This window comes from Phalacrocorax carbo, chromosome 2 (assembly GCF_963921805.1).
Source record: "Phalacrocorax carbo chromosome 2, bPhaCar2.1, whole genome shotgun sequence".
Lineage (NCBI taxonomy): Eukaryota > Metazoa > Chordata > Aves > Suliformes > Phalacrocoracidae > Phalacrocorax > Phalacrocorax carbo.
This window is the reverse complement of record NC_087514.1, coordinates 117863771-117933870: the sequence shown is the minus strand read 5'-3', so window position 1 is coordinate 117933870 and position 70100 is coordinate 117863771. Positions and strand designations below refer to the sequence as shown.

At 45.4% G+C, this 70100-nt stretch overlaps 4 protein-coding genes and 1 long non-coding RNA gene across 11 annotated transcripts in view; 3 read left to right on the top strand and 2 right to left on the bottom strand.

Annotated features, from left to right (window-relative positions):
* Positions 1 to 550: 550 nt before the first annotated feature.
* Positions 551 to 10995, bottom strand: SLC25A38 (solute carrier family 25 member 38). 4 transcript variants are annotated; one of them, XM_064444034.1, is made up of 7 exons: positions 10819 to 10995; positions 9092 to 9213; positions 8361 to 8445; positions 7636 to 7815; positions 6411 to 6579; positions 5623 to 5789; positions 551 to 4295 (listed from the first exon to the last, which is right to left on the bottom strand). In XM_064444034.1, the coding sequence occupies exons 1-7, from the start codon at positions 10978 to 10980 to the stop codon at positions 4173 to 4175; spliced, it is 1008 nt and encodes a 335-aa protein (XP_064300104.1). In that variant the 5' UTR covers positions 10981 to 10995; the 3' UTR covers positions 551 to 4172. The 4 variants fall into 4 exon arrangements, with proteins under 4 accessions (XP_064300104.1, XP_064300105.1, XP_064300108.1 ...); XM_064444035.1 differs by lacking the exon at positions 10819 to 10995 and adding an exon at positions 10298 to 10376; XM_064444038.1 differs by lacking the exon at positions 10819 to 10995 and adding an exon at positions 10235 to 10258.
* Positions 10996 to 16672: 5677 nt separating this feature from the next.
* Positions 16673 to 19402, top strand: LOC104041633 (C-C chemokine receptor type 8). Its single transcript, XM_064441803.1, has 2 exons — positions 16673 to 16726; positions 17908 to 19402. Exons 1-2 carry the CDS (start codon positions 16673 to 16675, stop codon positions 18985 to 18987), a joined length of 1134 nt encoding a protein of 377 aa, XP_064297873.1. The 3' UTR covers positions 18988 to 19402.
* An 11796-nt stretch (positions 19403 to 31198) lies between these two features.
* Positions 31199 to 44698, top strand: CX3CR1 (C-X3-C motif chemokine receptor 1). Of its 3 annotated transcripts, XM_064444032.1 has the most exons (3): positions 31199 to 31515; positions 32775 to 32845; positions 42725 to 44698. In XM_064444032.1, exon 3 carries the CDS (start codon positions 42739 to 42741, stop codon positions 43801 to 43803), a length of 1065 nt encoding a protein of 354 aa, XP_064300102.1. In that variant the 5' UTR covers positions 31199 to 31515; positions 32775 to 32845; positions 42725 to 42738; the 3' UTR covers positions 43804 to 44698. The 3 variants fall into 3 exon arrangements, with proteins under 3 accessions (XP_064300102.1, XP_064300103.1, XP_064300101.1); XM_064444033.1 differs by lacking the exon at positions 32775 to 32845; XM_064444031.1 differs by lacking the exons at positions 31199 to 31515; positions 32775 to 32845 and adding an exon at positions 37705 to 38985.
* A 15229-nt stretch (positions 44699 to 59927) lies between these two features.
* On the top strand, positions 59928 to 61400 carry CCR4 (C-C motif chemokine receptor 4). The gene has a single exon (XM_009508315.2). It carries the CDS (start codon positions 59928 to 59930, stop codon positions 61002 to 61004), a length of 1077 nt encoding a protein of 358 aa, XP_009506610.2. The 3' UTR covers positions 61005 to 61400.
* A 6912-nt stretch (positions 61401 to 68312) lies between these two features.
* Positions 68313 to 70100, bottom strand: part of LOC135311737 (uncharacterized) — a 3384-nt gene continuing 1596 nt past the window's right edge. For both annotated transcript variants that reach the window (XR_010371324.1, XR_010371323.1), the window contains 3 exons: positions 70079 to 70100; positions 68629 to 68999; positions 68313 to 68539 (listed from right to left, as the gene is read on the bottom strand). The exon at positions 70079 to 70100 is cut by the window's right edge. This is a non-coding gene — a long non-coding RNA (uncharacterized LOC135311737). The remainder of the gene's footprint in view (positions 68540 to 68628; positions 69000 to 70078) is intronic.

Sequence of the window (70100 nt, the reverse complement as noted above, 5' to 3'; positions counted from 1 at the left end):
ACCTGCATTCTGCTGAATCCCAGGACAATGCTGTGACAGCAAGAGGAGATCCTGCAATCCAGCATCACCTCACACTATGCCTCGCAGCAGAGAATTTTGTCCTGGGTAAGATTTCTGGTCCCCTAGAGAGATCAGACTGCCTGTGTAGCAAAGACCTGGTTGGCAGGAGATTAAAAACAGTCTCTCCCCAGAGTGCTCAAAACCCCACTGTCCTAAAGCAGGTATTCCACCAGCTGGTACAGAGATTTAGTTTCCATCAGTCTGCAGGGAGGCAGACGAAGCTGTGAAAAAGACAAGATTCCCCATTGCTATGTGGTTTTTCCATTTAAGAAAAGCTGATTTAAAGTTGTACTAGCACAGCCTGTGTATGTTATACCCCATAGAAAAAGAGATTATGCATTGCCTTGTATGGGCTCTGAACTCATCCAACAGTCCTATTGTCTTGGGAACTTTAGCTTTCTTAAGCCTCTATTCCATCCCATCCCTTGTAGGTTTGATTGGTTTGGGGTTTGCTCTTTTTTTTTAAAGAAACACTGAAGAGATGACACAGTTCATTTTGGCAACCAGTTTTTAATAGAAACATATACCTTCTCACATAAATATTTTATATAGACACAAAACCACTCACAATACTCAAACCTATGCAATGTTCCAAAGCTCCAGTTCTGTTTAAACAGTGCAACAAAAAAAAAAAAATCATTGGCACAGGAAGAACGGAAATGTGAAATTTCTAAAACATAAACCAGACTATTTCTCTCCTGTCCTTACACTTAAATACTTACTGCCCCAACACGTTAACAAGTTGTGCTCTTACACACAGCTGGAGGGGCAAGCAGATCCAGGCACGTTCACTAAGAGTGTATTGCCAGCAACAGAGGTCATTCCGAGAGGAATCCAACTGCGATCATGCCATATGTAGAAGGGATCATCACGTTCTCTGGGATCCAAGCCAAGATGGCTTTGGAAATTATTATCTATTAGGATTGTTAGTGTTGAACTGCTGGTGTGATGCAGGTACATGATCAGGCACCTGTGTCCGGATCTTTTATTTACTTTGCATTTAGGTTGTACAGTGACCATTTGTTGTTAATCAGAAGCACGCAGCCTCGAGGGCAATACATCTAAGCTTCAAGTCCACACACTTTCTTTTCTTGACTTTCTATAGCTATCAAGAAGTAACATCAATAAATCAGTTTAGAAACAATGTTTTTGAAGAGGGGAAAAGGGTGAAGGATGGTAAGGATCAGAGATGAGAAACAGACTTGTGCCTGCCATTGTGATACAGCTTTCAGCAGACACTGAAACAGAACTTCAGGCTTTCCCATATATGAGAGACCTGACATAAGAAATAATAAAGAAAAACAAAAAACAAACATGCACCACAAAACTCACTCTCCCCAGCTCATGTGTAGAGAAGTTTTTGGATTTGCAGCACCAAGGGTTGATGATGCAGTTTAGACTCCCTATTTCCTAAACTCAAAGGAGCCAAGGCTAATTCATGTAAATTCAAGTAAAAAGCATACTACTGCAACAAAGAGCCTCCTCATTCTCTGCAAAGTGAGGGGAATGGAAGAACTTTCCCAAAGGAAAAGCTAACACTGCTTTAGGCCTGAATCCAGATTTAAAACAAACAAACAAAAAGAAAAAACCCTGTAAACTTTAACTATCTCTAACATCAGAATAAATTCTTTAGTTCTTCCTTTGTTATGTGACCAGACAGGAGTACAGGGCATAAAAGCCACCAAAGTGTTCCTGCATTTCAAGTTTCTGATGAGGATGTTACTTAATTCAAGATTTATCACCTGGCATTCTTTGCTTGCTTGCCTCATTTTTAAGAGCCTAAGTTTCTGTCTGCACAAGTTGCACACTGCTTTGCCATTGCTAAATCAGGAACTAAAAATATTCATGAAGCATCTTGCAGACAGTGCCACAGACAGCTCTTGACTGCCGCAGCCCAGGACAAAGAGTAGGTCCACCTCACACACCAGATTAAGAAAGCCCCAAAAAATTCAGGCTTCCAGTGTAATATGTTGCTTTGATCCCATGCATCGGGAAGTAAAAGACATAAGAGGTAACTCATGTGATTGCCACCTTATTCCACCAGGTCAGCAATCCTAGACTTTGTTCTCCAGCTCTCTGTGCCAGCAGTGCTCAGGATAACAAACAGCAGGATGTGCAGTTACTGCTGTTCCATGCCTCCTCACGAGTTCAGGTCACTAAGGGTAGGAGGGACAGCAAAAGAAAGGAACAGTTCTTCATATTTAGGATTTGGCCAATGACGTGCCCACATGCCTGACAGTGAGCAGCAGCGGAGGGAATCTGACAGCTTGTCAGTCACAACATGGAATGATTTGATGCAGTGGTCTATTTATTAACATATAGACTCATGCACATGGGACCCTCCACCACCGTTCTTGGAGATTCTGGCGCTGTGTAGCAGCAGTCTCTCCTTGCAGATGAGCTGAGGCTAAAAACAAGCCTCCAGCCTGTCCCCTTACACTTTATGCAGACTTAACTTTCACGTCAGTCATCAAACCTTCTTGAGCTAGAATCTGGCAAAGAATATCTTTTACAACCCACATTCCCTCTACCCTTGTGCTCTGGAGCTTGACAGGGTAGGCAGTGATTGTGCAAACTATGCTCTAAATTTTACGAACAACAGGTAGGCAGTACCGGTTTTTTGTACCGCTACAGTGTCATGTCTTCATATTTAGAGACATCTGCTATGTTTCTAAAGTGAATTTTAATATCCCTAGATATTTAAGAAAATAAAAGCCAAAGCTATGTTTTCTGCAAGGCACACTACAGAACAGGATGCACACTTCGATGCCCATCTTTGCGGCACGCCAACAGAGCTGCAGGAGTCCCATCCCAGCCAGCCAGCACAGAGGCACAAGTGAAGACAGGAGCAGGCTGTACCCAAGTTCGGACAGCACACACTATGAGGTCTTTCTAACAAAGCAGGAATGAGGAAGAAGGCACAGTGGATGACAAAAGTGTATTTATCTCTAAGTCTAAACTCAGAAATACTGAAACATGGACTACTTGCTAAGAGAAAACAATCATCAGCTGGGGAACTGTGAAGGGTCTGTGTGGAGCCAGAGAATTAAAGTTCCCTACCAAATACTCATAGGTCTCAAACTTCAGAGAAAGCTTACAGAAAAGAGCAAACCCAAAGATACTCCATGTGCAAACAGCAGCAGCTTTTAAGGGAAATATCAAGTGTCAGCATCTATATCTGCTTTCATTATACATTTATGCATTATGAGCTATGACCCTAAAAGCTAAATCTAAGGACCAGCTTAGAGGGCGTTGATCCAGGATTAACAAATTAACAACAGGAAGCAAATAGTCTCTAGTACAACTGGATAAAAACAATACTTGAGTGTTCCCGATAGTCAGATCAGCAGGAAAAAACGTTTTTCAGAGAACAAGTAGAACTTTGGTAGTGAACAACACTAAAGTGCCTTATGCTTCTTATTTCCTGTGCAAACACTGCCATGGAGGCAGAAGCACATTTCGAGAGGGTTAATATGCTCAATTACATATAACAGATGATACAGCAAGGGGGTTCCAGCTACCGTCTCTGCTATTGTGCACAGTACAAAAGTGATGACAGAGACATGTTCCTAGCTTTCCTTCAGTGCTTCACTTCTCTTCCACCCACTCCTGCGATATAAGCATTAAGAGACACATCCAGCACCCCACCGTGGTCTGCAGCATTCCCGTGAGGACAAACCATATGTTGAAGGAGGATCTACATCAGATGTTGGGTCATTGTGGCCTTACCAGCAAGGCTGGCAGGTTCTGCAGTCACTGTTTTCTCCTCTAACACTTTTGCTCAGCAACATCTCATTGCATAAAGGTGGCGAGCATAAAGCTGTTTTTAAAAGGGGTTTTCTCTCAGCATAGTTACCAGGCTGTGGAAACCCTGCCGTTTCCCACTGGCAGTCTGCAAGCGCAGTCCTTCTGAAATGCATTGATCAAATGACCCAAAGTTCCGAGCCTTCTTTCTTCTACTTGCCAAGAGGCCTAATCTTCTGTCTCAGAAGGGCTTTCTTCGTCCTGGCTGAGCAAGGCTTATTCCTCTGTGGAACTGGGAACTTCCTAGTGCCAGTCGATCACAGCAAGCAAGAGAAGGAGCAAAGCTGATCATTTCTTGTGCAAGTCAGTCAAGATTTCAAGCCCATTTTTTCCATCATCTGTTCATACACTGTCCATGCCATCGCTGCCATCAGAGTCCGCCTGAGGGCACGGGGCACACCACCTCGGAAAAAGCCAACCAACCCAAAGTCCTGCAACAGGAGATAAACAGCAATATGTCATAATCTGCCTCTAGTGTTTTCATTTCTTATTTATTGCATGGAACAGCATGGGATGCATTTCAGCTTAGACCCAGATCGTTTCTGGAAGACTCCGGCTTAAATAGCATTTAATGTTTAGTAAGAACCTGTAGCACTGTGCAACTGCAGGGCTACCCAAGAAAGCAAGAAGAGCAGTGAGTGGAGAAGGGAATGCCAGGATGGGGACAATGGATGGGGAAAGCCACACTCACGCCCAACCAAGGGAAGGTAAGGGTGTAACGGTATCAAGACGCTTCAAGAAAATGACTTGACCTTGTTTTAGAGCTTCATATTTACAAAAGTCACTTACCTATTCTGTAAAAACTGAGATTTGTAAGTACTGAAGTAAAAAAACAAACCTGCCAAGATCTCCCCTTCTGAGGGCAGGAAGGGAAAGGCGGGCTTTGAGTACATCTCCATCCCATTCCTGGGATACAGATCTGGGCGTTTACTTCTCTTTTAATGTCCTAAGGGCAAGGAGCTGTTCTGTAGCTGGCTTATATCTGAAACTGGCATTTCACGCTACATACTAAAGAAACCCTTTGCCCCAGTGTGGCAATCACAGATGTGCCTACACCAATAAACCACAGGCAGCAGCAGCTCTAACTACAGCTCCTCCAAGCCTACATACTAAGTTAAGCTGAAGTGAAGTTAAGATGAAGTAAGCAAAGCACTTTCCATCACTACCAGTGTAAGAATCAATATGTTACAGACAGAACTGAAATGAAATCATTCACCAGCCTGAAACATGAAGCAGGCCTGCGTAGAGAGACGCTTGCTGGAATATGCCCAGCTTTGCACGCCAGTACTCTGAGCTTGCTCTCCAATTCCTGTCATCTGTAATTTTGTGAAAACAAATACAGGACTGAGGAATGATGAAAATAACCATGGAGCAAGCTCACTACCTCGCAATCCATTCAAGAGGAGCAAGAAACACATCTGAGTAGTGACAACAGCCTCTCTAATTACTAGGAAAAGCACGGAATGTACTGAAGCCTCTGACTGCTTTTGGACCATCAACCAGAGAACTTTCCAGTTATTACTGAACAAGTCTGCACATAAACGAGTGACAAGAGATTCAGCCTCAACCTCCCACAGCGTGACCCACCTCAGGTTCTGAAAATGCTGACACTGATTAGCCTGACTGCGACAGCACATCAGCAGTCACATTTGTTCTTCTCCTTTAGCAGACAACAACTTTCTTATCATAGCCGTGCTTCAGGCGGGGAGATCAGAAGTGAGGCTGCACTTGTGCGTATTAAAAGGTGTAACACCTCACCTTGTAGATGAAGGCAATGGCCTGGCTTGTCCGGCGGTACTTTTGCGGGGACAGCTGCATGTGTGTTTTGATGACATCAGCAGGCTGTGTTGCCAGTGAGGCCAAGATTCCCGCAAAGATCCCACAGCCAAAATTGAGCAAGGGCATGAGCACTGGATCCAGCTGGTCTGCAACACAGCAAAGGGAATGCACTCAGACATGAAACAGACCAGGAATACTCATGCTGTGTGACAAAGTGAAAAGCTACTGAATGATTACATCAACATCAGGGTCTAAGAGAAGTTAAAATCCACGCAGGGTAGAGAAACCTTTCAAGAGGAAAAGTGGCTACAAGTCAAAAATTAGCACTATTAAAATGCCTCACTTGTAGGGAACCGAATTTGACAGGAACCCAAAGAAGGAAAGATTGTTCAAGTGTTGCCCGAGCCAATTCTAACATCAGAGAAACCCCAGGCTACTGGAAACTGATCAGTATAAAGGACAACCAGAGCAGAAAGGATGGCTGAACACATCCTCTCTTTCAACTGTTCACTAACTCACCTTATGCATCAGTCTTCATAAAGACAATCAATCAATTTAGGGCCAATTTCTGTTTCTACACTGGCCTGAGCTATAGGTCTACAGTTCTCCATAGGAAAATGTGAATGTCCTAAAGCCCTACAAGAGACTGATTTAACTACTGAGGTAGAGCGCAATAAGCAGAGCACACAGGCAGTCAATTGCAGGGCAAGATGCGGGAAAAGAAACATTTCCCATTTCCCATTACAGCCTCCAATGTTCAGCCTTACCCTGAGGTGTGAAGTTTTTGGTCTGCGTGTAGAACATCAGGTAGATGCCAGAGAAGGGCGCATCCCGCAGCAGCGTTGCAGTGAGCCCGCTGAACATGCCACGAGCCCCTTCTGTCTGATAGATATTCTTCAGAGCTCCATATACACTCCCATAGCCAAATCTTCCACTCTGCAAGGGTAGAGAGCGGTCAGTCATCCACATGCCAGCCACAGGCCAAGGAGCCCTACACACACCCCAGGGCTACCCCGTCCAAACAAGTGTTAGTATGCGCTCCGTGTGATGCTTGAGATGACAGCACAGAGGACAGCCCAAGGCAAAAACTGTGTTTTACCTACCTGCACCTTTAAAACAATCCTTTGAGGTAAAATAAGAAAGAAGCTAGAACTACACATTGTGTACAACTGAACCCTAGAAATCTCAGGTTGAATTCAGTTTCATCTTACACGTCTTGCCTAAAAATCAGTGCACAGCTTTTCCTGCACAAAGTGTGAACCAGGATGTCACGGTTTAGGCCCAGTCAGCAATCAAGCACCACACAGCCGCTCGCTCACTTCCCCCACCTCGGTGGGATGGGAGAAAGAATTGGAAGAGCAAAAGAAAGAGAACTTGTGGGTTGAGATAAGAACAGTTTAATAATTAAAATAAAACGGTAATAGTAATAACAACAATTTAATGAAAAGGAAAATAAGAGAGAGAGCAAGGCAAAAGCCAGGACGGGGAACCAAACAACAAGTGATGCAACCACTCACCACCCACCAGCTGATGCCGCCAGTCCCCGAGCCACGACTGCTGCTTCCCCAGGCAGCAGTTCCCCCCCAGTTTATATACTGAGCACAACATTATATGATACGGAATATCCCTTCGGCCAGTTTGGATCAGCTGCCTTGGCTGTGGCCCCTCCCCTCCTGGCTTCTCGTGCACCTGGCAGAGCGTGGGAAGCTGGAAAAGTCCTTGACTAGTGTAAGCACTGCTCAGCAACAACTAAAACATCAGTGTGTTATCAACATTATTCTCATACTAAATCCAAAACACAGCACTATACCAGATACAGTGAAGAAAATTAACTCTATCCCAGCCAAAACCATGACACAGGATGAAATCAGGACTACATCCCTGACTGCAATCAAGTGGCAGCAACCTTCTCAAGATGGAAGAATTTCTTCTCCATCATGAGGAACGGATGCGACATCATTAACAGGGAACTAATTAGAAAGTCACACTCACCTCATATCGGGTCTTCACTACAGTCACTGGCAACATACAAATCCCAGATACTGCACGTGCGGTGGCACCCAGAAAGACAGACTCCAGGGCTGTGGGTGAACGGTCTACCAGAAACTTTTGCTTCATCATGTACAAAGTGCTGAAGTAAATCCCAACCCCAGGAATGCATCTTGCAAAGGACTTCAGAAGAAACAGAAGCAGATGAAGAAAGAAAAAGCACACATAAGACAAAATGTACTACAGAACATTTCAGAGACTGTTAAACTGACAGGAAGGTTTGCACTGAACCAAACCAAAACAAAATTACTTTAGTGATTTTTCCTCAGATAATATGCTGAGGAAAGACGACATGGTAAAAATAATTTACAGCATTGAGTGCCAATTGATTCAAATGATGCCAGGATTTAATGCATTCCTCTGCTGCAGTTTTCTAGGAACATGATATTCCAGAACAAAATTAGGTTGGTGCAGTTGCCACCGCACATTTGCAATGGTATTCGAAGTGTTCACCTGCTTAGGACTGCAAATCCACAGTGACTGCTATGACCTAATCAATGTAACTCACAACATTAACTCCTTAAAGTAGGATATAATCATATAAATCACATGGTTTCATTCATAATTGTACAAGAGCTGGCTATTCAAATCCAGTCCATAGTTAGTAATAAACAGTAGGATTATTTATTTATTTAGTTTTACAAGTCAGGGTTAAAACAGCCACTTACTGGAGAGACACCTTTCCAGAGCCCCAGAAGACTCTCAGTACGAACAACCCTGAAGAGCAGCGTTACCATCCCAGCACGACTGGACCTGAAACAAAGACAAGACAGGAACTGCAGAGTTGATCTGCTAATGCTCTCTGGCAGATGTACTCTGCAGCCACCCCATTTCACTCGTACCTCTGTGCATTACCCCAGCACCTTGAAGGCACTCCTTCTAGACTCAGTCTGCTTTCCTCAGTCACTCATTCCAGGGCTTCTCTGTCACCTTCTGCTTTCCCACCACTTGTAACACATGTTAGAGGCCTCTCTCATGGGCGCCTTTAGTTGCCCACTCCCTTTGTTTGCAGCAGATGTAGTCATAGTTGACTACACCAGGCAAATCGGAGCAGCCGCTCACGAGGACAGGTAATGCGGCAACCACATATGATTTTTCAGGCAGAGGGCACCCTGTGAAACTGCATGTTGGCCATTCCAGCAAACACCAGTCTCTCAGATGCATACAAATTCTCTGGTTACATGTTATTAAAGTAGCGCTCACAAGAGCGGCCATTTTCCCTCTTCTGGACCAAAATATCAATCTTTCTCCATGCTACAAAAACATACCTTCTATTTCAGGAAGACTCTCAGTATATGAATTACAACCCTTAACTCCAAGCCCCAGCCAACAAATCAGGCAGCAGCTTATGTTGGAGCACCCCCACACCCCCCATGCATACATGTCCCCACTCTCCCACCCATTCACAGCAGGCTGCAGAGTTTGCAGGCGGGTTTTCAGCAGGTCAAGGGGTTGGAAGAGGAGTGTGGAGCAAGTCCCACTGATGGAGCCACACACGAAGGCCTTTAGGACTGGATGCATCTGGAAAAGGAAGATGACTTTAAATGCCAATTAATTAAGAATGGCACAAGAGGAAATATAGCAGCTGATATGTCACTTGTTATAGGAAAGGAAGACTAGCTAAGGACTGCTGCTCAGGGCACAGGAAACTTTTTCAGACCTTTACAGAGCCTGATCAAATTTTATTTGTGGTTTTTGGACCCTCTGCCCTTCCTGGGAGGTTGTTCCAGAACCTCCTTGCAATTCAGTGGAAAGAGTTTTCTGACTGTCAAACGTATTAGCAGCCATTTGGTAACCATTTGCCATGTTAAAAGAAACAGGTGCCCCCTTCCCACCACCCCAGCCCCATCCACCTCTGCTTGGCACCGTACTGGCAGCACCTCCAATCCTTCCTCCCCATTGCACACCAAGGTCTCCCACTGCCACGGACACCAGCGGAGCTCTCCCTTAACACTGCCCACCACCCCAACCCGGTTCAAATGTACCCAACGCACAGCACGGGCTGCTCAGCTAAGGCCTGGTTTTGCTATCCACACCGGCTGCCACCTCTCAGCACTTCTCGTGTGATATGGCAGGAGGCACAAACCACACAGGAAGGTGAAGGTTTTTTTTTTTTAAATTAAAATACATAATGGTGTTTTGCTAATGAAGAACGAGTTTCTACACCCTTCAGACCAGAATCACCTCAGAGAAGATTTCTGCAGCACGGTGGTTTCTGGAGGTACACGCTCAAAAGCCGCGAATGCGCACTGCGTACTGCACACGGCTGCCTTCCACCGCCCGCTTTCAGACCCCTCTGAAAAACCCGCTAGGGCCCCCCGGCCGCGCCGCTGCAGTGGGGCAGCGGCCGCCCCCCACCGCCCCACCGGGCCCCTCGGCCGCCTCAGGGGGGCAGGGCCCGTGCGTCCCGCCCGTCCCTCAGGCCGCTCCGGCGGCCGCGGGACACGATGGAGGAGGGGAAGGGGTGCAGCGAGCCCCCCGCCGCCTCCCGCCCGAGCGCTGCAGCCGGGCTCTCCTCAGCAGAGCGAACGAGGAGGCCCACCGGAAAACGGCCGGTAACCAACGGACCATAACGGACCGGACCCAACCCGCCGCGCGTCACTACCTCTGCCTCTCGCCCCGGCATCCCCGCACGGCCCCGCAGCCAGTCAGCGCGGCGGGCGACAGTGACGCGCGCGGCGCTCCGCCCCGCCGGCCAATCCGAGCAGCCAACCCCGAGCCAATCCGGGGCGGGGGTGTGAGCACCGCTCTGCAGGGCGCATGCGCCCCACTCCCCCACCCCCTGCCACCCGTCGCTGCGGGTGCCCCGGGCTGCGGCGTCGCTGGCAGCGGCGGGCTCGGGCCTGGGGGCGAGCAGTGGCCAGCCGCAGCTAGCCGCCGCCAGCCGCTTCGCCCTCGGGATCGCGCTTTTGTCACAGTGTTGTAAGGGGCCTCAGGCAAGAATGCGCTGAAGGGAATAATCTTTGCAATCCTGGTGGGGAATGCCCTGGAAGGATGCAAACAACCTATCAGCGGGCGCCAGTCCTGGTAGGTTTCACGTCTTCCCTCAGCTCCCTCCCCGCAACCGCCTTGCTGTGGGGGCTGTGGCGTTCAAAAGCCTGAGCATAAACTCGGGCGCTTTCTTACCACTGTTGTTTCCACTTGGTCTTCCGCATCCTGGGCCCAGAGCAGAGGAGCGCTGGGTTTCCAGAGCATGGAAGGAGCCAGGTGACGAAATAAGGCACTTCTGTTTTCGGCCCGCGTCAGCACTCGGCTGTGCGTCTTCACTGCACCCGCAGAGCCAGGCATTTCTTATCGGTGAAGCAGGAGGAGGCTGGGAGGAGCACGCAGCGGATTCGAGGAGCTGCTTTTCTGAGAATCTTGCCCCCTAGCTTCCCATGCCCTGGCCAAATGAGAGGCGGCACGTACAGACGCATCATACTGCAGCTACGTTCGGCTGTTACTAGAAAGAAAATCCTAGGCGCAGCAATAGCCACGTGCACAAACCACTTAGGCTTCTTTGCTCACTTTGCACATGACAGCCCCTTAAGAAAAAAAGCTCTTCGTTAGGGACTCCCTCCTCCCTCCTGCAAGCTCCTCTTTCATTACACAGATCTCTCCTCTGGGGGGGGACTGTCATCTTACATTTCATTAACAGACTCAGCCTGCTAACTCATGAAAAAGAGGATCAGCTCATACCCATCCCTCCGGGTACTTCTTTCCCTAGGTCACCTCTTACTCCACCATGGAGCTCCATGGGCCACAGGGGGACAACCTGCCTCACCATGGTCTTCACCACGGGCTGCAGGGGAATCTGTGCTCTAGCACCTGGAGCACCTCCTCCCCCTCCTTCACTGACCTTGGTGACTTCTGCGCTGTTTCTCTCACATATTCTCACTCCTGTCCTACAGCTGCTCTTGTGCAGCAGTTTTTACCCTTTCTTAAATATGTTATCACAGAGATGCTACCAATGTCGCTGATTGGCTCAGCTTTGGCCAGCGGTGGGTTTGTTTCAGACCCAGCTGGAACTGGCTTTGTCCAACATGGGGACAGCTTCTGGCATCTTCTCACAGAAGCCATCTCTGCAACCACCCCACTACCAAACCTTGCTACATAAACCTAATACATTCTGCCCCTCACCTCGGTGAATCGTGTATTTAAGAATTATCATTAAAATACACGTTCATCTACAATCTTCACAAACTTCACTTAACATCAACAAAAGAATTCCACACACCAAAATCAAAATATCATCATAACACTGACAAAAGCAGACAATTACATCCCTCATCCTTTTACCACAATTACCACAACAAAAATTCCCTGCCACTATTATGGTTGCTGCTCTCTAGCAATGTTCAGTCCGTGTTTTGCCCGTTACCTGTCCCAGTTAGAAACACAGAATCATTAAGGTTGGAAAAGACCTCTAGGATCATCAAGTCCAACCATCAACCCAACAATACCATGTCTCCTAAACCATGCCCTGAAGTGCCACGTCTATATGTCTTTTAAATACCTCCAGGGATGGTAACTCCACCACCTCTCTGGGAAGCCTGTTCCTATGTCTGACCACTCTTTCAGTGAAGAAATTTTTCCTAATATCTAATCTAATGCAACTAGATGCGTTAATCTAGATGCATCTAATGCATCCCCTGTTGCAGCTTGAGGCCATTTCCTCTCATTCTGTTGCTAGTAACTTGGGAGAATGGACCAACACCTGCCTCGCTACAACCTATCAGGTAGTTGTAGAGAGCGATAAGGTCTCCCCTCAGCCTCCTCCAGGCTAAACAACCCCAGTTCCCTCAGCTGCTTCTTATAAGACCTGTTCTCCAGACCCTTCACCAGCTTTGTTGCCCTCCTCTGGATGTGCTCCAGCAACTCCACGTCCCTCTTGTACTAAGGGGCCCAAAACTGAACACAATGAACACAATATTCAAGGTTACTGTTCTTATCTCAAATTCCTTATTCCCCATGTTGGGTGCCACAAAGGACTGTGGTGGGTTGACCTTGGCTGGCTGCCAGGTGCCCACCAAGCTGCTGTATCACTGTCCCTCCTTCAAAGGACAGCGGGGAGGAGATCCAAGCAAGGGTTTGTAGATCAAGATAAGGACAGGGAGATCACTCAGCAGTTACTTTCAGGGGCAAAACACACTCAACTTAGGGAAATTAATTTAATTTACTGCCAATTAAACAGGGTAGGATAATGAGAAATAAGAAATCTTGAAAACACCTTTCCCCCACCCCTCCCTTCTTCCCATGTTCAACTTCACACCCAACTCTTTCACCTCCTCCCTGCAAGCAGCACAGCGGGGTGGAAAACCGGGGATGTGGTTAGTTGATAACACTTCATTTCAGCCTCTCCTTCCTCCTCACACTCATCCCCTGCTCCAGCGTGGGGTACCACCCATGGGTTGCAGCCCTTCTTGAACTTCTCCAACATGGGTCCTTCCCACGGGCTCCAGTTCTTCAAGTTCTCCACAGGCTATAGCCTCATTTAGGGCACATCCACCTGCTCTGGCATGGGGTCCTCCATGATCTGCAGGTGGATATCTGTTCCACCATGGATCTGCATGGGCTGATCACTGTCCTGGAGAAATGCAAGGAGACAACTGAGTTCTGGTGGCTTTCCAGCCACCAGTGGGAGACATATTTATTCTTCATTAAAAAGGGGATGAGGCAAAAATTACCTGTATGTTCTGGGTCTGGACTGATCCCTGCTCAGGGATGGCTGCGGCTGGGGTGCCCAGACACTATTGGCTTTAGGTGTAGGCCAGCTCTGTCTGAACCCATGGTCCAGTCTGTCCCCATGACTCACACTACAGTCTCACCGCAGTCCCAAATTTCCCCAGCTGCTGAGAGATAGGAGCTGAAAGGTGAAGTGTCGCTGACTTTGCTGAGGGAGCCAATGGGTCTGGGGCTATGGAGCGGACATGTCTCAACAGCGGGTCTTTCTGGTGGTCTGACAAGCATCACACAGGGGTGACACCAACGCAGTCAATCTGGCTGTGAGCAGGGGGGTGGACCACATGCCCTGCATGCGTTGTGCTGTGAGGTCATCTTCCACAGGAGGATACCACAGGGCTTTACAGATCTTCCTGCAGGTCACTGTGACCACCCAGCACCAAGAACCAGCCTCACCCCAGTTAGAAACAGGGAGACCCTGACACACTGCACACACGCACTTGCATGCGACAGGGGCATGGACGTGGCTTGCGGTGTACATGGTATGGACACACCAGAGCGCATGAGCAAGGTCGTGTCCTGAAGTGTGTTGGGCAGATTAGCAAATGGCCTTGACATCACTGCAGGAAAGGTGCTGCTGACGAGCCCTGAGAGGCAGAGCTGAAGCTGGTGGTTGTGTTTGCACCCAGCACCACCCCTCCCTCTGTGCAACAGCAGCTGAGCACCCTTTGGGTGCTGATGGTGCCAAATTTGTGGTTACAAGTTAAGAAATGTGTTTTCCAGCTCTTGATCCAGGCCAAAAAGGTCTCCAGGGGAATGTGTGCTGCCATGCTGCAGACCAGGACCCTGCTGTAACCTGTTTTGCTCTGCTGTGCCTGTAGGAAATTTTCTGCTGAGCCTCTGTCCAGAAGAAACAGGTTATGATTATCTCATGCTGCTACTCACATTTTCCGTCCACCATAACACCAAAAGTGTGCCTGTGAGGCTGAGGCATGGGCAGGTGAGAGCAGAGCATCCTGCCCAGGGCCAGGGCATGCTGGCAGAGTGGCACCAGTGCCCAGGCACTGTCCTGCCCACCAGGTGGCTACCCAGAGACAGCTGCAGCCCTCTCTGCTAGTCGTGGGCACCTGGCTCCTCCTCCTTTTCCTTGTCCTTCTCCTGTCCCACTGACACTGCTCTTTGAAAGGCAGGATGGACACACTGGCCGCTCTCCTGCAAGGGCTGGTGGCCAATTTGCCTTGTTCTTGGGCTCTCCTCAGACAGGGTGTCCCACTGCCATGCAGGGTGCAGCCAGTGTCTCCTGCAGGGGTGTTCAGCCTCATCTCTCCCCTGCACACAAGGTGACAGTGGCCTGTGCCACTGCTGTCACTGATGCCCGTTGATGTCTCACCTCCTCTGGCCAGTGCTTCCCCCATAGGAAGAGCCCAGGGTGGAGCTCCATGAGCTGCAAGCAGAGGTGCCCTTTGGCATCTCCGGTTGGGGACAAAGCCTGACCCCAGGAAGGCTTGTGAAGCCACCTATGCTGTGGCTTCAGGGAGCAGCTGCTTTGTGCTGTTGTGCCTGCACCAGCTAACGCAGGCACCGGAGGATGTCCTGCCACAGGCTCTGTGCAAACACTGCAGGCAGCCTGCTCCTCTCTTCCTCAGGCTTGCTGAAACGCCTACCCCAAGCACAACATCTGTGGTGTGAGTAGCCCAGGTGTCACCCGCAGTCCCAGCTACCGTGCAGGGTGGCTTGTGAACCTCTCTCCCCGCTGCACTGGGAGATGCCTGGGCACTTCAGAGCTCCCCAGCAGTCTTGGTGCTGCTGGGGCTGCTTGTTCCTTGTGTATGGGCAGCCTGTCATCTCTATTTAGATGAAAGGTACAGAGCTGCCTAAGGAGCCAAATTCCTGTCCGGTTGCCACCTCTTTTTCTGCATTGCATAATTCCTGGGTATCTTCTCTGCCACCAACACTGACAGAGGTTCGAGTGCCATTTTAAACCTGAAATGGACAATGGAGATCCCACTTCAACACTGGCAGTTGGTTTCTGGTTTTGGTTTCTCATTTCGATTGTTGAAAGAGTTAATACCCAGCAGAGCCTGGCTGTCAATCAGACTATCATATGCATATGGCTTGATTCACACATAAAACTTAAATTCAATATCACACCACCCACCACAGCCAAAGAAAGCCAGCCACTGCCACATGTGGAATAGCTGTAGATTTTCTCAGTTCATGGAGATTTATCCCTCTGCCTTTGCAGCATTGATGAATGAAGGTGGGCATCCAGGGGTTTGAGGGAGATGATAGACCATTCCACATAGGGATCTCCAGCAGCACATCTATTGGACTGTCACCCAGTGTTGTAATGTTTGCTCAAAACCAAAAAAAAAGGTGATGTGACTTGCCTGAATTACAGTAGCAGCCCCAGACTACAGTGAGGAGCAGCAGTATTTAAGGCAATAACACACACTTCAAATGCTGCCCATTGCTCAGTAGTGCTGTTCTTTGCCATATATCTTGTGTTGAGGAGGTCGGAGAGAGCTGTGGGATGAAAGCTGTGTTGGGTCGGAACGAAGACCCAGCAAGCGCTTGGCAGAGTCGGTTGAAAGCCAGTGCTATTTGGGGCTTTACTTCAGTGTTAGTCTGTGAGAGTGTCCTGCTGGGTGCGTGTTTTGGGAAGGAGGGTTGATATGGACTTGGCAGTGTTACGTTTATGGTTGGACTCTACGATCTTAAGGGTCTTCAACTTGTATGATTCTATGTATCTATCTTGGGTATTTCTGTCTGTGTGGGGGTGGGTGCAGGGGCGAGGTACTTTCCAAGGGAAAACGTCAAAGGAAACCTGGTGCCCTTTGCCACCACCAGCTCTTGGCAGTGTTGGGCCATCCCCCACAGACACCTTCACAGAAAATCTTTGGAGCAGAGGAGAGTCTGAGGGCAGAGCAGGGGCTACAGGTGAGGGACAGGGGCACTTTGCAGACACATGGGGGAAATTGCAAATATCTTCCACTGACATTTGTGTCAATGTTTAAAGTGAAAAGATACATATCAGTTAGAAGATAAACCTCATGTTTCCGTTTCTCTAAGTGTGAACCAAAGAGGTGAACTCATTGGCTTGAGGTTTCATACGTCTTTAATGTATAACTTGTGACACAGAGGAAAAGGCATTTTATGACTGTGCACTGCTATGGTGAGGACCTTACCCGTGACTTGTCATTGCAACATAAGCTAAGGTAAATACTGCCAGCATATATGTGTGAAGGTATGCCCGCTTCTTAAAAACCTGTGATATAGAGGCTTTTGTTTTTTACACTCTTTCAGACAGTGTTGGATTATGGAGGAGAACTTGACGTACCTGCTGGACGGAGGGGGCTTTGAGGACATGTTGGTGAGTCATTCCCCACCGGGCTGCTGCCCTGCAAGCCAAGGCCAGTAGCACATCTGAGGGGTCCAGTTTTGCCTAAGGGGAGACATAGTATTGGTAGGGTCAGTGAAAGTTTAGAAGAAATCAGTTGGATTGTTCTCTGAAAAAAAACATTGAGTGAAAACATCTTTGGCTGATGAGACCGGGGATGTGCCCATCCACCTATCTTGTTTAGCTGTTTGCTGTCACAGGTGCTGCCCAGGGATGCGGTGGTTGCTGCTGGGGGGCTGTGAGGGGCTGAGGAGCAGGGAAGGGGAATGTTGATGCTGCTGATGCATCCTGACAGGTGCCAGGAGAGCAGAGCTGCTGGTGTTGCAAGGAAATCCAGCCGTCCCCATTAGCAGAGTAGTCTTGGTGAGCATGAGCTGTTGCCAGCAGTGGTTTGAAGGCTAAGAAGACAAAGTTCCTGCTGGGGAAGGGGGAAGAAGGGGCAGAAACTCTTGTCTGCTCTTTGTGAAGTTGCCCCTCGGGCCAGAGCTACCACAGCTGATCTCACCCCAGGATGGAGAGAGCATGCAATGGGCAGCACCCCTCAGTGACCTGTATGTGCTGGTGCCTTTACAGCTGAAAACCTGCTTGAACTGTGTGGGAATCCTCTGCAAAAGTAACTTGTCCCACACAGGGGCATTTCTGGCACTCAGCTAACTGGAAATGCAGCTTTTAGGAGATAGGCATGTCAGTTCCTCCCTGAGCACTGCTCCCTTTCTCCTTTCTGAAAGAAACATGGAATAAGACCCCAAAACCTTTGTCAGGGGCTCTCAGCCCCATGGCCATGCCCATTTGGTTGCTGGTTTGCAGATGCGCCCTGGCTCTGGCCCTGCTGCCCCACCACATCCACCTGGACTGCAGGCACAGGGCTGGGCACCCCACATGGAGCTGGCAGGAGGATACTGGTAGGCTCTGGTTTACCACCACAGCTGCATTTTCCTTGATCTCCTCTTCCCCTCTGGTACAAGAACCTCATCCCAGATCTTGCAGGGGAGGACTGGTCACTCATGTTCACTCCTCATTTGCATCCTCCAACACAGCTGAGGCACAGCTGTTTTGTCCTCATGCACCTTTCTGTGAGCTGACTTGTGCCTAGTACGTTTACTAAGAGGGTGATTTGGGATTTGGGCCTCATTAACTTAATTGTCCTTGAACAGGTGGGTGACATGTCACCAACATCTAACTCCTCTGCAGCCTATGAATACCGTTTCTTCTACCCAGAATTGGACATCAGCTGTGATCTTGAAAATATTCCAGCATTTTCATCTACCTTTTTACCAGTGCTGTACTCCCTTCTGTTTGTGGCTGGCCTCGTGGGAAATGTTTTGGTCATTTGGATCCTAACAGTCTTCAAGAAGGTCAGGGCCATGACTGATGTGTATCTGCTGAACCTCGCAATCTCTGACCTCCTCTTTGTTTTCTCCCTCCCCTTCTTGGTTCAGTACTCGATTGTGAGCCAGTGGACTTTTGGAAATGCGATGTGTAAGATCATCAGCTCAGCCTACTTCATTGGTTTCTACAGCAGCACCTTCTTCATAACCATCATGAGTTTCGACAGGTACTTGGCCATTGTCCGGTCTGTCTACGCTCTACAGGTTCGGACAACTGCCTATGGGGTTATCACCAGCCTGGTCCTTTGGGCAATTGCCATTTTAGCATCAACGCCAGACTTAATTTTTTTCCAGGAAACGAACAACAATAACTGGACTAAGTGCACCCCTCACTATCCTGACAGCAACAATGGCTGGAAAACTTTCAGTAATTTTGAAGTCAATGTCCTGGGGTGGCTGATCCCTGTTAGTGTCCTCATTTTCTGCTACCACAGCATCTTGAAAAACCTGCAGAAGTGCCATACTCAGAACAAGTACAAAGCAATGAAACTGGTTTTTGTTGTCGTCATTGTGTTCTTCCTCTTCTGGACCCCCGTCAACATTGTGATTTTTCTCGACTCTCTGAGGAACATGTACATCATTGATGACTGTCAGACAAGCCAAAAGCTAGACCTAGCCATGGAGGTAGCAGAGGTGCTTTCCTTCATCCACTGCTGCCTCAACCCAATCATCTATGCCTTTGTGGGTGAGAAATTCAAGAAGCATCTCCGCGAAGCTTTCAGAAGATATGCACATTTTCTGTTGATCTGCAAAGACTACCGTATTTTTAATGGGCACAGCCTGGACAGGCATTCCTCGCTGCATGCGACATCCTCACAGTCGTCTTTTGTTGGCAGTGTCTTGTAGAGATACAGGTCAAAAACTTTCATCCTGGAAAGGTGACCTGAAGTTGAGAAATCCTCCCAGCAGGGCATCCTTTTAGGACAGGAAAAGTGGAAGAAGCTGCTTGAGTTTACTTTTATCATGGTTGCCTATGGGGTTCTTACTTTTTAGCGTCTTTTTTTAGTATCTTCCTCCCTTTCCTATGACACATACTGCCTTGCCTGCTTTGTGAAAGGGAGGCTGAAATTACCAGCAAACTCCCACACTGCCTGAGCAGCATGGAGAGGTGCCTTAGAAACATTTCTTTCCCCACCTCAGATTCTGTACTGAAAGGAACTATTTATATTTCTGAACTCAGGACACTTGGCCACTCCTCCCCGTATCTCAGCAGAGTGTATTGGCTTTGCAGGCATGGATGAGGCTCACAGCAGGAATGGGAACCCACTCATTGGAGGGATATGGTGCCCAAGTGTAAGGTGTCATGCCAGGGCCGGTCTCCCAGTTGACAGACCTGAATGAGGCTTCCAGCCCAGAAAGAGCTTAATGAGTGAATAATTAGATAAGCAACAAAGAAATAAATGCTATGCATGTGTTTTGTTGAAATCAATGTGGAGGAATAACTAGGCATGATCCTGACTCCCTGTCTGCTACCAGGGCCTGCAGCTCCTGAGCTGGAAGGGTTTGGAAGTTGTAGCCTCAAAATGACACTGTTGGTGTCAAGAAAAAAAAACAACTTATGGGAATGAATGAGTGCCCTAAGGATGAGTGGAGAAATAGTTACTAAGATAAAAAGGCTGAAGAGTGGAAAAAATACTGAGTGTGAGCTGAGAGCATGGTAAGAGTCATGTGCCAAAGCTTCCTGGGGACCTGCTGGCTGGTAAACCATGGGCCAGGGTGGTAGCTGCTCTCAGCAGAGCCCTGACCTGCTGGCCAAGGGGCTGGTTGTTCTGCAGATGCCCGAAACAGGATGGAGAGGGAGACAAACAGGGGTAATACACCAAGCATCCTGTAACTCAGGTGGTATCTAAAGTGGACAGCACTGGCTGGTTTGAGTGGCAAGAGGCTCCAGAGATGCCTAAAACCCAGATGACGCTCACACTTCCCCATGAGGGAACTTTTTGAACATTTTAAGCAACTGATGTGCCAGTATGGTCACTGCTCTTGAGCATACATCTGGGGTTGACCTCCCAGTTACTGTTCCAACTTGGTAACTGTGAATGACTGATTTATATGTGAATTGGGACCCATGCATATACATATAGATGTACATATACATATGTATACATGCATGTGTGTATATATATACACAAGTATACACACATGTGTATATGTCCATATATATATATGTGCCTTCTTTATATATACAAATATTGATAGACAAATGCAATGGTGTTCTGAAGCTTTTAGTCCTGATCTATTTCTCCCTACAAGATATCGATGTATTTGAAGTTTTATAATAAAGGTACTGTATGCAGCATAATTGCATAATCCTAGAAACCTATTTCATTGTTAATTCTTTGAGCTTGTGCATTTTCTTCCATTCTGGGCAGTTTTACAAAACTGACAATCCCTCCAGCTGCCTCTTCTCTCTCTTCTCTCTCCCTTTGCTCTTCCTCCTTCCCTGGGAAAAAGAAGCAGAAAGTAGATTATCTTTTCTTCTAGAAATGTAGTTTCCTGTAAGAGTCTGCCCTTGTAGTGTTTCCACACGTACTGAGTACCCTTGGGCTTACTTCCTAGAGCAGAGCAGAACAAAACACAAAATACCATTAATTTAAACTACTAATCTTCTTTGGATGGGATTTGCTATTTTAATGTACTCGTATTCACAATCTGCAAGGAACAATCTTTTGCAAGAATGGGCCAGTAACAGAAGGTGTGTAAGAAACAGAAGCTGCCTCCTGTGGGCCATGACACATGTTCTCCAAATTGTAAAGCAAAGACTGTGACCAGAGGAAAAGGTTCAACTGCTGACTAGGTCCCAGCAGCAGGATCACAGCCAGGCGCAGCAGTACAGCTCCTGCCTTTGGGTGCCTTACCACCCTCGGGCAACAGCCTTTTCTTGTATATGCAAACACCCAGGTGCTCTAGAAGGGGCTTCACAAAAATTCATGATAAAGACAAAGGGTGGTAGGCAGGAGGACAGCATCAGCTATCTCCCCTGCAGATTCACAGTGTGAGCCCTTTAGATCAGGCCTCACTCGGCTGAAGCACAAGAGATGGGAACAATTTCTGCAGCCCTGCAGCCCCATCCTGCAGCCCTCATGTGAGTGCTCTCGGACAGGTGCTGGAGCCCATTTGCCCAAGCTGGCAAGAGGATGGCCTTTCCCTGGCACTGATGAGCATCCCTGCTAGGGGATATCTTCCTCTTTTTAGAGGTTTCATTGATTGCTCTCCTGTAGCTGTTGGAGTGAGGTTGTGACCCAGGGATTCTTCACAAGGGGTGTAACCCTGTGGCATGAGGGCAGCATAAACATGCAGAGCCTTCTTTGCAAAGTCTTTCATTTCTCTAGCTCTCACTAGAGTCTAAAGGGCATCTTCCCCCTGCTGCTACCTCAGCACCACTTGCAAATCCATCCAGCGGGGAGGTGGAAGATGCTTTCTGTGGCTCAAAGGATCTCCTCCCAGAGGCAGCTGCCTTTCTCCATCACAGCGGCAACCTCAGGAACCCCAAGGTGAACATGGCCTCAACTTTTCACAGCCCTGTCTGAACTGCTACCACTGCTTTCCTGTGCAAAGGGAGGTGAGACCCACATCCAGAGGCTGTATGGCTGGCAGTACCTGCCCTGTGTTGCTGTGGGCAGCCAGAAGCATCCCTGCAGGTCTCAGAGCTCTTCTCCTTTCTGAAGGGACAAGCCTGGGAGAAGTCTGCTGCCCTGACAATGTCTGTGAGGGCACTGAGAGCACAGGAGAGCAGGAGGCATCTTCCTGCACCTGTGCAAGCTGCTGGGCAGCTTGAACTTAACACCAAATTTTAGGGTCATCCCAACAGCTGGGAGCACAAGAAGCACCCAGCTGCTGAGGCTAGACCATCCGGCACAGCCCCTGTGCCTGTTCACCTGCTTGCATAAAAAGTACCTACTGCAGTTGTTATATTGGTCCTGCTCATATCTGCTACTTAGCGTTATATCCTGATCTTGCTTTTTCTTTTTGCTGAGATGATGCAGGTTAAAGAGGATTCAGGATGATGTTGGCCCATTAAATAGTCAGATATTCTCTTGTTCTGGATTTAGCATGTCATCTTAAAACAGAGAGCAGAGTAATTGTTACCCACATTCAAGCTTAAATGTAAAAATACATACTTGTTTTCTTATGATTTATTGGTGTTATTTGCACCAGAGGGTCTCTTCTACAGAGGGTCTCTGTTAGAAAGATGGAGCCTTTGTCTGGTGCCACCCCATGACGCTCTGCCTGTTTGGATGGAAAGGCCTTGACAGGCTGGAGCATTGCAGTGGCATCAGTGGGGCTCATCTTGCAGAAATGTCATTCGCCACACTGGGCAAACCTGTGCAGCACTCAAAAGAGCAAAAGCGTATGTTTAACAACCCATGCTGTTGAACTGCACCAGCAAAAAGTGGGATATTTGAGGTCATGCTGGCTTACAGGGTTGCTAGACCCCTTGGGAAATAGCGTGAAGTGGGACCTGGTGGATTCTTCCACACCTCTCAGCTCTGACCTGCAGGACTGCCACTTCAGCATGGGAATGACAGTCTCAGCATCTTGTTCCAAAACAGCATCCCAGAGTATGAAACTAGTCCACATCTGTTTTTTTCTGGCATTATGCTGAAGCCTCCTTCCCAAGGCAACATGCAGACAACACTAATTAAATCCTTGCCAGAATCTCTGCCTTTCAAGTCCCTTGTTCAGGCCACTGCATGCTGTCTAGGGATGAGGATGGGAGCTTCTGACTTGATCCTTTCTGGAGGAGTCCTCCCAGCCAGCAGCACAGCTTTGCCTCTTTCTGCTGTGGTAGCATCCAGCTACACCCAGAGGTCAGAACCAGTCAAAAGTTTTACAAGGGGAAAAAAGAAAGGTTAATGAAGGGTATTTGTGTCCCACACCTCTTTTGGCTGAAAGATGCTCCTGTGCAGGGATGGGCCTGCATTAACATGCACAAAACTCCCCAAACCCCTTGTAATTGCATTGTGTACAGAATAATTGTGTTTTATTTTCAGCCTCTTGAAAACACTGATTTAGTATACCAGTTATGAAGCACCATGGAAATTACTAACTGTGCCAGGACAGGATCCAGAAAGGATCACAACAGAAAAAACACAAGCATGGCTTTAGATATTCTGTCCAGATGTAAAAAAAGTTTGGGAAATTGAAAGAGAATTGTATCCTTAGTCTGACTACATCAATTTTAACTGTAACATGTGGGCTGGTATGCTGTTTTGCTAATATTTGTACCTCAAAGGCAATAAGTAATGCTGGGCAAAGGAGAGCTGCTACTGTACTATGCCAGCTGAGACACACAGCTTCTGAGCGGTGTGCTTCTGCATGTCCGTGCACTTCTGCATAAATCTGTATTTCTGCTGACTCTGCCTAAATGCCAAAATGTACAGAGCCAGGTCACAGAAATCCCCGCCTCAGAATAGCAGTAGCGTGATTCGGGTTGCCACAGACTGCTGACGAGTGCATCTGCTGGGGCCACGTTCTGACCCAACGCCACTCTCATCTCGTGGCCAGCCGGGGCTGTCTGTGCAGGTCCAGTGTGCTTTCCAGCAGTCAGTGTAGCCAGTATAAGCCTGTGTCAGCAGCTGGGTCAGACTTGCCATGTAGGATGAGATATATGCAAGAGAAGAGTACTGCCAAGCAAACAGCAATGTTTGCTGTGTTACCCCAGTAAATCCTTGTTTTCCTCACCATACTCTAGTATCCAGGCAGACTTCCCACTAACATTAATGAACGTGTGGTTTGTGCATGCGTGCCTGCATCACCAAGACATTTATCCCTTTCTTTACCTGGCACTCTCTGAGGATGTTCAGTCTCCATAATCCTCCACGTGCTTGGGTTTAGAGAAGGTAAAGCACACAAGTTTTGAAAGAAAAGAGCATTCAAGCAGCAAAACCGAGTTCTTCATATCTGTCCACCATTATCTGCGTGGATAACCCTGCCTGTCCTAGAGGATCCTGCAGAGCAGGTTCAGGAGGGGCTTGAGAACAAGGCTGTCACACCTTCAGGAGTAAATCTTTTTCTCCTTTTTCTACAGAAAAACCACATACCAGGCTGTTAACCAATGAAGTGCAGCAAGGCCTCAAAGCCCTATGGTTTGCTGACCCATACTTGGAGATAAATGTGATCTTTCTAGAAAACATAAGCGTAGTCCCCAGGGGTGTGTTGCACATGTGAAATGATCTGCAGGAGTAGAGCATGGTCGAGCTTCAGCTCTGCCAAAGGGAGTGGGCATACTGAGAAACAGAGTGGATCAGAGCGTTTCTGCTCATCTCTCCATTTCCTAACAGCTAGCAGCATGTGTGTATGCTCCTCCTCTGTTTCAAAGACACCATGGTCCTCTCTGCCATGGAGGAACAGCCCCAGGCTGGCTCTTTCCTGAACCTGAATTCTGATGCTGAACTTACTGACAGATGACTGTGGAGGCTGTTTCAGAAAAAAGATGAATCACGATCCAAAGGGAAATACCCATTTTACCTATGACTTGACCCAGCACCCAGCCCAGGGCAAGGGCTGTGCAGGACTTGGTGAACCACCAGATAGGTTTGTAGCTGGCTGGGCAGGTTTCAGTCCTTTGTGAACGCACATGATGCTGGAGCTTTCTGTATGTGGAAGGGGCACATCTGATGCCTGCCTCTAGGATGGATGTTGCCACACCAGATGCAAATCCTTGATGAATTCTAACAGACCATAGAGGACAAGAGGAAATTTCATTTGAGATCTTCAGAAAATGTGTGTGTCTCACAGAAGCAGGGGATGGATGCAGTGCACTGTATTCCTGGGCCATGGACAGGCTGTGGCTTATTACCACCAACTGAAGTGAACTCAGACCAATTTGGTTAAAAACGTACGTGTCAGTAGGTTCTCTTGACTTCATGACTAAAGCCGTGCTGAAGCAATATCTCCATTATCCCTTTCTAAGTTAGCAGCAGTAGATAACTATTGGACCAGCACCCAGCAAATATGCAAACAGTCATGTATCAAGTACAGCAATTGTACACAGGAATTTGGCTCCTTAGGCAGCTCTGTACCTTTCATCTAAATAGAGATGACAGGCTGCCCATGCACAAGGAACAAGCAGCCCCAGCAGCACCAAGACTGCTGGGGAGCTCTGAAATGCCCAGGCATCTCCCAGTGCAGCGGGGAGAGAGGTTCACAAGCCACCCTGCACGGTAGCTGGGACTGCGGGTGACACCTGGGCTACTCACACCACAGATGTTGTGCTTGGGGTAGGCGTTTCAGCAAGCCTGAGGAAGAGAGGAGCAGGCTGCCTGCAGTGTTTGCACAGAGCCTGTGGCAGGACACTCTCCGGTGCCTGCGCTGGCTGGTGCAGGCACAGCAACACAAGGCAGCTGCTCCCTGAAGCCACAGCATAGGTGGCTTCACAAGCCTTCCTGGGGTCAGGCTTTGTCCCCAACCGGAGATGCCAAAGGGCACCTCTGCTTGCAGCTCATGGAGCTCCACCCTGGGCTCTTCCTATGGGGGAAGCACTGGCCAGAGGAGGTGAGACATCAATGGGCATCAGTGACAGCAGTGGCACAGGCCACTGTCACCTTGTGTGCAGGGGAGAGATGAGGCCAAACACCCTGCAGCAGTGTGGAGAAAGGGGCGGTGCTGGAGCAAATGTACTTCACAGCTTCAGCTCTCATGAGCAGCATGAGGGAAAGAGACAGGAGGGAAAGAGGAAGGGAAGGAGTTTCTTTTTTCAGCATTTTGAATGGCAGCTTGCTGGTGTATGGCTGTGCTGCAGTTCCTCCTGCCTGGATGAGCCCAGGAGGGAAGCGGTGTGATTGCTTAGCCAATGGCTTCTTGCCCACTCTCTTGAGTCTTACTGTTATCATTGGAGCTGACCCCGCAAGCAGGATAGCCTCGGCGATGAGCTCTGAGTGATGCGTGTGACTCAGGCACACACTGAAACAGGCAGATCTGAGCAGCTCGCATATGTATCATCCATCCCTGGGGATGAGGACATGTCCCTAGGAGACCCAGCTGAGCCTGTCACCCCTCCAAAGCAGGAGAGCACCATCCTGTGTGGTAGCCAGAGCAAGGGGAGGCTAACAAATGGCTCAGAAACCCAGATGTGGTCACCAAGGCATGAGTGAGCCTAAGTACTAAGTTGTTTCAATGCCTTTATCCCTTCAGTGTTATTTCTAACATGGGGATAAATGTTTTGTCTTCACTTTTAATACCCATTTGAGCTGCACTCCTTTTGCTTGCAGAAAGTGTGCAAGCTGTCAGCTTTCTGTGGCTCTTTCCTTCACCAGCCTTCAGGCTGAAATTTTTAATCCCTAGACATAGTCTCTCTCTCTCTTCCCCCCATCCCCCTGGTAATTTTTGCCTCCCCACCTTTTTGATGAATAAATGCATCTCCCATTGTTGGCTGGAAAGCCACCACAGCTGGGATGTCTCCTTGCATCTCTCCAGGACAGTGACATGAAGGGATGAGGCTCCCTCTACTGGGTTTTCTTTTTGAAGTGAGGCACAGAAATTATTTCTGCAAAGGGCTCTGTGTGTGCATGATCAGCTTGTGCCAGCACCTGCACCGAAAGCTTCCGTGTGGACTCTGGACAGGCAGCAGCTCTGCTGCAGGAGAGCACGGGAGCAATGGGGCACAGCTGCAGCAGGAATGCGCCTCCAGAAATGCCTCCACCCAGCTGACAGAAAAGACAAGAGGAGGGTTTCAGAGAAATTAAGAGAAAGGGGAAAAAAATTGTCCAGCAGGGTTCAGAGCAGTCATGGCAATGGTGCATGTGGCACTGCTGAGCTGTGCAGGGCAGCTCTGCATCAGCAAGCTCCAGTGGGACCCAGGGGCTCCATCCCTGCTCAGCTTTAATGAGGATTTCTGAAGGATTCAGCCTGAACAATGCAGCTCCCAGCTCCATGGCACACTACTGACAGTGCAGTGAAGTTTACAGCTGCCTGGGTTGTGCTCCTGTCCCTCCGCTTGAAAGAAATGCAGAAGAACCTGGTAGAGCTTCAGGCTGGAAGAGCTCTTTCTTGGGACATGAGCCAGCTGGGTGCTGCTGTTGCTTTGCTTGGGGGAGCAGTGCAAGTGTCTGTTGTAGCTGCACCCAGTGATGCCATGCCATGACCATTCAGCTGCAGCTGGTGGCCCCAGGGGAAAAGAACAGACACCTCCTTCCTGAGCTCAACACCCTTTGGGAGCATTTCAAATGCACAATTCAGGCTTGTAAGCTTTCCAGGGTTGAAGCCTGATCCTCAGAACAATCATTTGGATAAGCTTTTGTTGTGTCTTCAAATCAAAAATCAAACACGATGCAAATCACCATGGTGTATAGTCAGTTAGCTGTTAGACCGAAACAGCCCATCAGGTGCTCCGCATAGCAGAGTGAGTCAAAACAGGACTGTATCTGATTTTTATCATCAATCTATGGATACTTGCATGTTTGTATGGGCATTTTCTCCCTGTACACTTAGAAAGTAGCATCTCCATAGGCTATTCCCCACACTAGACCTTTTTCTTGCTGTCTACAGGGAATAAAATCCTCAAAGGCCGTTTGTGCCAAAATCACGTTCTCCTCCACTTACTCATTCCAGCTCTGCCATGGTCTCAGCTGTAATTGCTTTCCACTTGAGCAAAGTGAGCAAAGTGATAAAACAAACAAAAAGAAAGTGTGTGGTAACTCTGGCAAGTCTCTGAAGCCTGCAGAGGGAAGGCTTGGTGTCAGCACTGGGAGAGAGGAGGTTCCTGGGGTTCCCTCTGGTACCCCCAGGCAGTTAGAGTTGCCCATCTGCCCTGCGGAGGGGACTCCAGTGAAGCTCTTGAGAGCCAAGAGAGCCCCTTTCTGTAGACAACTACCACCATCAGGCTTTCCCACATGGCAAGGAAAGCAGGGTGTGCTGGGGAGAACAGCATTTTGATCCTTCAAGGCCGGACATTTCTTTACCAAGTGCTTTAGTCCACAAAGCTTGAACTTGCCAGTGCTGCTGTGCAAAAGCCTGCCTCCCCAAGCTGACCTGGCAGCCTGGCCACAGAGCAGGAGGAGATGCCACTGATGTGGAAGTACTGCTGGTCTCCCCAGATGTTGAGAGAAATAAGTTTTCAAATTCAGAAGGCAACTCAGAGGGAGATGGAATAAAAAGAAAAGCGTATTTGCCCACATCTACTCACTGTACGCCCGCACAGCACATCCTTTCACTTTTGATTTCTTCCTCTAAAACTCTCCTGTGCCTCACAGTTGGCAAGGCATAAAACTCTGCCTAGGAAAAGTCTCTCTCATTACAAGGGATGCAATGTCTTTTTGTTTCTAGCTTGGAGAAACAAAAGATGCTTTTCCCCCTTATGTATGGACCAGAATGAGTTTTTGAGTCTTTTCAGCCGCTTCCTCAGACTTTCTTATCCCTCAGGTCTGTCCTGAATACCAGAGCGTGAACAGAGCTTGAAGATGGAGAGCAGAGGTATTGCTTGATGTTGCAATTGTCTTTCAGGTGGTGTTCATTTCATACGTATTTGTGTTGCACTACAAGCACACACCATGGTAACGACCAGCACTCTTACCTAGGGTTATTACTAACAGCAGAATACAACAGAAAGCCTTTTCTCTCTCCCGGGGAGATCTGTTGAGGATGTCTGTGACTCAGCCTGACTTGGTTTCTCTTTATTTGTAGTCCTTCAGTTAAAAACTATGTGGGTACTCCTTTCAGCAAACCTCATTTCTGCAGGAGGGTAATAGCCTGCTGTGTGTGGTTCCTGTTGAATTCTGGGCAGTGCAGGAGGGAAGGGGTTGATGATTGTCTTCAGGGAAACCCAGCCATAAGGAGGTCCTTTCTATCTGGAGGCAAACAGTGGCTAGGGACTGTCTCTCCTGCTGTTACACAGGTAGTGCTGACCCTTATTTGCAAGGTTTTTGGCTGCAAAGCAGAACAGCAGAGGTGGTGTTCTGAGTACTGGTGACCCAGGAGTGGGTGCCCACCAGCACAAGAGCGGCCATGGCTGCCTGGGCTCTGGCAATCCACGTTTTACAGGTCAGCAGCAAAACAGCTTGGTGTGTGCAGGTCCCAGTGGGGAAGTTCCTACTAGTTTATCCACACCTTTTTTATAAGGCTGTGGGAGGCAGGGGCTGGGGAGGACACAGCTCTTCATCATCCTTGTGAGGACATGGGAGACAGGTTTAGATTTGGGTGTCCTCTGGGCCACAGCACACCTTCTGCAGGACCCACAGCTGGAGGAGTGCTGCAGGGATGTGAGATTATCCATGGCATCGAGGAAGCCTTCATTCAACTTTCTGAATCTTACAGTTCTCATACAATGAGAATGTTTCCTTAGCACTATATACCAGAAATTATTGTTCTGAAAGGTGAAAGTTCAGAATTTTAGCAGTCGTAGCTCCTACTTTCAGTCTGTGGGGAAAAATGGGACATCAGACTTTTGATGTCTCCTTGAAAAAAGTACAGAGTTCTTTACATCTGTTTTTAAAGAAGGGGCAGGATGGGGTTGCTGGCACTTCTCAGAGCAAAAGAAGGAAAAGGTGAGTTTTGAAAATTTGCTGCTCTAGCCCTTTACTATTCCTTAACCTTTAAACTTTACTTTCGGCAGTGTATCTTTGCTGTTCCTGGCTAACACCTAACCAGGTATCAGTTCCCTGATTATTTCCATGGGCACTTGTCCTCACCCATGCAGCCGACATCACTTGCATAATTTGGCTGATGTTGGAGGCCCACAGTTTGACCTTTGGTATATTGCTATGTAGCTGTTGGGGATGTAACATTTGTTAGATAAAGCATAATGTAATTTAAAAAACCATGTAATTGGCAGAAATACCAGAACTAAACTTATATAAGAACATTTGCCTGGCAACTCACTATACGAATCAACGAGCAACAGCTCAGACAACCTGGAAGACGCTCTCCACCCCAAAATCCCTATCTAGCTCAGCCTCTACAGACGTGGCACAACTCTGCCTTTGCAGAGAAGGAATTTTAATGTCCCTTGGCATCTGAGGCAGGGACATGACCTAGAGGTGTTTTCCTGTATTCTTGTGTGTACCGGAGGACCTTGGTATTGGTACAGCCCTCAACTGGATGCATTGTCTTGGATCCCCATAATAACACAACCTGCTGCACAACCTCCTGCTTGGTTTCACCCCAAATGAACTGCTTTGCATGTCCAGTGGTGCCTGGAAATGTGCTATGCAGCATCCTAGTTGTGGGTGCACCTGTAATGCAACCCTGAGCATGATGCTCAGATCAGGGGCCAAGAAGGCTTCTTGATTAATGAATATGCCAATGCTTTAAACCCTCAGATTCCTCTGGTCCACTGGAATCCCTTGGCTGCAGAGAGATATTACACTCAAAATCTTGTTTATTGGCAAAGAGGAGGCACAATGTATGTATAGGTAAAGCCAAGGATTTATTGTTAGTGTAATGGCAATCTCAAGGCTCCAATCATTCACAGTCTAGATCTGCTGGTCACAGAAAAAGGAAGAATACTAATGCAGTTAAAATCATTTTGCACAGACATAGTTTCTCACCCTTTTCCTGGTGGAATGCTCACCCTTCCCCTGCTCCTCTGTGTCCCAAGGCTGGTGATTTTACCCAGGTGGTGGTGGTGGGGTGGGGTATTAAAGCAAGCTGTCAGCTGTCAGCATCTCCAGCCTTTCCCTGGGTTGAATGTGATGTTCATGCTGATGTTTTTTCCTGCTTCCCTCTAGGATCTGCTTGGGGTAATTTTAATATGTTTTCTAACATGCTTCTATACCTTCTTCTGTCTTCACTGGTCTGCAACTTCACACTACACCCAATATACTATGTGCAGTGCCCTTTATGTATGTTAGATTCTATTTTTGTTCTGTCTGTTACAGCTAAACTCAGTTTTTGCAGCTCCAGGTCTGCATTTTTTTTAACTGACCATCAGTGAGTTGTGATAGCTTTGGGGGACCCAAGTGCCAGCCCGTGGCCCATCTTTTACCCTCCTGTACTCCTCTGTGCTGCATCCATGTCCCCACTGCTCAAGGCCCCTGCTGTCATACCAGGCTGGTATTTCTATACACTATACCATTTTGTCCAAGTCAGAAATGCTCATTCTGCATAGGATAGGGGGAACCAAGGGGGTGAGAGCTTTTACATGCTGAGTATGAAGCCCTTCAGGCACTTCTGTCTCCTGTGGAAGTCCCATCCTCCATAAGCCCTTCTGAGTGGCCGCATCCTGCTTCACAATTTCATGGCACCAGAAGGACCAGAGCAGAGCACATTAATGGTTTCTCAGCTCAGCCCTGAAGCTCAGCCCAGGAAGCCACCCTGCAAAAGTTCACGTTTCATAGGGTAGGCATGAACGCTAGAGAAGAGGAAATATACATTTAAATCCAAACAGGCTCGGCTTGAAAACCAGAAGGCTGGTTTTCAATGCAGCTATGAATTAAGGTAAGAGACAATTTTATTTTACCTGTAATTCAACAGAGCAGGATGACAAGAAATGGGGTCTCATGAACTTAAGGAAACTCTTCAGTGTGTAGTGCTTGGAATCTAAATGATATTTAATTTGAATAAAGATGATGTAAGTAATGTTTCCATATTGTGAAAGTAGAAAGATGAGCACTTTTATTAATTGAAGTGGACCAGGGCAGAGAAATTTTACTTGGTGACTGATTGTGGCATCTTGTGGTAAGAGAAATATTCACCCTGGCTAGAAGTCCTCAAGGTTAAGGCAAAATGCTGATAGATGACTAGTGTGTAGCATTAGGCCAGAAGAACAGACTGAGAAGATACAGCCCTTCAACTTCATTAAATGATTTTTGTTAGATGTCTGCAGGGATTTTACAACTCACCATTGCTTGCTTTTAGTTTTGGTCAGTGAGCCAACATCCCAGACATCACTGACACTGAAAGATAGTCCAGTACAGAAAATCTGGTAGAGATGATAGAAAGTGTCTGATGTGGACAGACCAGCAAAAGAGTGGCAGAAATTCAAAAGACTTGAAAACTGAACTTTCTGTATGACAACATTACTTGATTTCTCTGTGACTCAGCTTTCCATAGGAAAGACATTGCACAGAATTGTCTGCTGGCTTGGGTGAAAATTTAGGTAACACAGTGACGGCAGCCCATTAAGTACTTGTGAGATATAAACATTGATCCAGAAAGAGCGGCTCCAAAAATCTATCTGTTGGGGCAAACCCTGCATGGAGGCGGCACAGCCAGAGGCAGTGAACTGGGTGACAGGACAAAAGACAGCAACTGCAATGAATTACGAGGGTTTGGGCAGCTCAGAAAAAAGTCCAAAAGGGAGAGGAAAAGGCTAAAGATTGACAAAGAAGAACACACAGTTAATTGAGAGTAAATCGCATAGTAAATGTGATCTTCCAGGGAGGGGCTGGCAACTCCAGAACATAAATTGCATTCGGAGAGTCAAGAAGGGGTAATGTGCACTGCTCTCTAAAAGAATGGAGAAAATAAAAGGCCCATTTCTAGAGAGCCTTCTCAGATTTCTCAAGGATGCCGAGGCAACATGAGCTTATTAACAACCAAAAGGGGGGCAGGAGGTAAACAGGCAACATCATAAAGGCAGCAAGAGGATGGAATAAACCATAAACAAATAGACGGTTACACAAGGTAACCATAAACAAGTACAAACAGTGCACATAGCTACAAATGATCATTTGTTTTCACTGTCCCTTCGACAGAAAATACAAAAGAAATTTGAATGCCACTTAAGAAGGGAAGGCGTGGGAAAAGAAATACTGAGGAAGAGCAGGTAAGAGAAAATGCTGGCAAAATGCTCAGCTATACATATAAAAAAAGATACAGAGCATCACGAGCAACCATGCAAACAGAAAGGGAGAACAGGGAAAATAACAGGCTGGAGGAAATACCAGTGAAACAAATTTTCCAAGAAAATTCTGATCCTGGCAATCACCGTCCAGTCAGATGACAACCCCAAACACCCAGTGCAGCCCCTGGGAGGGTGCCTGGTCCCAGCTCTGCCACTATTTCCCAGGCAGCTGCGTTAAAGTGCTCCCCAGCCTCTGCGAGGACAAGAACAAATACTGCTCTTCTACATGATTCTCACGCTGTTTACCTAACTTTGCATCCCCTGGCTGGTCCCTAGGGGCAGGACACTGCCTGGTAACCATCTCAGGTTGCAGAGGCTCTGTGGAGGACTCTTGGATCTGGTCATAGGATCAAAACCACAAAGTCATGAACTTGTGAGTTACAGATGAAAGTTTCAGAGCCATTTCAGTGATTTTTTTGAACCTCGACTTTAAGATCCAGGGGAGATGCAGGAGTCTGAATCGTACCGTCAGGTCATATTTCCTAAATGCCTAAGTCATTTCTGAAACAGATATTTAAGGCTCTGACCTCCTTAGGGCCAGATTTCTAAAGGTACTTTGACCACCAGAGGTTCAGACCAATGCCTTGTGGGATTTTTCAGAAGCCCCTTGGCACTTAGCTACCATTCAGAAGAACGAGTTGATTCAGTGATGGTCCCCGAGGAAAATGCCTTGACATGACTATCTGCAACTTCACTTGCTCAAGAGTCTTGGTCATGCCCTGAAACCTGAGCCTATTCCTGCTCTGTTAAGGAGCAGGTGGGACCCCAAGTGTACAGGCACCAAGTCTCCCGCATGGCTGCCCTGTCAGCCTCAGTAGGGCTTTGTCCTCCCCAGAGCTGAGGGAAGGAGCTGAAACCACTGAAAGCTTCATCTTACAGTTTTTTCTGTAAATATACCAACAACCGCAGGAGTGAGCTGCTAGGGGTTTGGCAGGTTTTGCCGTGGCCCCAGCAAACCACAAACTGCTGCTGTGCTGCTGTCCCTCCTGGATGGCTTGCAGCAAGTCTTCCTGGCAGGGCAATAAAAACAGCAAGTGGAGGGGTGTTGCTGGGGGCAGGATTCACCCAGGGCAGGCATCAGGGTTCAGTCCTCTGTGCCCGCTTTGCGGGCATTCAATTTTCTTTTGTATTTTTTGTTGAAGGGACAGTGAAACCAGCCAGCTGGACCATGCACTGACGGAGCAAGAGCAAGATCTTGTTCAAAATAATACCTCTGTGGTTGCTCTGAAGCACAGGTAGTGACGCCCTTGCCACTGGCAGAGACAGTAGTAGGTCCATGGTTTTTTGTTTTCTTTATAAATCAGAGTACACCTAATTTTGTTGTGATGGGTTCATCTGAAACTTGTGCCCTGGTTACTTGCTGCCCTGCAGCTATCTCCAGGTTAGCATGGAGTATCTCTGAGAAAGCACTTTCCAGTGCTGCAAGGCCTTAGGTGAAGGTGAGAGAGATCCTAGGGATTTTGGACTCTATACTATGCCCTCCTGACCTCCGTGATCCAAGCCTGATTTTTAAAATGCATTTTTTACCCAAAACTATTGGTTTAAGTTTGTGGATTTACATGCTGCTTATCTCCAGCTAGTAGTGGCTGCTTCTAACTTAGTTTGTGATGTTGCTGTAAAAGCTCTAGAACTGGTTCAGGGAAGGGGCATTTTTTTTTCATCTCTTTGACCCAAATGCCTTTGTAAAGGGACCACAGGCTTCTGCAATATTCAGGCTTATATTTATCTTAATCAGCAGTGGTTTCATCAGCTTCCATTTCTGGGTCCTTTATTTAGGACACCTTAAATAACCTAAATTTTTGAAAGCCTCAGCATCATGCTTCTGCATCTTGAACTCCACCTTGAGTTGGAAAATCCAATAATGAAGCAGCCCAGATCACTACTTGCTTTTAAAAAGCTCATCCTCGAAGTCTTGGGGGATCCTTCATAAATTAAATCGCCGAAATCAATAAGCAGTTATTAAACTTGCAGAACTCTGCTGAGCCACATAAATGGTCCAGCTGATCTGAGAATAAATCACAGGAGAAAGAAGAAACACCAAAGAAAGGAATTTCTTCACCTTAAAGTCATCAGGGCAGGACTGGGGGAGCAAGGCTGCATCTGAGATTATACCACACCCACTCAGAAGCGATGGAGGAATGATAAAAGAATGGGTTAGAAGTAGGGAAAACACTCAGGATTTAACAGAGGCAGTGCAGACTGGCTGTTTGATAACAACATCCCCATCCCCAAACTGTGCTGCTTTCTTTCCACAGCCATCATATAGCCTCCCCTCTAACCCAAGCCCAGCAGCTGCTCCGTTCTCTTCACAGGACCCCACCTCCTTCCAGGGGGTCCCGTCCTGGGATTTGGGCTAGCTAGTGCTGGTGAAGTACCTGGAGAGAGGACAGTTTGGCTTTTTCAGTCATTTAGTACCAAAACAGAGTCCTGGTTGTTAAGAAAGACAAGTGTGCCTCAATAGCCCACTTGCTCTGCCTCTCTGCCTATCAGGGGCTGTAGGGTCTCACCCAGTACGCCACTTCTGAGCTCCTCCACCGTGTTTGGCCTAAACCCATTTCCCAGACTGATATCTTCCCTTGATGTGGAGACCCTCAGGCATGCAAAAATCTCCTTTTCCTACTTGAAGTCTGTTCCAGTCATTAGCCTTTCAGCGTTAAAAAATGTCTATCTGATTTCTAGCTTGCATGCTTCTGGTTTGAATTTCCATGTGTTGGTTTATGGTATGGCTAATCCCACTAAATTAGCAAGATTATTAACACAAGCAAAAGTGAAATTAAGTGTTATCAAAGTATGCCTACAGCCCCAGTATCAAGCTCTACAATAGTAAAGTCTTCCCTTTTATGTCCCTTCCCATTTAGCACATCCTTAAACACCGAAGGGTTGCATCAGTTTTTCTTACTGCAACCTCTGGCTGCAAACTCAGTTGCAGAGTCTGCCTGTATCACCAGTCAGGTTTCCAGGGAGATGCACCCCCACTCTCGAGACACTGTGTTGTTTAACTACAAGATGTTCACTTTGCCTGCATTAAAGCCAATATAAATCACCCGAGAAGCCCCAGATTACTCAGATCTGTCTGAATCACTGTTCAATTCTTTCTTTTACCACTTCCCCCTGCCAGCTCTGATTCCCAATCTGCTTTCAGACCAATGATGAAAATACTGAAGAGTTTGTGGCTTTCAACTGATCATTCCTGCAGACATTTACAAGCAATATTTGTAGTTCAGTGAGTCTTCCTCCATGGCTGGCTGGCTTTTGAAATCTGACAGCTAACCAGCCCAAATCCCTTTATAATGCTTTGTTGGGCTTGTGATGCTTTGGGCTGGAGAGATGCACCAATTAAATAGGCAGGCAAAGCTCCAACTGTCCCATGCAGTACCCTTTATCATCCTTGCAATCTCATTAGATGTCCAAACTAAAGCTTCTCTATTACAAAGCCACGCAGACTGGCAATAGCTATGCCATCCCCCTTTACTGTTTAAATTTTATTTTGCCCAGGTTAAAGGCTAGGTTATACTAGCTGCTTCAGCTTGCTTCCCACTTTTGAAGGTCAGCATTGTGTCAGCTGCTTCCAGCATCTGTAGAGGTGGAATGGGGAGAATGTGTCCCCGCTTCAGGACTGAATAAAAGACTGAGATTTAAGATTTAAAGTAACTGTACCTGATGGGCTGGGCCTGTTTTTGACTCTGGATATCTAACGTGATCCCAAGCAACTCCGGAGACTGTCCCCTAAGAATGGAACTACCCTGCCCTGAAACTAAGTGAATTACAGAAACCAGTTGGGTGTAGGACTAGAAACTGGGCCCCACCTCCGGTTAGTGTATTGCCCATAAGTCTAAGTTTTGGTTTGGGTATCATCCAAACTGTCATTAGCGGTGTTCGCGGCTGTCTGGTGATTGCATGGTAGTTGCTTGGCGCCAGGTTGGTTAAGAGTTTCACCCAGAGTGCTATGAAGACTCGTATCTCTCCTACTAGTTTCCACCCAGTTCTGGCTAATTCCCTTAAATGTCTTCGGTTTGTGTGTTAGAAGTGCCACCAGCAGCTATGACATTTCATTTGGAGGTACCTGAGGACATCCCTATGGTCTTGCCAAGAATCACCAGCCAGCAAGAAGCAGATGGGTGTGGTCATAAATGTGCAAAAGCAACAGCGTTTATATTTTGGTAGGGTGGTGGCAGCTCAGATCTAAGGGTGAGAAAGGTGTATGCGCCTGCAGGGTTTCACAGGGTTTTCCACAAAGCCTACAACTTCCCTGGGCCAGCTGAATCATCAGCATGCAGCTCCAGCCTGTTCAGCATGGGCTGAAAACATGCTTTGCTTGCAGGAGAAAAGCGTGCAAGTCAGCCTCACCGAGAAATGCTGACTAAGGTGTGCCAATCCTTCTCAGGCTTAGAATCTTTTACTAGTATATTGTGCAAATCTGAAGTGTGACCTGTGTTTTGTTATCATGGAGAGGCAAATGCTCACAGACCCCTCTTCTTGGCAGTAAAGCTTGTGACATGGCACTTGGCTGAAGCGGCAGGGATAATAGCTGGAAAGATCAGATGCATAAAGAGCATTTGGCTTTTGTGGCACCCACCCTTCTGCCAGTGCTGTTTGAAGGTTGAAATGCAACTTCTGTTGCTTAGAGGAGTTTGTGGATCTCTCATAATTTCAGTTCCCTATGTATTACATAGAGCGCACATGGTTATTAGGAATAGCTGGGTTGAGAAACAGGGGGTTTGGTCCTACAGGCTATTATCTTTGAGATAGCTATAAACGTGATTAAAAGCAGAAGTGTTTGTGGGGAGTAGGGTGCTGGGGAAATATGGGGAGAGAGCAAAGTGGTTAAACAGTTCCATGAGAAGCAGAACTGAATCTACTATTTCCTCTACTCAGCAAGGGAAAATGTCTAGTGGAGGGACCTCGTAGCCCTGCAGTCCTTATTCAGCGTCATCCATGCTCTTCAGTTCACTTTGTCCCTTGGGTGAACAATTAATGTAAGCACAAGAGAGAAAATTGGGTTGAAGCTGACATTGAGAAGACTTTAGCATATACTGTGGTGAACTTTATGAGGCTGATGGAGAATACCTGGCAGGAAAGGATGGAGGATGGGCAGAGCTGTTTCCTTACTTTAGGGCGCAGTAGAATTTCACGATATTATGCCTATCTGGCACACGCTGGGTTTTGGGAGCCCTTTGGAGTTTGTAGCCCACCCGTTGAGTAACATCAGCTTAAAGTGAGCAAAGTGGTATCAGAGGAGCTAAATATTCAGAAAGAACTGATGACATTGCATATGCAGGATGAGTGTGAAGGGAGGATATGAGTGTGTGACTGGTGATCTGTGCTGGGTTTGGCTGGGATGGAGTTAATTTTCTTCACTGTAGCAGGTGCAGTGTGTTTTGGACTTGGTATGAGAATAGTGCTGATGGCACGTTGATGTTTTAGCTGTTGTTAAGTGGTGGCTAAGTGTCCCTAAGTAGTGCCTATACTAGTCAAGAACTTGTCCAGCTTCCCCTGCTCTGCCAGGGGCACAAGAAGCCGGGAGGGGAGGGGGCACAGCCAGGACAGCTGACCCCAACTGACCAAAGGGATATCCCATACGATATGATGTCATGCTCAGTATATAAAGCTCGGGGAAGAAGAAGGAAGGGGGGGGAATGCATTTGGAGTGATGGTGTTTGTCTTCCCAAGTAACCCTTAGGCGTGATGGAGCCCTGCTTTCCTGGAGATGGCTGAACACCTGCCTGCCCACGGGAAGGAGCGAACAAATTCCTTGTTTTGCTTTGCTTGCATGTGCAGCTTTTCCTTTTCCTTTTCATTATTGTTGTTGTTATTATTATTATTATAACTATTACTGTTTTGCTTTACCTATTAAACTGTCTTTACCTCAACCCCTGAGTTTTCTCACTTTTTACCCTTCTGATTCTCTCCCCCATCCCACCCCGAGGGGAGTGAGAGAACGGCTGTGTGGGGCTTAGTTGCTGGCTGGGGCTAAACCACAACAGTCCTAAACAAAATCCAGGAGCTACTGAGTGGACAAGACACAGACTGGGCCAGCAGTTTCAGATGCCAATGTCATATTGGTAAGTGTAGTTCTCGCTTGCCCCAGCACATGCTATGCAGCATCTCGCCTTTCCCATTCATGTAGGTACCATAGGCTTTGCAACCACCCATCCAGGGGTAAAGGAAATAATTTGCTACTGTAGAAATAAATTATCCCCATCAGTGAGCTAGAAGAGATCACAGGATTGAAAAGGTAGTTCAGGAGAATTCTGAGCCCAGGTGATGTTCCTCTTTACTTCAAGAAGGCCAGGAGTTCGTCCTGCACCTCCATGTAAATGTTCTCCTGCAAATAATGTGGCCATTTCCATGCCCATATTTCTCTCCAGGCAATGCCAGTGGGCACCGCCTGTGCAGAAGTCTGCCAGATCTGAGCATTACCCAGTGGTAGGAGCTGCACTTCCTTACACATGTGTTCCCCCTGTGCCCAATAGAGTGCAGTGGCTTCTATGGAAACATGGGAACTCTCCAGAGGAACAAGCTGCCTTTCTAGACATGAATTAAGGGAGCAAATATAGGAAAGACCAGCACAATTAGAGGCTCTCAGAAAGGAGAGTAAACCAATGTGTGCTCCCTCTCTCCAGATCAGCGATTTCAGACAGCACACACAGTCTAGACAAGTACCACCCAGCAGCCCTCTCTGGATGCCTGCACAGTTAGCAAAGATGCTAATGGGATACAAGCAGCCATCAATCAATTTTTTCCTTTGTGCATGATGGAACTTCTGCTTGTCACACCAGGAAAGACATGTCTGAAACAGGCGCTTACACGGCAGAGAAGCAGCTGGGGCGCTGTGCAGAGACATCGTGGCCTCTGTCTGGCTTTGTCACAGAGTCACAAGGTTAGGGTGGGGCTTCTGGAGGCCTTTTGTCCAAACCCACACTCAGAGCAGGGCTGGCAGAGTTTCAAGTATCTCCAGGGATGGAGATCCCACAAACTCCCTGAAGCCCTGTCCTGGTGTTTGACCACCCTCACAGTGAATGTTTTTTTTCCCATATAGTGAATAACAATTTCCCATGGCCATTGCCTCTTATTCCTCTGAGGAAAGTTGTCTGCTTCGCCTTTACACCTTCTCACTAGATCCCCCTTGAGAAGTCTGTTGTTGAGGTTGATCAAACCCAGTTCTCAGCATCTTCTCATATGCCAGGTACTCCAGCCCCAGTCATTTTGGTAGCCCTCAATTACCACATGCTGGTGTATCAGTGAAGAGCCAGCTGTGGAGCACATCAGCTCACAGAGTAAGATGGAGGCTCTGGTACTGTGCAGATGGGTGCAGTAACAGCTCAGCGGCAAGAAGCTGGGTGTGCTGGTGTAGCAACTCATACTCAGCACAAAAGACTTGGTGCGCCCCGACACAAGGTACCTGCTGCATACATTTAGTCTCAGAGGATGAGAAAGGGTGGGAAGGCAGAAAATTTTGGGCTATTGGGATTATGTACAATGTCTCCTGCTCAATTCTGTATCCCTCAACAAAGTAGATAAAGTTATGACTGGAGAGAGACATGAAGAGATGAGGAACCTGTCATATATCTCTGTAGGCAACTCCAGTTAGTCTTCTCATCAGTAGAAAATCAGTATCATCTTTGCAATTGCTGTCAGCTTCTGTCCCAGCACCTAGGCATTTCCTATTTGTCCCCTTTAATTCTGCTGCTGTCAGATACCACATCTTCAGGAGATGGAGAATTAAACTGGGCTGCAAGCAAGGGGCTGGACAGACTCTGCAGGCAGACTCAGCTCACAGTTCAAATTGAAAGGCACTGCAAGAGCTGCTCAACCTATGGGTGTGCTTGCCTGCTGCAAACATCCTTCCCCACACTCTGCCCACACCCCAGAACTATTACCACTGAGGTAGCCCTTCATCTAGACCACTTTTCTGTGCAAAACCACAAAGACTGTTTTCTAATGCCTCTCTTTGGAATCTTCTCATTTAAATGTTTTGGGTACAACTAGGCTTTGAACTTTCAGAATAAGAAGTTATTTTAAAACAGAGAGCCTGCATTTCCATCTAGCACAAAAAAACCTCTTTGAGAAATGACTGCAAAATAAGAGGCCAGAACTTCATGGCCCACACCACAAACAGCACTCTGGCAACGAGGCATTAGGAGAAAATGTCAATATGGTCACCCATAGTCATAGAAAATGTAAATAGTAGCCACCCACGGGGGAGTTTGTTGTAGCTACCACTACATCATATGAAACTTCTTTGGCAAGGACTGTCTCATGCTTCAGGACATCTTTATTTCATACTTAGTCTTGCAAAGCTTATTTTAAACAGCGGCTATGCAAACTATTGCTATCAGTGAAACGTGGACATGTAGGCTGGGATTCCAACCACTTTGCTCTAAGTATCAGTAGTAGGAGTAGTTATACACCATCGATGTCTACCACTGGGTAGTGTGCCCATGCTCTCCTTGTAGTCAAAAGGAGTTTCATCAATGCAGCCAGCAGAGCCTGGAAAGCAGTCTGTCTTGTCTTAAAGCAGATGTAGCCTGCCCTGCGTTGGATCAGACGCACTACTCTTCATTGGCTGTATTGACTGCATCTCCCACTAACAGGAGATGTAAACATCTAGATTAGAGACAGCTTATGATCACTGAACTGAGTCCCTTCTTTACAGTCAACAGGTGGTTGCTGTAAGAAGATTATGACACTGTGACCGAGGGATAGTTACTAGTTGCAGTTTTGTTATCACTGACCTTTCCTTTCAGTCTCAGCTTTAACAGGTTGGCCATATTGTCATCTCCGTGGGCTTCTGCACAGTGTGTCACACTCAATTTCCTTCTTTCCTACAGTGAGAGCAAGTAACGGACACTTACAAGCTTTTTACCCCAACCAGGGGGCAGACTGAATGCAGTAACATCTGCTCCCCTCTAGGATTTTTGGTTCCTTGCAAACAGAAATCTTCGCAGGGACTTGAATACCACATCCCAAGGGAGTGCAGAGGAACTGATGGGTGCCCCGAGTTATTGGATGTGCAGACCAGTAAGCCCAGAGGTCACACACCTGCACCCCATACTCTCATTGGGTGCAGCCTCCAAGCTAACAAGCCTTGGCTCCACTCTGCCTGCCTTGCAGCCAAGGCAGGAGCAGTCATGAGACACTTTGGTGCTTGAGGAAAAGGGCCAATATAGTTTCTCTTCTTTTGATCATAAGATTATTTTTTAAAAAAACCTCATCAAAGAGATGCTTGCTCCCAAGGGATGTCCCAGTCCAAACTTTGCTCCTCCCACGTCAGCAAACATCGGCTCAGACCCAGCCAAACTGGGTGTCTTAACACACTTCTACCCCAGGGCTAACATGGGGTGAGACTGTGCTCTTGGTGGTGTTGACAGGCAGCACATGCTGATCAACAGCTACATGTGAGGTATTGTTTCCTGCTGAGCACCACCCAACAGGCTGGGACAGCACCTGCATTTCTCACGCTGCAATGCACCTCCTGCAGAGCTCGGTTAGTTGGACGTCAGTTTGCTGCTGAATTCTGCTGCTCTTCCAATAAACAGGGGCTTACTCAACAGCCCTTGACATTCTCATTTATTTTTTTTTTTATCCTAAAGAGCTAATTTTCAGTGAAGTACATTTAACAGCAGAATCTGGGCTTTTGTTAGGACCTACCATCACCTCCACAATAATACAACTCTCACTAACCCAAATAGTGACAAAATCCCAAAGCGTGCATGTAAGTGACATCTCTCAGCATTTTACCATAGCAGATACTGGATCTCTCTATTGTTATTCTCTTTTCTCTTTTCATGTTGCCTCTAGCCAGAAGATTCAGCATGATGGAAGCATTCACAGAAACGACACCTGAATACGCTTATGACGAACATGCTTTTTCCTGCAACAAGACTGACATCCAAGAATTTGGGAAAATATTTCTGCCAATATTTTACATTGTAGTGTTTGCTCTTGGCCTCACAGGGAATCTAATGGTGGTTTTTGTCATTGTGAAAGAAGGTGGTAAAAAAAGCATCACTGATATCTATCTCCTGAACTTGGCTATCTCGGACCTTCTCTTTGTGATCTCCCTCCCCTTCTGGGCTTCCCACACGGTGCGTGGATGGACCCTTGGGACTATTCCATGCAGAGCCGTTTCCTCGCTGTATTACATTGGCTTCTTTGGGGGCATGTTCTTTATTACTGTTATCAGTATCGACAGATATTTGGCCATTGTCCGGGCAACGTATTCTCTGAAATCCAGAACAATGAAACATGGCTTTCTTATAACCTGTGGAGTATGGCCAATAGCGATTTTAGTTTCAGTGCCACATTTTGTGTTCTCCCAGCAGGTAGAAAATGACTGCATTTCTGTCTTCCCCCAGGAGCTGGAGAACATCTGGCCAGTGTTCTGCAATGTGGAGCTGAACACCATTGGCTTTTTCACCCCAGTCTGTATCATATGCTATTGCTACTATGGGATGGTCAAAACCCTGCTGTCCTGCAAAAATCAGAAAAAAACACGAGCCATAAAACTTATCTTGGTTGTGGTGGTTGTATTTTTAATGTTTTGGTCCCCCTACAATGTACTGATTTTTCTAGAGACTTTAAAGCACTATGAGTTATTCACAAGTTGCAACCAAATTAAATCATTGGACTATGCAATGCACCTGACCGAAACCATTGCATTCAGTCACTGTTGTCTCAATCCCCTTATCTATGCCTTCGCTGGGGAGAAATTCAGGAAATACCTTTATCAAGTCTGCTTAAAGTACTGCCCATTCCTGTGTTTCTGTGGCCCCTGCAGTCGCTACCAGGTGACCTATTCGGCTAGTTATGCAGAAAGCGTTGTGAGCAGTAACATAACCCTGAACACCAGTGAACAGGATGGCTCTGTCTTTGTCTAAAAGGCTTTGTGAAGAAGTGTATGTAAATATGTCTTCTGCAGGGCTAACTACTACTGGCAGTGTAAGAGAACAACCCCTCGCCTTGGATACAAGGAGTGTTGTATATGTTTATTTAGTGTGAATCTAAGGGGTATTGTATATGATTGGTTAGCGTGAATCTAGACTCTTTCCTTTTTGATTAAGCATTATGGATAGTTAATCTAAGGCTAGGGACGGGATGTCTTGGCCATCAGCTCACTCATTTAGGTAATGACAAATGCTCCTTTTTAGAAGAAAAATGAGTGAGACTTGCTAAGAGAAGATAGCTCGAAGTAGTCATTTCTAGGTAACGAGGGTTAGGATACTTCATCGATCAAGACCACCAAAGACTGAAGAGAGGAAAGCATGCATGGAAGAATCAGAAGTGGAGACAAGAAGAACGACTCAGTGCCATTATATAACTTATGTAGATTAGAATGAATATGCATTAGATAGGTAGAAACGTAGAATCATAGAATGTCCTGAGTTGGAAGGGACCTGCAAGGATCATCGAGTCCAACTTCTGTCCCTGCACAGGACAACCCCAAAATTCACACCAAATCTCTGAGGGGTGTTGTCCAAGTGTTTCTTGAATATTGTCCGGCTTGGTGCCGTGACTGCCTCCCTGGGGAGCCTGTGCCAGTGCTCCACCACCCTCTGGGTGAAGAACCTTTTCCTAATATCCAGCCTAAACCTCCCCTGGCACATCTTCCTGACATTCCCTCGGTTCCTGTCATTGGTCACCAGACAGAAGAAAATATATATGGACTTACTATGTAAATATGGTAAGGTAGCCAGTTTCAATGTGCTTGATTTGTGGAAAACCACTGAGTGCCCAGGCTTGTGCAACCCTGAAATAAATTAGCAATGCCTCTCCTGAGTGTGTGATTATTGACTCATTGCACAATGGGTGACAAATCCACTTTTTGGACAACATCATGGAGACAATTAGCAATTATACCTCCTCCTTTAAGAGGTTTTTTTATGGAGGAAATACAGAATGGCACCTTTGCTACCTTCTTCTATGATGTCTCCTCCTTCACTATAATAACTTCTCAGTACCTTGACCATCCTTGGGCAGTTAAGATACATCTATTGGCAATTCTGGGGAATATTGTCTTGGTTTTGTCTATGGTTAATAAGGAATTTAAGAATATCATCCAGAGATCTGCCCCAAGACTCAATAGGTATGAGTGGCAGGGTATGTGGGATAGTATGGGCAAATACCTGGGATGGTGGACACCTCCAGTGTTTTGGAGTGTTACCCCTGAACAAGTGCAGAATCCTGAAAAACTACTATTTGGAGAAAGTATGTTGTCACCCTGGCAACTCCAGAGACACCTATCACTGCAATGTGCTGGGGCCTGGCCCATGCCTACTGAGCCCCGTTCAACATTATTCAGTACCCACAAGGGGAAGAGAAGGTCTCTGGATCTAAAAAGACAAAGAAAAAGAAAGCAACAGGCACTGAGGCCACACGCCATGGGCCACTCTATGGTTTTACCTACGTGACCACAGAAAGGACATGAGGAAGTGGGATGGAAAACCTGTGTCAACCCTAGAGGCACCAGTACGTGACTTGCAAGGAAAAACCATCACTCAGGAGGGTTCTTCTAGGAAAGTCACTGCTCCAGTTTCCAGTAAGCAATTCCCCAGACAGAGGAGTAGAAGCACTGATTTTGTTTCTAAGTGTAATAGAGGGACTCCTGATTCACATTTACAGGAAGTGAGTTGTGACTGCCATGATCAGGACTAGAGGGGCCCTGCCTCCAGCCGGGTGGAGGAAAGGGACAACTGGGTTTACTGGACTGTGTGGATCCGATGGCCTGGCACGTCCGACCCACAGGAGTATAAGGCTTTAGTGGACACCGGTGCACAGTGCACTTTAATGCCATCAAACTATATAGGGGCAGAACCCATCAGCATTGCTGGAGTGACAGGGGGATCCCAAGAGCTAACTGTATTGGAGGCCGAAGTGAGCCTCACCAGGAATGAGTGGCAAAAGCACCCCACTGTGACTGGCCCAGAGGCTCTGTGTATCCTTGGCATAGACTGCCTCTGGAGAGGGTATTTCAAGGACCCAAAAGGGTACTGGTGGCCTTTGATAAAGCTGCCTTGGAGATGGAGAGAATTAAACAGCTGTCCACCTTGCCCGGTCTCTCAAAGGACCATTCTGTTGTGGGGTTGCTGAAAGTCAAAGAACAACAGGTGCCAATCGCCACCACAACAGTGCACCAGCAGCAATATTGCACCGAGATTCCCTGATTCCCATCCATGAACTCATTCATCAACTGGAAAGCCAAGGAGTCATCAGCAAGACTTGCTCACCTTTTAACAGTCCATATGGCCAGTGTGAAAGTCTAATGGAGAGTGGAGGCTAACAGTAGACTATCGTGGCCTGAACAAAGTCACTCCACTACTGAGTGCTGCCATGCTGGACATGCTAGAACTTCAATACGAACTGGAGTCACAGGCAGCCCAGTGGTATGTCACAACAGATATCGCAAATGCATTTTTCTCCAACCCTTTGGCAGCGGAGTACAGGCCACAGTTTGCTTTCCCTTGGAGGTGCGTCCAGAATCGACTGCCCCAGGGGTGAAAACACAGCCCTACCATTTGTCATGGACTGATCCAGGCAGCACTAGCATGGGGTGGAGCTCTGGAACACCTACAGTACATTGATGACATCATCGTGTGGGGCAACACAGCAGAAGATTTTTTTTTGATAAAGGGAAGAAAATAGCCCAAATCCTTCCAAAGGATGGTTTTGCCATAAAACAAAGTAAGGTCAAGGGGCCCACAAATGAGATCCAGTTTTTAGGAATAAAATGGCAAGATGGACATCTGTGCTGGGTTTGGCTGAGATGGAGTTAATTTTCTTCACTGTAGCAGGTACAGTGTGTTTTGGACTTGGTATGAGAATAGTGCTGATGGCACGTTGATGTTTTAGCTGTTGTTAAGTGGTGGCTAAGTGTCCCTAAGTAGTGCCTATACTAGTCAAGAACTTGTCCAGCTTCCCCTGCTCTGCCAGGGGCACAAGAAGCCGGGAGGGGAGGGGGCACAGCCAGGACAGCTGACCCCAACTGACCAAAGGGATATCCCATACGATATGATGTCATGCTCAGTATATAAAGCTCGGGGAAGAAGAAGGAAGGGGGGGGAAATGCACTTGGAGTGATGGTGTTTGTCTTCCCAAGTAGCCCTTAGGCATGATGGAGCCCTGCTTTCCTGGAGATGGCTGAACACCTGCCTGCCCACGGGAAGGAGTGAACAAATTCCTTGTTCTGCTTTGCTTGTGTGCACAGATTTTGCTTTACGTATTAAACTGTCTTCATCTCAACTCACAAGTTTCCTCACTTTTGCTCTTCTGATTCTCTCCCCCATCCCACCCCAAGGGGAGTGAGCGAGCGTCCGTGTGGGGATTAGTTGCCGGCTGGGATTAAACTACGACACCTAATAAAATCCTATTGTTAAAATAAAAATCATTGCTGAATATATGTTTAGTGCCAACAATGCACTCAGTGTTTTTAGCAGGCAATAATCAGACCAAGGACCGTCCTTAAGGATTTGGGACCTGACCTGGAGCGTAACTCCTGACTTCCACGGGCTGTGGCCTGAGCCAAAGGCCAGAATTTGGTGGAGTCTTCACTCAGCACAACCCCAAGCACTCTGCTGAGTGAGGGGCTGCCAGCTTGATCAACAGAAATCAGCACATGCTGGGACAACAGGAACTGGAGGTATGAGTTTGGGTATCATTGTGCTTGGTCCAAATATGGCACGATCAAACTCTGAATTGCTTGCAGAGCATGGCAAGTACGTATTCCTTACCCATCCTCTGCTTGCCGCATGTTGTAAACACCAAACTGTGTCTATACCATCATAGACAAGAGCTTTTGGGACAAAATAATCACTTGCCTATGCTGCTTAACACAGCCTTCATCAACCTTTGAGGCCTCCCCCACCACAGCTAATTTCCCCAGGGAAAACTGCAGATATACCCAGATTCGGTGTCCCAGAGGACACATTTACCAAGTGCACTCCACAGCCTCCAAATACCTTTTTTACTCTTGCAACAACAATGCATTGGGGGTGGAAAATGTCAACCAGGCAAGACAACTGAGAGTCCTTCCCCAGGGGCCTCCTTGGGACACTCCTGCCATCATCTGCTGCAAGAGCAAAAGAGATTTTCGTTTGCACTGTGGACTGGAGATGGGTGAATAGAAAAAGGACTGTTGCCATCTATGACACTGCGATCACCTTACAAGGAAAAGTCAAGGACCAGTCTTACAAAACGACTCCATGCCAGTGGGATCCTATTTCTATACACTGATGTCATTTCTACTCATACTGGCAATATGTCAAAGCTAAAGAATTGCTCTCATTTTCCAATTAACACAAAAGAGTTGTTCTAAAGTATCAGTGGGAGGTGTAGGCCTTTTCTTTGTGGACCACCTTATTTTTAAGAAAGCTTGGTGGAGAGCCTCTCCACTGAGCAATTTTCCGTATGCAATAATTCCACAAATATTAAGTATTCCATTTTTTCCTACTGAATATTCAGCACAGTCTACAGTACAATAGCCCCTTTTCATAAAATGCCTTGTATTAGGTGTAAATATATTCTACATGTTCAACACTTAAAATTTCAGCCGTAAGTGGATTTTTCAAATGCCAGACTTATTGTCTAAGATTGTGTAGCATGTGTCACTTGAAATTAAATTACTTTTCAAATTTCAGTCTGCTTAAGCAAGTGAGACGAGACAAATCCCTCTGTCCCCACCCCCAAGCAAGTGGTATTTTTAAGAAATGTTATTTTTACAATGTTTTTTTAAAGAAATGCTAAGATGTGCAGAAAGAAAGAGGAAGGTACTCTGTGACTAAACAAGAAGCCATCTGCACGAAATCAGCCTGGAGAGGGTGAATTACCAGGCTGAGCAATACAATCTCACTTGGTTTATTTAATTTTCCTTTTATTTTTCAGACAATGGTGAGACACTGAGTGGGAAGAGTAAAAAGCACCTTTACATATGAGCCATGTGCTGTCTCCAGAATGAAAGGTGCAGGCCCAGAGCTTCCTGCCAGATCACTAAGAAAGGAGATCATTTTCCTGCGTCGCCCCAGTGGCTTCCCAGGAATCCTAACCATCACCAGCACAGCACATCACAGCAGACACACCTTCCAGGCGCATCTCCTTCTGGCAGTGCAGACTTGCTACTGTGAGTCAAACTGCCTCGACTGGCCGGGGTCCTCTGCAAGCTGCAATGTGTGAACCTGCATCTGCAAAAATCCTTCACTTCCAAGCCAAGACCCCCTCCTGAAAACCTGCACTTCTGTCTTCTTTGCCAGACTGTGCAGTGGAAGACATCCAAAGATTATCAGCATAATATCATCAAATTTTACGCCATGTATTTGCAAGTTATTATATAGAATTTGCTAATTATGCGCAAGGTCTTATTGCGTAATATTTGAGCATTTGGTTGAGATTAAAAGCTTCAGGGGCGTTTCTAGACATTGAGCTCTGCAACAAAACGCTAGTTTATGCAGATGCCTCCTCATAGCAGAAGTGGTAAGTTTGAAAACCAAAATCAACATTTTCATTTTGTTTGCATTAGCAGGAAGAGTTTTGTTGTAATTGCCCCTTAAAAACCTTCAGCCTCCATGAAACATACCAGTGCTTAGAGGACAACCAGTAACAAACTTTACCAGGACTGGATTCAGCTGCAGCTGAAACAGGCATGGCTGCTCATCGCTGTACTGCACCATGCCACCATGCATGTGGAGCCGCAGCCCCACAGCTCTTGCCCACACCATGCCTCTGTTGTGATTTGTGACAGCTAATATTGTGTAGTTTCCTGGGTTTCTGCTAGTTTTATACATTACCCTCCTTGAGGTATTCTTTGCACCATACGAGCCTGACTGAAACACCACTCATGTCTTTTTAAGTCCCTCCACTGGACTTTCAGTTAATTGTAGCCTTTATTTAAAGATACTACTTCTCTTTCAAAACCTCTGCAGCAGGAAATTGGTACTTTCTAACTGTCTAGCTAGTTTACAGCATACACTTTTCTACGTACGGCACTAATGCTGCATGCCTCCTTAGACTGGATCAATACATCCCTAAGGACCAGCAATATCCAGTCCCTACCCATCCTACATGAGAATGTAAACCAGTCTCTCAGTATGGGATAAAACCTTTTTCATCTGCCGTAAATTAAGGATAGAATCTTGCTTAATTAGCAAGTCACCATTTACACTTGAAAACGCGCACACACACGTGCATATTTGGTGTATCTCTCCATGGAATAGCATTTGGTTGTGCAAAAAGGAGGTCAGGAAATCTCTGGGTGAGGGGATTGGGCTTTGGGGGTTTGAAGGGTGGTGAGCTATCTTTGCGTATTATTTTTTCATCACAGCCAATTTTTTTCCTCTTTGAGAATCACACTGACACTTAACATAACATAAATCTTTTCCCAGCTGGGTTACAGTTTGAGGAACTAACAAAAACTGAATCCAAATTTACTCAGCAGGTTCACAACTATACTTTATGTTCTATTTATAAATAGATTGAACAGGACACATATTTAGCCAAACTGCTTGCAGTGAGATACATGGACATCAGTATCTTCTTTAGGTGCTACTGCGAATCCCTCTCCTTCAAATATCACATCACAGTCCCAAAATCAGAGGATTTATGTTTCTTCATTTTTAAGCCAAGCATGGCTGCTTTGAATTATCTTCATTGGCCTCTTGGTGTTTTTAACTTGTACAAAAAACTTAGAAATGCAGCCAGTCAGAGCATCACACTGACCTAGGAAATTGCTCAGCAGTGAAAGCTGTCATTTCCAAAGTTGGCATCAGAAAGACTCACTAACCACGTATTTCCCTTGGATTTAGAATTTGCTGGGAGTGGATCTGAAGTCCTGGTCCAGGGTAGTCTGAAGTTTTAAGGCTATATTTCACAGAGAAACTATTTGTAAACATATTGGTTATGAGTTAAGTTCTGTCATTTCCATTTTGTCTCTATCACCTTTGCGAGGTCCCTCACTGAGATCTCATAGGTAATACAAAACGGTTGTCCTAGCAGGATGCTCTGTTGCCAACGAGGGGACAAGTCCCATCCATGCAAGTCCCAAGTCCTGCTATCACTAAAAAACAGAGTGTTCCAGAGAAGATCTCAGTTACCAGCTTTATTCCTCCCAAATTTGAATTCTAGAAGTTGCACTATCTCTACCCACTGTTGCTTTCGCAGCTCCTATCTGGTAACATTTTTCCTCTGCAGTTATTGGCCAAGCATAGTGCAGTGCTTTGCCAAAGGCCGTTTACATGTCACTTCTTAAATGACCACACTTTAGTAGTGAATGAAATATTTTCTCTATTAAGGACTTACCCAGTCCTGCTCAAAGATTCACTGTTTGCGCTTCAGTTTCTTAAGACAGCTGAAACTCTAATGACAGCTTGTGACTTCCAGAGTTATTATTTTGAAATTCAAATCTGGTAATCAAAGCTAAAATTGAGAACAATGTATTACTATTTAAGCATGGTTTCTGACACTTGTCACATACATTCAGCTTCTGCTGAGGTTGGTAATAATTCTGCTGCCATTGATAACAAGAACTTCCTAATTTACTTGGTAACTACTCTAAGAGCTTGGTTTTCCACATATACACACCGAAACCTCAAGACCTGGCTTTTGCAGTATCAATGTTAACACATTGTTTTCAACACAGAAAAAAAGATACCCACCGACTGCTCCTGTATAATTTTGTTTGTTACACTAATATTCAATACACAAACGTCGATAGTTAATATATTGTATTTGTTATTCCTCTCCCTAAAGAAATACTGTAAAATAGCTCCCATTGGACATGGGGAAGAGTTTGCTTGTGAAAAACAGTTTGCATTTACCAAATTTCCAACTGTGATCCTTCAATCAGCAGGAAGAAGCACATGACCTTTATATCACTGAAGGCAGAGGTTAGTGAATGGGATAGAGAAAGCACGCGAGGACTCTGGCACAGCTTTTTCTCTATACAGGGGATATTATCCAATTGCCAGCTGCAGCTGTAAATGAAACAGTCTGTTTTGCACCCCACTCAGATTTAAATCTCTTCTAATTTATATGCATTTGTCACCGCTCCATATTCAGCTGCAGCCCAACAGTCCAGCTACATATAGGTCCAGGATAACGCAGGCAACTGAAAGAAGCTGCATTTCTCCCACAAGGAGTTTGCATTTAGCCTATAAATGCTACATTAAAATTAAACCCAGCAGCACCGTGACACAAAGAAATGGCAGCACAGTTCGCAATAGCCATGATTTGCAGGGCACATTAGAGGACACCGACCTAGCTGAGGAAGCAGAACAGTAGATGGCTCCATGCATCTGCTGACAATACAGTTCCCTCTAGTGCCAGACATGCACTGCTATTTCTATGTGCAATTTCCTATGCACTTTACCAGCACAGTTCCTTACATATATGAACTGCTTGAAACCCTGAGCTGCAGCTCAGATTATTTTTCTGAGCTCCAACCAGGTAGGAGCAAACTAGGGGAAATGGTATGACTAAGAGGAACCTGGAGCAGGTTGTTGCACCACCTTTGTCCACAGCCCTTTGCCATCCCCTTTGCCTTGGGCAATTGCTGAGCTACATAGACCCCAACTTGGCCATAGCAGGAGCACATGGCAATGGGGAGCATTTCCCAGTGGAAGGCCCTCGAGGAATAGTGCTAATGGCCTTAAACCACTCAGGGATGGGGAATTGGGTAAGCGTGCCTCTCACTAGACATCCTGGTACAGATGAAGGACCTTCACCAGCACATTTTCTTTGCCTTGGAGGGAAGGTGTCTGAGGAGGCTCAAAGCTGGGTTTGTCTTTTTTGTAAGTGGCAGTATTAGAGCTGACTAAAACTGACCAGGTCATAACCCCCGAGTGGCTTCAGAACCTCTCTCCAGTGAGTCTTTTCTTTATTCTATCCCCTCTTCCTCCTGGGGTCCTGTCTTAGGAAATAGGTATCCTTGTACTGCTGTCAGCTGATTTTTTCTAAGGGAGTCTTCCTTTGAATCATTAAGGCTCACAATCACTTGGTATCTTGTTCAGCTCCTTCTTCTTGGTCCCGTTGCTTGTCTCTGCTCTCCAGATTCTTCTGGTAGCTCAGGTCTCAGTAAGCTACAATGCAAGAGATGGACAAAATACAAGGAACCATAAAGACAACACTCAATACACTGGCCAGAATTTACAGATCAAGTCAGAATCAGAAAAGAATGCCACTGTGGCATATATCTTTTCACACAAGGCTAATGGCACCTGGAGCCAAGTATTTCTGAGATCACCATAAGCTCTCACTATCCCTGTAATCGCTCTTGCTCAGGCAGGACCCTCTACCCTAAGCTCGCTCCGTCTTTTCTTCTGCCTCTTCAGTGTCAGTGCTTTCTTTGCATTTCCACCAGAGGGTAGCATTATTATACTCTATCAGACTTAGAAGTCATATGGTAGAGCAGGACACTGGAGTCACTGATGAACAAGTACAGAGTGGGAAAAATATATCTATGAAAAATAAGAAAAAATTTGTCACTACATCCTGCTGCTGGAAGAAACATGAATTTCTTCTTTTTTTTTTTTTTTAATTTGCTAGTTGCTATTGAGCAAATAAGAGCCTGTGGATGTTAAATTTACTACAAGCAGTTCCACCAATGATTCACAAAACACATTGGAATATCTTGTGAATCACAAAAACAAAAGAGATGTCCCAATGAACACCTTTTATTGTTGCCGTCACAGTTTTATGTCAGTGCCCTGAATGGCTTCTCTTGCTACTAAAAGTGAACAGAATATTCTGTAAGTTGTCTGTACAGTTTGTCTTGAAGAGGACTTGCAGTGAAACAGCTTTTACCATGTGATGGCTGAGTGCGTGGGTCTTAGCAGACATAGAAAGATTAGTAACTGATAAGAGCAAGTATTGGTTCTTTCTCAGTCTTGATCCTCTGCAAATACCTTGTTTTTTCTAACTAGGTTCCTTTATGTTACTGCCATGTGAGGAACATGGCGGGAGAGACTGCGAAGGTATTTGTTGTGTAGATGTTTAGGATAACGCCAGTCATTTAACAAGCTTTTTAAAACTACCTACAACTACAATGTTTGAGGCTTGGAGGTACTACCACAAAGCAAACAGAAACCAAAGCCTTTTTGCTAGAATGCCATCATTCCTTTGGATCTAAACTCATCACAATAAACGTCAAACAAACTGGCCTGAGGAGACCTCTGCTATTCACAGCTGCCTTGTCTATTTTTTTGCCCCTTCGGAGACACCAGCCATTAATGGGGACAACATAGTGATGGTTAGGTGACGGCTGGGAAATTTAAAAAAGAGAAATTATATCTCAGGTACCAATTGCTCCTCAGAGTGGAAACAGCCCAAATTTGTCATCTTCCTGTAGAAACAGCTTGGGAACATTTGATAGATCACTGAACAAGACAAGGAAAGCTCCTTATGGGGTCATTTCACATTTAAGAATACTACTACTCATGGTTTTTGCATCAGTGATTTTTATTTTAAGTAAAATTCAGCACATAAAATGACTATTTCTGTCATGTTTGGGTCTTGAAGTTTCATTTCTTTTTTATGCGGCGTTCTGAATACAGCAGCTTTGCATGCACGGCACATGGAAGGAAAGCAAATAAGGTTGAGGAAAACAATGGCTAATACCATTCACAGAATTGCCAGTGGATACAAACAGCAGAATCCATAGGACTGGACCACTGAAAGAAAAAAGATGTGGGGAACTGCAACTTAACAGTGTTGAGCAAGAAAGACACATTTGGGGCCCAAATCTTTTGCTTGTCAGTGCAAGCAGCTGTCTTAGCCAAAGGGAATTTGTACATTTAAAAAGACTGAGGTAAAATATGAGTGAATCACCTGAGACAACAGTGTGGAGAGTGGTTGTCTCTAAAACTGGCAAATTAATTCACTTTCCTTATTTAGTTCTCTGTCAGATTGCTGCAGCTTTATTTATGCATGGGAAATTTGGAATAAATTAAAAATTATGAGGAAGAGAAGTGCACAATGAATGGTGGCACAAACGCTTTGCTAAAGAGCAAAGATTGGACATACAGATGTGAAAACTGCAATTCAAATTCACTTGAATTGCAAAACAAGAACTGCACAAGGCCTGACCATGCAATATGGGGTTGGTCACCTGATGGAGAGGACAGTTTGGTGAGAAAGGTAATTTTTTGTCCAGCTGTCACTTCGGCAGCCTGGATCCTGCGCCGATCCATGCGATCAGTCAAAATACTGATTTCTGCAATAGTTGGCTATCTTCAGTTACTGTCATCTGCCTTGCTCCTGAGGCAGTCTCTTCTGGATGAGAACTTCTCAAATAAACATTTCTGAATCCTCTATCCATGGCCAACACTGCTATCAGAGGGAATGCTGATGCAGTGGTATATCAGTGGTGAGTATCTCACAGCCTAGCTAGCAAGTCAGGTAAAAATGTATCTCCAGTCCTTCCTTGGGCAAGACTCTTACGCATCCTGTAAAATGGCAAGTTAATGATAAGATTTCCCATAAAAGGTGGGAGTGTCTGAGATCATCTGTTGGCAAGAAGTAAGATTCTCAGGGTTTGGGTTGTTCTGCTTTTTGCTTTTATTAAGTTCCCTTCTGTTGGTTTTAATGTACGCCCATCCCATATAAAAGGTTAATCCCCTCCCAGCCAGGCTAATCAGGTTTGGTCCACTTCTCTGAACTCTTGTGATTTATTTGGCCAGTGCCACATACCTGACACCATCTAGTAAAGAGGTAAGACTTCTTTTTTTCTCCCCTTCTCCTGCTAACCTCTTGCTTTTACACCAACATCCTCTACATCTCATTAAGATCCCTTCCCCCTTTCCTCTTAACCTCACAGCCTCCTGCCATGTCCCTTTTGTTAGTCTCTGACAGGCTCTTTTCTGAGGAGGAGCTGAAAAAAATATGCTATCATGTTAGAAGGGGACTTCAGAGCTCTCCTACTACAGACTACAGCTATACTTAGTCCCTTTCACTCTTTCTCTTCAAGCCATTGCAGGACCTTCAGTCACATCACCTTTCATCCACATTCTGCATTGTCTCATTTGCTCAGAGATTCCTTTTTTGTGTCTTCTCTGCAGTTTCCCTTGTGGGTTCTCCCAAGGACTGTTTTCATTGGTAGGCCAGCAGAAGGTATTTCAGGGTTCATTTTTATCCTCTTGATTTTCATGAACTGGCAGATATTATTTTAGGATGTATGAACTCCTGAAAATGAAGCTAAGTTTTTATAGTCTGCAGGCACAACCATTCTTCTTTTTTCGTGGCTAAGCATCCCTCTTTCTGCGTTTGTGCAAAGTCTCCTTACAAAGACAGACTTTCCCATTTGCTGATGCAGCAAGAAATGCATTGGTATGGTAGGCTTCATCAACACAACTGCTGCTTTACAGAACAGTGTGGTCCAGCCGTTTTTCCTCACCTCACCACAGCCACACACGGATGCCCTGACAAGAAGCCTTTGCTGCACTACTACTCTGGTGGTATCAGCCCAGATTTCCACCTGAGGCAGTGAGCAGGTACAGAAAGCTGCTTAGGAAGCATTTACTACTTGAAAGTCTTCCAAAGAAAGACTGGGCAAAAGGCAATATGCCAGATAGGTCCTTTCTTCAGGCCAGTGCCATATGAATCAAGCTAAACTGTCATTCATAAGGCTGCAGACTTGGTTCCTGGTAATGTTATGATTGAAAGATCAGAAGCGTATTTGAAATGTGGCATGTGGGCTAAGCACAGGTCAACAGACCTCAAAAGTTTACTGGTGATGTGAAATCATTCCTTAACCAAGAAGAGTTCTTACAGGGTAGAAGAGAGATTTTGTCTGGATTCAATTCTATTTGCTACTTCATCTGGAAATCAAGAAAAATCACCACCGATGAAATTCAACGGAGACACCTATTTTGATGGAGTAGAGAATAATGAGTGGGACAAGATAGGCATGCAGACTCATGGTGGTTTATTGTGGCAAAAGTATTACAGCCAAAATGAAGAAAGAATAATGCCTACAGAGCATGAGGTGTTTTTTCCTGAAAAGCAGGTGCTTAAAGAAAGATTTTTATGTCATTGTTATTGTGGGTGAAGAGCTCAACTTATGCCCCTAGTGCAACAACATGTCAAAGAAGAGATAAATGAGGCCCTTACATGGACAAAATAGCAGCAAGAGGAACAGCTTCTGGTTTCTGTGAGCAGAGCTGATGAAACTGGTACCACAGTGCCGCCTGTCCATCTGATGTTCTCGTCTTTAAAAGACTGCTAGTAAACTGAAGAGAAGATGTACGTGATCTGTAGAGCAATAACCTGCACCAGAGGATCACCTCCCAGTGACAGATTTAAAAATCTTCACAGACGCAGCTTGTGAAAGATGACTGAGAAGCTACTTCCCATACAAGTACTTTATTCTGGTGAAACATGAAACCAGCAGATCCCGCATCTCATGTTGTCTTCACATCAAGCTTTTCTGAAAGAAACACTTCAGCCAAATGTAAATTATTGGGCAAAGTAACAATGTCAGAGGCATATAGGATAGCAGCAAACAGCATAACAGAAAGAAGAGCTGCACCTGTGTCTGGAATAATACAGGAGGTTGATCTAGAAGACCTACCACTCCTCCTGGACTGAGATCTATGATTCTTCCTACCTTCCCAACCACCTCCTGTAGCTTTCTTGTTTCTGTTTCTCATTTGACTCTTCAGTTTCCCTGCTAACAAGCAAGCAGCCTCTCCTGTTGAGAAATGGTTTTTACTTCTGCTTGGCTGGCCTTTTCCAGGACATAGAGGAGAGCAGCACTTGCCAGCTGCTAGCACAGCTGTTCTGCTGGCAAGACTCAAAACCATCGCATCTGACTAGCACACGTCCTCTGTTCTCTCTTCTCCCTTCCTAGGATCCCCCAAAAGACAGATAGGGCCCACCACACTCTCAGGAGAAATTCATAGAAGCTGCTGAGTTTTCTGCTGTGACAAGAACCACTGTAAACCTCTGCACCCTCTGCCCTTGCACCGCGCGCACACACACCTCATCCTACTTCTTGTTTGATATTTTGACCACTGTTACTATTTGTGCAAAGTCACTGGTAGGAGGTAGATTTGCTGCATATAAAACCCGCTCTAGGAGACATCAAGCAAAAAGGTAGCGTGAGTTACCAAAAAAGGTAACATGCCTTCATTTCTTTTCTTAGCAAGATAAGTAGGACTTGGGAAGGTCCCACAATATGAATAAAAGGAGCCTTCCTGACACTAAATCTATACAGCTCTTTTCTTCTACAATTACATAGCATAACTTGCAAAATTAATTATCTGGCAGAGAAGGACTAGAAATACATCTCCCACGCACCCACCAAGTGCCTTCCTCCCCTCTGCTCACTACAGATGACCCTTTGAGTATTTTTTTTATGAGATTAAGACGCATTTTACAACCCATAAGAAAGAACAAGGCTTCTGTTGAATGACAGCTGCTTAGTGACATCTACTTACTGGGTAAGACGAAGCTGTTTTAACTCAGTAATCAGCCTCTCAGTGGAAACTTTGCATTTCCTTACACATTATAAGATGTGTTTAATTTTATTTCTGAGTTTAAGGGGCCATCTCTGATGAGCATTGAGGAGAGAAGCACTTGTGATACAATCTGTAAGGAAGTACAAAGTTTCCGTTAAGCGACACAGCTACCTAATGACATCTGCTTTTTGCAGCTGCTGGATATCACTGTGTAGGCAGCACCTCCTTGACAGAGCTACCTGGTGAGAAACAAGCGATTCTGCAACCTTAGAGCAAAGAAGCTTCTTCACATCATCTGATAAGAAAGGAGGAGAAAAGGTAAAATTCACAAAATGTAGTTCCTGAAACAGTTAGGTAGCATGTACACTCATCACATGTGTGACTGTAATGCTTTTTCATTTACTGTTTGTTGCTGCTCAGATAATTTTTAAAGCTGTTTTAAGAACTCCTGCATTATCAGAAGTGTGTGTGTGCGTGCGTTATGTGAGCGTATGTTTTCAGTTTTAAATATTTAAGTATATTATGCTGAATCTAGATTAGATTCAGGTATGTCTAGGTACAGTTGCTGCAAAGCTGTCATCTGTAGACCATTGGTGTCAAACAGTTTTGTTCCTGTGACTTGTAATTCAGATTAAATTCGTCTCCATGTATAATGAAACAGAACTGTAGGCCGGAGAGTTGTCATGCCTGGGACTACACACAGCAGGGGTCAGGTTAATGATAGTCAATGTTGTTATGTAGCAGCAACATACAGTACAAAGACAAATGAGGCAATGATGCTCACTTTTTCTTCTGTTTCCCATTCATAAAATACAGACAAAGAGGAAGGACATAACTCAAGCTTAGAAAAATTCTGGTACGTTAGGCTGAAAAATAAAATTACACTCGCTGTGATGTGAATAACACACAGAGTAATAGATCAGCAATGTATTTGCGCTGTGCCCAAGTTACCTACCTCAAAGTAACATCACTTAAAATTCTGTCGCTGCCTATTAGAAAAGAACATAGATACAAAAATGCCCAGTTCCTGTTATTCATTTAGCCACTGAAAGCAGCACTTACTGAAAACTCCTGTCAGCTTTCAGTAAGCATAATTTCATTAGAAGGTAGAGTCAAATGTATTTTTATGACTATCTTCTTACAGTGATGTTTGCCTGATGGGAAAGGTGGGTGAAATCCTGAACTGCTATGAATAGCAGCTTTGCTTTTTACTTTATTCCACACAGGATTTACCGCTCTCTGGGATAAATCTCTACGGTCCATATCTTTCATTCCTATTTTCTTTCCTCCCCGCTATTTGAACAAGTGTCCAGTGTGCTTGACATCCAAGTTGCACAGAGTTGCAAGGACTAAGCACATGCATGTTAAGGACAGTATATTTTGCAAGTGTGGATATGTGTTCCATAATGCTTAAATAGTTTTTGAGAACCTGTAATGAGAAGTGCGGTGGAACTGCAAGTTAGTCATTGCTAGTGATTCAGGCTTGCGGAGTAACCACACGGTCTTCATGCACCGAAAGTCACTGACATTTTTATGTTCTTTCCTTCTTAGGAACTGGGGGAAAAAACATGAGTTCTTCAAGTACAGAGCCCTTTGATGGTGAAGCCTCAACCTTATATGACTATTACGATAATTATAACGATGCTCCAAAACCATGCAGTAAGGAAAGCGTCAAGAGGTTTGCAGCCTCCTTCCTACCTGTTCTGTATACCCTAGTATTCCTGGTCGGGCTCATGGGAAACATTCTGGTCATTGTGGTGCTCTTCAAATACAAGAGGCTGAAGAGCATGACTGATGTGTACCTACTAAACCTCGCCATTTCAGATTTGCTCTTTGTTTTATCCTTGCCGTTCTGGTCTTATTTCACAATAGACCAATGGGTTTTTGGAACTCCCTGGTGTAAAATCATTTCATGGATCTACTTGGTCGGGTTTTACAGTGGGATATTTTTTATTATGCTTATGAGCATAGACAGATACTTGGCAATTGTTCGTGCAGTATTTTCCTTGAAAGCAAGGACTGCCTTCCATGGCTTGATTACCAGCCTTGTTGTATGGCTAGTAGCTTTTTCAGCCTCAGTTCCAGAACTTATATTTAGAGAATCTTTCAATGAGCATAATTATACTACCTGCAAGACAATATATCCAGGCAATTTTACGGCATGGAAACTTTTTTCCACTTTGGAAACCAACATGTTAGGGCTTCTAATCCCTTTTATAGTTATGACGTTTTGCTACTCCATGATCATTAAAACATTAGTTCACTGTAGAAATGAGAAAAAAAATAAGGCTGTGAGAATGATCTTTGTTGTCATGATCATGTTTTTCTTCTTTTGGACCCCTTACAACATTGTTCTTTTTTTACAACTGCTAGAAATTATGGGAATCATTAGAGACTGTCAGGTGAGCAGGAATCTGGACTATGCTTTCCAGGTAACAGAAATCCTCGGCCTTTTTCACTGTTGCCTTAATCCAGTCATCTACTTCTTCATGGGGGAAAAATTTAAGAAGTACCTGAAGATGCTCTTCAAGAACTGGCGGTTACCTGGAGATATTTGCAAGTGGTGTGGAGTTCACATCACTTACCACACTGAATCTACCAATTCATTCCACACACAATCTACAGGGGATCAAGACGCCCTGTAACGTGTTTCAGAACAACAACTTAACTCATCAGCAAGCAAACTGACAAAAGCAGGAACTTTGAAAAGCTAAGCAAATGCACATGCACTTAACAGTAAGCTAGTGCTGGATTATTACTTACTTCAGCTTTGATTTCTGCCTGTAGATTTTCTGATTATTATGACAGAAGTTGTCCTAGATATGAAATGTGGAAGATGGACACGCAAGTTCTATCTGCTGTGATTACAAATCACTGCTCAGATGTAACAGCAGCCTCAGCTCTCCACAAAGCACTGTGCCGTGCTGCTTCTTTTTTTCCTGAATCAAGAGGGAGGTTGGCCTGCACGGAGGGTAAGAGGAAGAGATAGCTGCTTGTCATCAGCACATGCATTTGGAAAATATATTCATTTATTCTAGAAGGATGGCTATTACCATATTTTTTTATTCTACAGTTGACCTGCATAGGACTTGTTCGCTCTGATTCTTAGCAAACTATTAACAGTACCTGTTACTGTTGAACATTTCATCTCAGGGGGAGGATACACCCTCTGTCATTAATAAAAAGGACAAAAAATATTTTCTTTACGTGCACAAAGATGCAAAGCAAATGCATTACTTTGTGTTACAGACATGTTTTCTCTCAGGATTCCAAGTTGCCACATATGCCTATGTGTAGATGTGTGTATATATAGGCATTTTGAATTACTTTACCACTGTAACTCAGGAGAGCAATTCTGTGTTTTAATTAACAGAGAAAATGTTTAAAATATTTTTGAATAAGCGTTTTTAAAAACTTATTTTCCACCATGTCTGAATAAATTTGAAGCGTCTTGGTTACAAATATGTCTTTTAAAGTGAATGTTCTTTGTTCCGAAAGTACTTAACCCCAAGACTCAATTTTCATTCATTGGAGACTTATCCGGCAAACCAAAAGAAAATAAAACCAGAGATTGTGTAGAAATGGTCTGTCATAACCTAGAAACCACACAGAGAATCCTAGCATTTGATAACAGCAAAATGCAAAGAGTGCGATGCCCCAGCAGCCACTCACAGACATGCATGATATTAATCAGAGATCTGGAACAGGAAGGAAAATCACACAGCAGTGTTTAGATTTCTGCACAAAAATACTTTTAAAAGAGGCAAAAATCAGTAACGTGGTAGCAGACAAAGTAAGAGTTGAAAAATACGTATTGGAAGATATTTCTGGTGTGTCTTTTTGCTGGTCGACAACCATTCAACAAGAACACTTTTATTTTTCTTAGGCTGTCAATAACAAAGTGCCTTCTCAGCATTCAGGCATGGCTGCAAGGAGCAGACAAGACATTAAAATGCATCAGGAAAGGGCTGGTGAAGAAATGTAAAAATATTGTAGTGCCATTGTTCTCATCACCCTAAATTAGAAACATAAGTAGAAGCTCACCTCCATGTGACCTCTCTTGTGATACAAGACTGAAAATAAAAAGCAGCACACTTAAATTAATTTTGGGAATGCACTACCATTAGCAGTTTGCTGAGGCTGACAAGCAAGGATCTGCATTAATGCAGATAACGAGAACAGCTGTGGAAGGCATTACCTTGTGGTAAGAAAGCGTCTTCCTTCCAAAGAAAAAGACGATAAATTCATACTACTCAAAACCTTACAAGCCACTGAGTACATCAGTTGAGAAAAACTGCTGCAAGGGTGGGTTAAGCCATCTTAAGTGGGTTAAGCATTAGTTATTTTGAAAAGGAGGAGAAAGACAAATTGCAAGTGTCAGATGCTTCAAAGTCTCACAGATGTCACGGAATCCAACAACATGTCACTCCCAAGCCAGCACAGCACATTTTCCTCACAGATGTGATACTAATGGCGCAGGTACTGTGAACCGCTGAGCAATTTATCAGTCAAGTGCACAGACTAACCTGGAAGCCAGACAGTGCACTGCAGTTATTTTTTCTCTTGGTCCTACTCCGTCATCCTTCTAGTCAGTGAGAACAAATGGGCCCTTTTGAAAAACCTTGCCCTTCAGACCAGGGGAAGGGGTGCCTGTGCTGGCCTGGCAAAAATGATGGTCAGCAAAAAGCAAGCTGTTGGTTCTTGACAACTGTGAGATGAGAGAGGTCTTGGGCTAAGAGTGGTGTTGAGGAATGGCACTGAGATGGCCAGCAGCTTGCAGGCTGGTCCCCCTCTGGGCATACACCCTGTAGTGGGGGAGGATGCCAGGTCTGCTCATGTGCTCATGGGCCGCACCCAGCGGCTGTGCAGCATTGCCATAAATGGATCTAGCGTAAAGCCCCTTTTCCACACAAAACTCAAAGTTGCTTCAGATCACTGCTTGGTTTTGTGCCCCACAGCCTGTGCACATGTGCCTTTGGTGCAGAGGGTGCCTGGTGCAGCCAGAGCTCTGCCCAGGTGAATACTGTCTTTGTTTCTCTGCCCAAATAACCTCTTCCAGTCTTCCCAGTAATACTCATAGCTACTCAATGTGCGTGCTAGATAAGCAATCGAGCTGAAAGCTGTGCTCTGAGCAGGTCTGCTGAACTGGGTGCAAGGGGAGCTCACCTTTAAGAGATGGGCTCAGGAATCCAGGTCCAGGGACCTGGAGCTCACCAAACCTGGGTGGTTTCATCCTCTGTCACCTGGAGCAAACCTTCCTCCCCCATGCACCAAGCTACAGTAGATAATGCCACTCCTTTTTTGAGAGAGGGCTTTGAAATCTGCTGATGAGAAAGGATGAGATAATAGTATTAACTCAGACAAAAATAAAGCAGGGATTTTCAAAATGTGAAAAGGTGACCAAAGTTGTCATTTTAGCTGAACTAGAGTTTCCAAGCAACAAAAGATGGTATGTACAGGCTATTGAACCATGAAAGAGAATGGATAGACATTTGAGTGAAGCAAAGCTGACTCATTTGTGAACCCACATTTTTACATCAGGGTTCCTCAGAAGGCCAGCTTGCATCCTTTCTTCAGTTGCCCTAAGCTGCCATAGAAAGGTAGACAAGGGGGAAAATCAGCTTAATTATATTAAATATAAATAATGATGGAAAAGTAAAAACAAGTTGGTTGGTTTTTTTTCATACAGTGCTTAGGCTACCACAGTCACTCCCTAAACAAAAAGCTGAATTACACACTTTTACTCTGGAAGACGGCTTCATCCCTTTTCGTGCAGAAGCAGCATCATGGTTGGCAGCACCCTCCCAGTCTGTGAGCCAGCCCTGGAAAGAAAGTAAGGAATTGCTGTTTTCCTTCCTACACTATTACTGCTAACCATTGTCCCAGCACCAGCTCTGCACACCTGGTCTGAAGGAGAGTGCAATTCAACAGGCACTATGATGCTCCTCTGTACCAGGATGCTTCCAGTCTAAAATTGCCAGCAGGGATTTACACTCACACATTTTTCTCCAGGAGCTCTTATTAGATTCTAGTTTTATCCAACATCTCTACCTTAACACAGCCAGAGACCAACCTCATCAACTCCCATCTCTTATGCAAATATCTCCATCTGATTTGATTTATAGTTGGAAATCAAGAACCATTTATTAATGTCAAGCAAAATTATCATTAAAATGGTGCTTAAGGCGATGTCTAGAGAGCACAACAGGACTTTGCTGCTCCAGGCATGAAAGAAGATTTTAAGTAGGAGACTGGAAATGAATAGTCAATGTAACTGTGGTGAGATTTCTAGCATTTGCATAACCGATAAGACCATTCAGCGGTGATGTAGTGCTGGTCATATCTGCAGTCATCTCACTGTAACAGGGCAGTGATATATGCAGGTGCTACTGGCAGTCATGGAGAAATCACTCCTAATGGAGGCACTATCAGTGAGGAGACACCAAGTTAGATGTTTCCAGGATGATTTTCTTTTTCACAGTCATTCAGCAGCAACATCCATCAGAAAAATCAAGAAAATCCCATCTTATGGGACAGTCATTGAGTCAAAGACACTTCTCATAGAAATGAGGCTCAAAAGTGGAAAAGCCCTTTGTCTGTTCCGAACCAGCAAAATCCAAGTTCCCTGCCAACTCCTTGATGGAGCACTGGCATGACTCACCAACGCTGATTCGTCCTTCCCTTGGCAGAGCATATCCCTCCACATACCCCTCATGTGCTCAGCTCAGAAGACGACTGCGCACAGGCTACGCTCAGGCTTTTGTCTTAATTTATTTCTGATCCTCCTTTGAACTCTCAGAAATGGTAGCATATGATTGCTCTACTGAAAAAAGTAATTAATGTCTTCTTTTCTGCATCACTGGCCACTTGACCTTCTTTTTTAAAAGCTGCTGTCTTATAGCTAGGGGAGCTGAGGCACAGAGCAAGAGCTCAGGCATTATGAACACAATGCACATTTTTTAACAAATCTCAGGGCCCTCCTAGCTCTGCTTGGGGAAGGTTCACGTTTCAGCTTGGTGAGGGGGGCTCCAGGTAAGAGCCACCCACACTGTGCCCTTTCTGGTAGCCAAATCTGAAATGGCCCAGCCAGGAAAGGCCCCGTCTGGATGCAGATTCTGCAAGGACCACCGCAGCTTAATGTCAAGGGTATCTGGAGGTAAGTGGAAGAAGATGACCAGCTAATGCCATCTTCCAATAAAAGATGTTCTTCATTGGTGCAGATAACAGAGGGTGTTATCTTAAAAATCCTTACCTTAAAACACCAGAGAGCAAGGATTCCTGTTCACAGGTGACCAAAAGAGAAAAAAAATTATCCTCTGTATAAATGCAGCCCAAATACATGATTGATCAGTGCATCATACTTCTCTAGTTTTTGTGTGTTTTGTTTTTATTTCAAGTCATCTTGGAAAGGTTGAAGTTTCTCTGGACTTTAGTATCTTCTTTCAGAGTAACAACACGCATTCAGCATACGTAGCTCAGTAACCACATGCTGCAGGCTTTTTATGATTTCAGGTGTTGCAAAAGAAAAACTACTAAGGCACTAAGAATTTTTTACATTTCCAAGAAGTTGTTTGTTTCCTTGCTTTTACTTTTAATGACTATAGCAAGTAATCAAGAATCTGACCTGCAAGAACCTGATCTGTTTCCACAGATATGAAACCTTCATAAAAGGCACTCTTGGTACTGCTAGCAACATGTAAGACAACAAAGACTAAACGAAGGTCGACATTACCAGATCCACTCTTCTGTTCAGAAAAGGCCAGTGGCGTTTGATCAGCATTTTCCGAGAAGCTCTAAGCAACCAAGTTCAGGAAGAGACTTTTGTACTGGGGACAGTGATTGGAACAACAGGTGGACATCCCTGCTCGAACAGCGTAATTATCTTTTTTGCACAGGGACTTTGCACTCAAAATATCTCCACAGAAGTATTGTGGTTTGGACAGGTAGATCGAAGAGAGGGTTCCTCCCTGACTTTTAACTCGTTGCCACCACACACAAATAGAAAGAGCATTACTAGCTAGTAGTAACACAAAAGTATCTTATTCAACGTGAAGAAAGACCAGACAGGTCTCTGTACTTGCTCATAACTGGTAAACTGAAGTTTTACCACAAGTAAGACTGTGACCACAGAATGAGTGACTTACCTTTTCTGCTACCAAAGTATGTGGGAAAGTGTAAAAAGTACACAGAGAAAAAAGAGAAGGATGGATTTTCCTGTTACTTATGCCCTTGTTGCTCATTCACAAGCACGAGGAATGGAAAAAAAATGAGGCTGGTTGATTGCAAGGAACAACATTGTCTGCAGCTCTGCAGAGAAACAGTGCTGAGAAGCTGCAAAGCACACATTTGCTCTTGCTATCAAAAATCTTGTTTATGCTCTCTAGAAGAATGAAACCCATAGCACGAGGTGCCACACAAAAACCTGCAATGCTACAGAGAAGAGGCTGAAGAGTTTATAAAAGGAAAGAAAGAAAGAAAAAGGAAGTTTGGATTTAGGCTGTTTTTTCTTCAGTTCTGCTTCACCAATGTATCCTTGCATAACACAGGTCAGTACTCACTTCCTTTCCTCAGAAATATTAGGGAACCCCCAAGAACCCCCACAGGGAGGCTGGCTCCCATCTGCTTTTTGCATGAATGTGTACGCTGCAACCTCCTCTCCCACAGTCACATGGAGCTGAGAGCAAATCCATCCATTTCCTTGCCAGCTTAAGCTCACATTCTCCGCATGCAGCGGTCACGCAAGTAGGACATCTGGCTGTTTACTAAACTGGCAAAACATTTTGCGTTCAAAGAGACAGTTTCATTAAAATCTGGACACTGGAGACAATGGGTTTTTGGTGGCAGCTGTATTGGCTAGTGACAAACACCTTTTAACCCAACACTATTATTTGCATTTTGTTTCAGCTTCAGATTAAAACTATTTTAAAGTGTAGATGGTTTTTCAATGTTATCGAAATGAACTATTTAATTATTTCTGCTCTATATTCTTATTAAAATCCCTATTCTGATGGGGGAAATAATTTCAAGAGTCCTCATGTAATAAAAAATTTTAGAAAGATATAAGACAAATCCATGAGTTAACACATTTTTTGTTAACAACCTCAATAGATCTACCGCATTGCTCGATCAGTAGCTTATTCCACATATCCATAGGAATGTGCCAGAATTTAGGAAACAGCTAGCATTAGAAGCAAAATTTCAGTAGTGATGAATATTACTGTAGAAGACTACCAGACAGAAAAGGGGTGGGTTTTGTGTTTGTTTTTTTTAAATCTACTGAGTTCGTTGTTCATGAGAATTTGCCTAGCAATTAACTTTTATTGCTTCTATAGTGTAAAACATTAGACTGTTTTATAGACTATCAAATGGGACTATGTGAATAAAATTTAAACAAGCCTCAAATTAGCATTTATGAAAGGTCAACTCTTAAGAGATAATTATTTAAAAATTTGTGTCAGCGACTGAAAAAGCAAGGTTAGCACTAGATATCCAAGATTCTGCAGAATTTTATTTTGTGTGGGTTGTTTTTTTTTTAATTCCTGGAATGGGTTTGTACAGATGCAGGGTAATTGTGACTAATTGTGTCAGAAAAAAAGCTCACCTTTTCTGTAAGGTAATTCACAATAAAAAACTCAGTCATAATAGTACTGAACGTAGCATGTATTTTCAGGAGGGCACATGCCCAATTCATGAACTGTCATGCCAAAATAAACCATTGGGTATGTGTAGACTTCGATGTTCCTGGAAAAATGTAAAATGAGCTCTAGAAATGTCAACTACTTGCATGGGAGGAGGGAGTATCAGCTTTTCTACAGCTAACAATGAAGCAAGTAGGTAGCTTGTATAAATGTTTATTTTAGTGACAGCTAACACAATCTGACATGTTTTCTAGGCCCGAGGCCACAAGATCCAAAGTTACTGCTTTGGCAACACCAAAAATTTGGGGGGGGGGGGGGGCAAAAAAAAAAAACAACAACACACATCAGTGAGAACCTTCACAGCAAAAGCCACGACTGCCCAGTCAGTGAATGGCACAAGCAAGGTGTGTCTACTCCAACATGAGCAGTGGCTGAGGACCAGGTACATGAGACCTTATACCAATCTACCAGGCAGACATGCTCTTTGAACGGAAAGGTGCTTCTCCTTTGTGACAGCAAATGCAGAGTCCCACGCAGACACACTGCAGTGCACAGGGTTAGAATGCAGCTGGGCCTGGTCATATTCATGTGGATAATGCTTGTGCTTCGGAAGAAAAACATGCTTTATTACCTGCAGCTTACTAGATAGCTTCCACTCTCTGCACTGGCTTCCTTATTCAATTGGGCTGCAGGCTTAAGCCAGGCAGAAGTAGCCCAAGCATGTCCATCACTACCTATCGACCTGAGTTGATTTGTCCAAAAGAGACTGTAGTACCCTTATCCTCTACTTGTCCCTGAAAAACAAACAAACAAAAAAACCAAAACAAAAGCCAAACCCCTTCCCTTCCCCCCCAAAAACAAACACCAAACCAACCAACAAACCAAAAACAAACCAAAAAACCAAACCAGCCTTTTTTTAAGGTGCTGTTTTCAGCCTTGTCAGGGTTCTCAGTCAATTCAACTCTTGCATCTGCTACGTAGAAATCAAGACTCTGCCCTCCTCTGTAAAATAAGACATTTTGCAAATGAAAAGTACTTCAACAAAACTAAGTATTATTATTGAGACAGAAATCTGTGTATTCATTGCTACATTTTTTGTCTTGTCAAGACAGGCATACTCTTTTACTCATAGCCCAAATAGTTCCATCTTCTTCCACAGAAGATGAAAACAACATTATAATCCATTATTCTTAAAAAAAAAAAAAAAAGCCTTTGGCTGTGAGCAATTTCTTCCTAACATTTGTCAGTCAGGTTAAACCGCAACAACGGGTGATTGTTGTCCTGAATCATGAAGGTTTGTAGACCAAAACCCCTACTCCTTTTAGACTTGCTTGCCTAATTTACTTCACATTTTGACATTTGTAGAAGCAGGGGTTTTCACCAATTTGCATGAACACACTAAAAGAGGTAGCAGGAAAAAACTAAGTGCTTCATAAGAACAGGAACATTCTTTCCAAGTCAAACCAGCATCACATTTTCACATCAGAAGGCATACAGCCTGACAATAAGTGAATAAGCCCCAAAAATCAAAATACACTATGGAGCACAGACCAAGGTTGTTAAAATAGAGCTGATGCCTTTAAATAATCTCAATTGCTGTACACCAGTTTGTATTGCAGAATGTGAGCTTTAGAGTTCAGGAGGGTTTTTTGCAAACTGAGTCATGGTAAGCGAGCAGTGAGCAGCTGAATCAGCAATCAAAGTTAAGTGTCATCTACCGAAAAGACTTTAAAAGCAGTGAAATTTCAGCTCAGATTAGTAAGAAAAAAGACTTCACCTGAAAGTTTCAGGTGTTGAAACTCAGAAAGAGATGATCAGGTATGCTCACCTTCAAAAGAGGATACAGGGCTAGATAGGCCTTAGCCAAACCCAGTACTATTACTTTTATATGAAAATACACTTTTAAATAAGAACAAAGACAACAAATAACATGAGCTGAGCTCTGTGTATTTTTGAAGCCCTCAGACTCTGAGACAAAAGCATTCTTGTGTGCTGCGTCAGTCAATGGGGCAGTCCCTTGACAAACTCATTACAGAGAGAGAGAAGAAATGGTGGGAATCCCTGAACATTCTTTCACCCACCTTGCAGGTCAAGTACAACAGC

What these genes read in the sequence shown, in the direction of transcription:
- CX3CR1 (XM_064444033.1), top strand. Translation starts at nt 42,739, where the DNA reads ATGATGGAAGCATTCACAGAAACGACACCTGAATACGCTTATGACGAA.
- CCR4 (XM_009508315.2), top strand. Translation starts at nt 59,928, where the DNA reads ATGAGTTCTTCAAGTACAGAGCCCTTTGATGGTGAAGCCTCAACCTTA.
- SLC25A38 (XM_064444034.1), bottom strand. Translation starts at nt 10,980, where the DNA reads ATGCCTGGCTCTGCGGGTGCAGTGAAGACGCACAGCCGAGTGCTGACG. An exon ending in ACCAAGTGGAAACAACAGTG is followed by an intron (nt 9,214 to 10,818) that starts GTAAGAAAGCGC and finishes TTCCTTTTCCAG; the next exon opens with ATGCATCCAGTCCTAAAGGC. An exon ending in CTGCAGCCTGCTGTGAATGG is followed by an intron (nt 8,446 to 9,091) that starts GTGGGAGAGTGG and finishes TCTTTGTTTCAG; the next exon opens with GTCCAGTCGTGCTGGGATGG.
- LOC104041633 (XM_064441803.1), top strand. Translation starts at nt 16,673, where the DNA reads ATGGAGGAGAACTTGACGTACCTGCTGGACGGAGGGGGCTTTGAGGAC. An exon ending in GGGGCTTTGAGGACATGTTG is followed by an intron (nt 16,727 to 17,907) that starts GTGAGTCATTCC and finishes GTCCTTGAACAG; the next exon opens with GTGGGTGACATGTCACCAAC.